At 34.8% G+C, this 72,089-nt stretch overlaps 2 protein-coding genes across 2 annotated transcripts in view; both read right to left on the bottom strand.

The window, feature by feature from the left end:
* The window catches only part of LOC149791294 (lithostathine-1-like), an 11,441-nt gene extending 3,289 nt beyond the window's left edge, over nucleotides 1-8,152 (bottom strand). The window contains exons 1-3 of the mRNA XM_089969170.1: nucleotides 7,537-8,152; nucleotides 5,590-5,656; nucleotides 4,323-4,505 (exon numbers count right to left, since the gene is read on the bottom strand). Of these exons, the coding sequence (XP_089825296.1) occupies nucleotides 4,323-4,505; nucleotides 5,590-5,647 (241 nt within the window). The 5' untranslated portion in view covers nucleotides 5,648-5,656; nucleotides 7,537-8,152. The remainder of the gene's footprint in view (nucleotides 1-4,322; nucleotides 4,506-5,589; nucleotides 5,657-7,536) is intronic.
* Nucleotides 8,153-16,731: 8,579 nt separating this feature from the next.
* On the bottom strand, nucleotides 16,732-56,268 carry LOC149791295 (E3 ubiquitin-protein ligase RNF113A-like). Its single transcript, XM_089969822.1, has 10 exons — nucleotides 56,110-56,268; nucleotides 52,743-52,813; nucleotides 51,537-51,647; nucleotides 45,731-45,838; nucleotides 42,908-43,017; nucleotides 42,193-42,299; nucleotides 41,116-41,205; nucleotides 33,931-34,024; nucleotides 27,211-27,317; nucleotides 16,732-20,344 (listed from the first exon to the last, which is right to left on the bottom strand). Exons 1-10 carry the CDS (start codon nucleotides 56,207-56,209, stop codon nucleotides 20,262-20,264), a joined length of 981 nt encoding a protein of 326 aa, XP_089825948.1. The 5' UTR covers nucleotides 56,210-56,268; the 3' UTR covers nucleotides 16,732-20,261.
* Nucleotides 56,269-72,089: the final 15,821 nt, after the last annotated feature.

Raw genomic sequence — 72,089 nt, forward strand, 5'->3', positions numbered from 1 at the left:
CATACACACGTAAGACAAAAATGCTTACTCATATACTTATAAAATCCATTATTATCTAAATATTTAGGTTTAAACTTGCATTTTGATTATTTTCTATGTATAATGCCAATTTTAATGGAATGTTGCTTATATTCAAAATTGAATGTTAAACCTATCTTGCCTTGTTGTTGGTGCCATGTGCCAGGCTGATACACATATCCCTAATAGAGTTGTCTCCCGTGCGTCAACGAGTAAATGTTGCGTGGTTTAAAAACATCCACGTACTTGATTTAAAAAATTCCAGCTGTTAGTACCATTTTTATAAGTCTTCGATATGACTCGGCAGGGGATCGAACCAAAAACCTCCCACATCTGAGGCCGACGCTCTAACCACTAGGCCACCGGCTGGCTGGTATATAGTGGGAATTTACACCAGATCATGTATTTACTTCAAATCTTCTGTTTTATTTTACAATAATTTGTTCGATCTACTTTAAAAGCTAAACTTACTAAAATTATTACTATCATACAACCTTCTTTAGAATGAATCTTTAGATTCAGAACTTTACCAAAATAAATTATTGATAAATAGTAACGGAAATGTAGAACAATTTGACTTGACTGTAAAACTTAATTTACATCCTATATAATAATTCGAAACATATCTTTGGATCCGAAGTGTGAAAATCATGTATATGTAAACATCGACTTCGCTTTTCCTCAGCAGGGTGTGAAAATCGTTTATATGTAAACATTGATTTTGACTTCGCTTTTCCTCAGCAGGCTGTGAAAATCATTTATATGTAAACATTGATTTTGACTTCGCTTTTCCTCAACAGGCTGTGAAAATCATTTATATGTAAACATTGATTTTGACTTCGCTTTTCCTCAGCAGGCTGTGAAAATCATTTACATGTAAACATTGATTTTGACTTCGCTTTTCCTCAGCAGGCTGTGAAAATCATTTATATGTAAACATTGATTTTGACTTCGCTTTTCCTCAGCAAGCTGTGAAAATCATTTATATGCAAACATTGATTTTGACTTCGCTTTTCCTCGGCAGGCTGTGAAAATCATTTATATGTAAACATTGATTTTGACTTCACTTTTCCTCAGCAGGCTGTGAAAAGCAGTTATATGGAAACATTGAATTCGACTTTATTTCATTATTGCACAAACAGAAACGAAAAACATACTCTCATCACAAAATCTAGTTTTAGATTTTTAAAAATGTAGCACAGCTCATACATAATATATATATATATATATATATATATATATATATATATATATATATATATATATATATATATATATATATATATATATATATATATATATATATATGTATGTGTGTGTGTGTGTGCGCGCACGTGTGTGTGGGGGTGGGTGGGTGTGTGTTGGTACACTTTCCATACAGTGTGTGCAGTTAATATTTATGATATGTCAACATGTTATATCACTTTATGTGAATCCGATTAATCAAAATAAGCCTTTGAAATTCTTAGCAGTACTCTCTTTGCTGATAGGCAGCTACCGTGGGAATTTTCCTAATCCCGTATTCTGTGGGAGTTTTCCTAATCCCGCATTCTGTGGGAATTTTCCTAATCCCGCATTCTGTGGGAATTTTCCTAATCCCGCATTCTGTAGAAATTTTCCTAACCCCGCATTCTGTGGGAATTTTCCTAATCCCGCATTCTAGAACTTTGTTTGTTTTACTATTACTATCAACATATTGGTGGCCATTTTACGAATCAATTACCTAAAGAGCATTGGGATAAAAGGTCACTTCTGTCCGAATATGTACAGGGCTAGTCACAAATAAAACAAAGAGTATCGGTCTGGAGGGTTGAAGAGGAAGGACTGAAATATGGAATCCATTCTATGACAAGCGTGATTTAAATGTCAGGAGTAAATAAACTCGCATCTGTTTAGAGAAGAATGCATACATATGCCAGTCTCCGAAATGACAGTTATCCAACGAAAGTATTTTTTACGCGTTAAAATTACTCCAACTTGCTAATGTTTCTTATCATGTGATGTCTATGTCTACTGTTCTAAATCAAATAATTCAGGGGCCTCGAGTGGCCGAGTGGCTGAGTGGTCTTAAGCGCTCACCGTAACGAATCACTGCCTTCTCACCTTTGTCTGCGTGGGTTCGAGTCTCGGGTTCGGCCAATGTGGGTATGTGAGAAAGCTTGCCAGTAGCTTCTCGGTGGGCCGTGGTTCTTTCTGGGGTTTTCCCTGGTTCTTCCTCCACCATTTATACTAGCCGCGATGAATAGCCTATTTTGTGCTGAAAAATGGCGTTAAACAATACAACAACAAATAATTCAAATATATGGTCATAAATGCATCACAATAAATCTGAAATTTCTGCATCCAGCAATCGTCACTTCAGGTGAATATCCAACAACCGGAATGCTTAGAAGGGAAACTGATACACTTTAGGTGGAAATACTGTAAACATTTTTATCAAACCCGACTAGTAGTAGTAATAGGTATAGTAGTAGTATGTAGAGTAGTTGTAGTAGTACTACTAGTAGTAGCAATAGTGTGTGTGTGGTAGTAGATATAGTACTAGTAGGTTGTGTGTGTGTGTGTGTGTGTGTGTGTGTGTGTGTGTGTGCGAGTGTGTGTATATATGAATTGACTTTTAAACAAAACTTTAACAATTTTTCAGTCATATCGCTACGATGTCTGCAGTATGGCAGTTTATAGTGATGTCTATCACTGGGGCATCATGCCGCAGACATGTAGCATCATGTCCTACCCAGCCCTAGTAGGTATAGTATAGTAACATCTTCGCTAACCAAGGTTCTGAAATGGTAACCCTACCTACAACAAGGCGGATCGAGCAGATACATCTGTGCGTCGGGTATGTGAATTTAATTGGATGCGGTGGCAAGCCACCACACGCAATCAAAATTAAGTTGTTCAGATCTGAACACTGTTCCTACATGATCGAGACAAGGGAATAACACAACTTGATTGCACTCATAAATAAGCAATTTTCCACTATCGATTTGTGTTTGTACAATTACCTTTCACTCAAATACTTCTGTGATGGCTTCTCTCTGCTACGTAGTCATACTTTAAATGTTAAACTTACAAAGTATCCTTTTGAAATCAGTTGACCCACCATTTTCGATCCATATACAACGCACCGCTGTTACGCGCTACTGGTTAGTTGGCACTGAATACTAAGGGAGGCAGCTCATGAAATCCAATAGATGTCGCTAGGAGAAAGTACTAAAATATCTGCTCGATCCGCTAATATGTAGATAATGTTAATATATCGGAATCTTGGCTAGAGAAGATGGTATAGTAATAGTATGGCACAGTGATAGTAGTAGAAGTAGTAGTATGCACTGTAGTAGTAGTAGAAGTAGTAGTAGTTATGGTAGTAGTAGTATATATAATATTTTTTATGTATGCATAGTAACAACTGTAATTATTATTTTGTGAAACCACGTCTATCCTGAATTAGTGGTCTGTATCATATTCCGATATTTGTTACAATCTGATATATATACAACAACAAAAAAAAACGTTCATTGAGATTATATTTCACCTCTCGAGACCATTCGTCTGTACACATATTTCATGAAAAAAGTAAAACTTCCTAGATATGGCGACACCGTAATATTGTTTGGGAGCTTAAATTCTCCTCGAATTGCATAAGAAACATAGATCGTCATAAGAGACAAATGTATTCTGTAACTGATGCACGTACTATCCAATATTTAAATACGAGATGTATTGTTTGAAAGATTTTAGTTTTCTGTCCATCGTCTTCAACCAGAGTTTTTTTGCTTTCCACAGTAAATAACATATTGGCATGCGTCATTTTTTTCCGCTGGCGTGCCGTTGTAGATATTTTGCTTCTTACATTTTCACATCGTATCATGAGCGAAACAAAAGGTGACATATTTCGATAGACTACAGCCTGCTCAACTTAAATATTCTCCCTGGACATCACATTTTGCAACATTTATTTTCTGAATATTTCCCCTGACTGTTTGTTGTCGTTGACTTTGAATACCCCCGTGATGCAATATATACGCAGGTATGTAGGGTAGGTAAGTTGATTAGATTGTTTGTGTATGTATGTATGTATGTATGTATGTATGTATGTATGTCTTTGTGTGTGTGTGTGTGTGTGTGTGTGTGTCTGTGTAAGTCTATCTACCTATCTATCTATCGATCTATGTTTCTCACTCAGCTGTATGTAGGGTAGGTAAGTTGATTAGATTATGTATGTATGTATATGTGTGTGTGTGTGTGTGTGTGTGTGTGTGTGTGTCTATCTACCTATCTATCTATCAATCTATGTTTCTTACTCAGTTGTTGTTTTCTAATTGTGTCAGCTATGAAGTCCATTTCTGGTTGAGCGTCGATGTTGAGTAGGTACCCGCCAAACGCTTGACAGGACGCGAAAGCTCGTTCAACGTTGGTGACACTGTTTGTGCCAAAAAAATAACAGTTATAGTTGTGCTCGAAGAAAGGCTGCGGACATTTGGTATCTGCAAATAGCAGTTCGACAACGCAACTCGTTAATATCTATAAATTTAAAAAAAAAAAAAAAAAAAAAAAAAAAAAAAAATAAATTATTTTATCACAATACACTGATCTTTCGGCACATGATTTAATAGTAAGGGTAAATCCAACCTGGGCTCAGGTTGTATATAAAATTTAAACAAAAATCCCAGTTTCACTTCAGATTGTTCTTGTATTCTATTTAAGTTCAGCATATCTATGCGATGTAAACAGACCCAAAGTAGATCTGCTTTTTAGTGCAGTTAGCAACTTAGCATAACTGCCGAGGTGACTATCCTGTCTCTGGAATAGCCCTTGTCAACATATACGTTTATTTATGGAATAGCCCTTGTCAACATACACGTTTATTTGTGGAATAGCCCTTGTCAACATACACCTTTATTTGTCTGCAGAACCCGTATGAGCCATCAGATCGGTACGTACTTACTACAACATTTTATTGTAAATCTCAGTTCTAACTTTAATGCATATTTCAAATTAATCACATATGAATTACATTTTCTTAATAGTCCCCGCAACCAAATATCAATCTGCGAGTTTCGCGTTCGATGGAAACTAATTTAATTCTTTCAAATTAGTTTGTATGCTTATTTCCTGTGCAAAAACACATATTATAAATTAAAATCAATATGTAAGAAAAACTGAATATAGAAAATAAAAAGATTTGCTCACTATTTGATGGGAAAAAATTCTTCATAATATTCTTATCACAATGTTTAATATTTGTAAAAAATGTAAAATTTTGTTATAAATTCACAGTAACATCTATTTCTTTTAGCAGTATACAGTACCCTGTATACAGTACCCTGTCTGACATGTATACAGTACCCTGTCTGACATGTATACAGTACCATGTCTGACATGTATACAGTACCCTGTCTGACATGTATACAGTACCCTGTCTGACATGTATACAGTACACTGTCTGACATGTATACAGTACCCTGTCTGACATGTGGCAATAAAGGATTTAAAGAACATAAACTAGAATCGGATTAAAACAAACAAATCTAATTCTTTCTGAACACGTATGAATCGCATAATACTTACGGACAGAAGAAATCCACGCGAAAATTATAAACACCATTCCTAGTGCAAAACTCTCCATTTCTTTTGTCTGTAATAGTCGGAAAATATCCTTATTTGATAGCATTTGGTAATAATAATAATAATAATAATAATAAAGTATATGCATTAGGATATAAAATAAGAAAAAAGAGGGTGGAGAAAATAAAAAGAGTGTAATTAGTTTGTAGCGATATCATGTCCACTACTAAGAAGCAAGTCAACTTGATCTTTTAAGTACGTCTTATGAGTTAATTAAGATATATTTATTACCTTTTAGAGACCATTCAAGTTTCCCGTTTAGTAGATATAGAAAAGATCGAACAGATCCGAATATTCGTGATCTGGCTTAATTATATATCGGGCATTGCATCATCAAACGATTCATTTGTGAAGCCATTCCACGTGAACGTTTTGGATTATTTACAAGATTGACTCGATAAAGATCAGAACTGAGAGAACTACATACATTGATAACTCAATTTGTCACGAGAATATTAGGGTTTTTTTTTTTTTGGTCTCCCACACGACAGTAAGATGGTCTTGTGTCAGTTTTCTATTATATTTTACACTTAAAAGAACTAACTTTTGAGGATACTCTCATTTTAAAGAGTGGCAGCATTCCAGAGATTAAGGTACGTGGAAAATAAGGGCAGAGGACAGTAACTCGTGATGGTTTCTCTTAATATTTGTGGACAACAACCTATACTTTAACGAAAAAAATATTACAACATTCTAATGCCCCAAAAATATTAACTTACCAATTTAAAGTATCGCCTTTTAAAGTCTATCTTTTGCGACCCTTCGCTCAGAGAAACGTTGAGTTTCGTAGATCGAACGGTGTAATGTAATAGGATTTCTACTTTTATATGTAATTGCCGCCAGAAAACGTGTCGCGACTGACACAGTGGCGCAAATAACTAATGCGACTATTTAAGGGGTTTGTATGGACAAGTGCTTGATTTAGGAAGCCTTGCGTTTACTCATCCTCCTGCGTCAAGGTTAACTAACAAGGACACAATTACAGAAAGAAAACACTGGGCATAGAATGCTGTGGATAAATTACGTTTCTCTCCTGTAAACGAGACATTGGGTGTAATTGTAATGCAGTATCACGACCGACTTATATCTGGTCGATGTAATTGTTTGTAATATTGCGTCACGATCGACTCATCTCTGTTTGGTCGATGTACAGGAGGGAATCATGCTGGGGGCGAGACTGCCTGATAACCGCTCCATCTATACAGTAGAATTTTGGGTAATCAGTCTAGCTATCCGGTGTGTGAGATATTCCAAACCCAAAAAGCGGTTATCATTAGCGACTCCCTCCCTGAAATCGGGAAACTCCTCTAGTCGGGAAAACATGCTTAAAAATATACTACTCCATCTCAAAACCCTGGAAAAATAAAACATCATTGTAGAATTTATGTGAATCCCATCATATATAAACATACCTGGTAACGAAAAGGCCGATCAAGAAGCGAAAGCCAGATTAAGCGAACCCACAACCCAACAATTCAATTACTGCGTACAAGAACTATACAGCGTAATCGGGAAACAAAATAATGACAAATGGCAGAGAGAATGGGATAAAATCCCCAAAGGCCGAAAGCTATACCTAATCCAAAAAGAAGTTAGCAGAAACATTCCCCCTCCAGTGTGACCAAATCCACACTATTCAAAAGTAATTACCAGACTTAAAACGGGAAAAACACTTCTTGCAAGTAGCTTTTTCAAATATCTGCCTGGGGCACAAACAGAGGACATAACCTGCCCACACTGCCCCACACCTGAAACCTTTAGAGAGAGAGAGAGAGAGAGAGAGAGAGAGAGAGAGAGAGAGAGAGAGAGAAATTGATGGTCAGTAGCGTGTTAATTAAAGCAAAATAATGACTTAGATCAACTGTAAATATATTAAAAGATTTTAATTACCTCTTGTTAGTTCGTCATTTCGCTTAGTTTCTATTCCATGCTAATTTCCATACGCCAGTACCTGAATGCCTGAGCTTTCAGTGCGTAAAAGCATCCGATCCCTACATTGTTAATACCTTCAAGGCTAAATTTGTTAACACCGTTAAGGCTGTCAAGCGTTAACAACGTATACTTTTATACTGTATGGTATACGTTATATGCCCTTAAGGCTTAACACTGTTAACTTCCACTTGGACTGCTCTTACGCATGTGTGTCATTTTATATCAAACATCCGGTCAGTGGTAAGAACGCTTTTGCTGTATACGAACAAACGAGTACGTTGCAAACGAAATTAAAACTGTCAGTAAGTTGACATTTGTATATAGGGTTCTAAAAACATGAACAAAATCAATCTGAATAAAATTAGAAACTTAAAAAGAGAACAATCAACTTATCAATTTGCAAATGCGATTGTGAACAAGAAAAGAATAGAACTACATTTTGTAGTGGACACGCTTGCAGGGATGTGAGTTCATTCACTCGATCAATACACAGTTGCCCGGAGCACATCTTATCTCCGTTCAAAGGGCAAATATGTGTATTTGTATGTGATATAAATAATATATATGTATAGTATGTGCGCTGTGTCAATGGTATACCACTCATTGCATACATTTTTCATTACAAGGAAACTCTGCAAGCCTCGAAAAATTAATACATCTCGTGGTATACCATTGATACAACGTACATACTTTATATATATATATATATATATATATATATATATATATATATATATATATATATATATATATATATATATATATATCATCACTAAGCACGCCGTGCAGTATACATAGTTCAATTTTCACGATTAGTCACCATCATAACATCAAACAGAACTGACCGATGTACCCTCTTGTACAAAATACGCATATATCTTACCTGATCAGTTTGTCCTTCTTGATTTGATTCACACTCTTACGTTGCAGGAAGTGCCTTCTCTCTCTCTCTCTCTCTCTCTCTCTCTCACACACACACACACACACACACACACAAGCGGAAACGCATACCGCAACTTTAATAGTTATGATACTTAAAAGCAAGTTCAATACATATCTCATGTATGCATGCATATAAAGTTTTCATTACATATCCCATGTATGCATGCATATGAGGTTTTCAGTACATATATCATGTTTGCATGCATATAAGGTTTTCAATACATATCTCATGTATGCATGCATGTCAGGTTTTCAATACATATCCCATGTTAGCATGCATATCAGGTTTTTAATATATATCCCATGTATGCATGCATATCAGGTTTTCAATACATATCCCATGTATGCATGCATAACAGGTTTTCAATACATATCCCATGTATGCATGCATATAAGGGTTTCAATACTTATCCCATGTATGCATGGATATAACGTTTTCAATACATATCCCATGTATTCATACATATAAGGTTTTCAATACATATCCCATGTATGCATGCATAATAGGTTTTCAATAAATATCCCATGTTTGCATGCATAACAGGTTTTCAATACATATCCCATGTATGCATGCATATAAGGGTTTCAATACTTATCCCATGTATGCATGGATATAACGTTTTCAATACATATCCCATGTATTCATACATATAAGGTTTTCAGTATAATGTTTTCAATACATATCCGATGTATGCATGCATATAAGGTTTTCAATATAAGGTTTTCAATACATATCCCATGTATGCATGTATACAAGGTTTTCAATACATATCCCATGTATGCATGCATATAAGGTTTTCAATATAAGGTTTTCAATACATATCCCATGTATGCACGTATACAAGGTTTTCAATACATATCCCATGTATGCATGCATATAAGGTTTTCAATACATATCCCATGTATTCATACATATAAGGTTTTCAATACATATCCCATGTATTCATACATATAAGGTTTTCAATATAATGTTTTCAATACATATCCCATGTATGCATGCATATAAGGTTCATTTAGGATAAGAAGCTTATGGTAAGTATTTGTTATCATCTTTCGATGGTCAATAAGCACGAAGGACCGGTGATACCCGACAGTATTAACTTCGACGGATTAATATTTAGAGAACTGTTTGCGATGAAAGAACAGACAATAAGAAGTAAAATCTAAACAACCATATAAATCATTGTATAGTATTTACTTCGTGAATGTTTCGTAATTATTTCATTATTATCAGTACCGACCACAACTTTACTTTCAATACGGAAAGTTTGATTGCCACTTTTTCAGTATTATAGTTGATATTTTGGCTATGCCACACCCACCCACCCTATTCGTATTACCAAACGCCCTTACGTTGTCATGTAGCTACGGGCGAAACATCTGGTAGTTCACTACAATGGATTATTGACGGCTTGAGCGACCCATGTTACGATAAAGTAAATGTTTTTAGTTCGGTCGCTTGACCGCTCCGGTGGCCTAAGTGGTTTGAGCATCTGCCTCAGATGCGGGAGGTCGCGGGTTCAAACCCCTGCCGAGTCATACTAAAGACTTACTTTTTTAAAACAAATGGTACTAGCAGCTGTCTAGCAGGTCGGCCTGGTGTCAGAATAATGTGACTGGGTGGGAAATCATGCTACATGTCTGTAGCATGATGCCCCAGTGCTAGACATCACTATAAACATGCCACTCGGCAGACATCGTAGTGATATGACTGAAAAATTGTTAAAGCTACCTTAAAATTGCACACACACACGCAGTCTGGTCGCATAAACACGACCACACCACAAACCCAACATGCTTTATAACTGCTTTTAAGTCAAATTATGACTGTTTTTTTATCTTTAAGATAATCCATGTTCTAAACATTTTTCAAGTCGCGTGCATTTAAATTTTTCTTAAAGCATCAAATAAGCTTCCGAGGATTATAAATAGTCACATAACTGTTTCTTGAGTAAATAAATAGCCTGGACTAAGTTTCACGTTTACCATATTTGCGCCCCAGGTGAACTATGACTTGGCGCCCACCCCCGATAAAATAAAAAATAAAAACACTTCCGTCTAATCTGAGCCCCGTAATGCTAAAAACCTGGCTCCCAAGACGACCGTCTAGTTCGCCTATATTGTATAACGGTACCAATTGCGCAAGTCCAGGTGGGCGGAGCTTAAAGTGTAGGGTAACACTGCATTTAGAAATAAAGAACAACACTAGCTGTGATTGGTGCATTATGTAAGAGTCGTACTTTCTGTTAGGCTTTAAAAAAAAATTGTGCCTCTTGGCAACATGTGAGATTATGTTAATTACTATCTAGATCATATTTTGTATTTTTATGATTTTTTAAAATGTGGAACACATGGCTGAAACTGTGTATGTTGTGACTAGATAACTCTTACCCCTGTCTAGTTCCAGCAGAGTTATCTCTTTTAAATGCAATTGAATATCTGGTTTTGTCCTTGTCAAATTGACAATATAGCATTGTTCCCTATGACAGTGTGTGACATGGATGCTGAGGAAGGATAGAAATTATATTTATTTCACAAAACATTAGCACTGAGGTATATGGAAAAACAATTAGTACCGTGAAACCATATGGTCTGCTCGGTTCTGTTTAACATACACATCACTTTACCGGTAATATGGCAAAAATAGCGTTTTAACGCCGTATACAGCTTTACCGTTTTATAGTTGAAATCTACCGCTTTTAAGTCAACAGATTTTGTTTTTAAAAAAACGGGGTCAAAATAAAAAATGGCATTTTAACGGACTCAATTCGTGCAGTACATAAACCAGCCAGAACAAGTCTACTGGGTTCCGGAAATGTTCAGCAGTCGTTACAATCAGTGCAATGATGTGTGTGGTTGAGTAATGGGATTAAGGCTAACTTTTGTAAAAGCAAAGTTGTTAATGTATAACCTTATCGATACAATCTGTAGAGCGTTACGTCTCTATGATCTTAAACTAAGTAACAGAAAAAGCAAACCCAACAAATTTAGTAAAATTCAACAAATAATTGAATTCCCAACTATATAAAACGAAATTTTAAGAGGAACTTACAATATTATTAATAAAATCCCAAATAATCCTAAAAGTTATATCACAAGTCTAAAAGTATACTGTTCTGAAATGAATTCCACGGGTGTTCCAAATATTCCTGAATGTGCTGATGTTCCAAGAGTCTTGCTGTATCACTATGATAAAATCCATAATGTATTTGAATGAATCCTCAACAATACCAAAATTGAGGTTTAGTCAAAAAGTTAAGGAGCACTTTGTAATTCCAATGAACAAGTCTTAATGAATGATTCCTCTCAAATTATATCTGAAACACGACACTAAAAACTTCTACCGACTGAAATTAAAGATGGAGTGAATAATTTTATTAATATCACCCTTATATATATATATCCCCATTTGATAAAATGTTGCAATCGCATGTTCTGGGGAAAAAACTTAATCATTTTAATTGGAAAATTACCAAGAAATGTAAAGAAGTTCATTTCTAGAACCTTCTGAGGTCATAATCAAGGCTAGGTCTTAAACTCGAATCCATGTAACCATAGATTTATAACCTGCAAATGAGACAACAATTAGGTAAGCACTAAAATTATAACAGTACTCATGGACAAAGGTCAATCATACAATACAAACCAAATACAGAAAACAAGAGTTTAGGCCAAATGCATATTGGGTCTTTTAAGGTGTCATAAGTAATAAGGAGACAAATGTGGTCCATGATGGCTTTTTAATCTTTGGTTAAAAATTGACTAATGTTTGGCAGAGGAGAGATAAAAAATAAAGATGAATCAAAATATTTCAGTAGAAACACTAGGGTAAGTACATTGCAATTTATGTCTTGTTTGATTGATATTGTATTGTTTAAGACCTTTCAAAATTTAATGAATAAAAATTAAACATCTTCATACTTTCATCCAACAGAAAATAACGTACCATTTTCTTCATGATGATATCATGTATTTATAGAAATTTATGTTGTTTCTTGAAAATAGTATTAATATTACATATGAGTTTTGACAATTATCATACCAGTATCAATTTTTTACTACATGTATGTCCAACGTCATCAACATGGACAAGTACATAAACATTTTGAAAAATATACCAATTTGGATATAACGTTTTTTGGTTATAGTATTCTAATTTCCCAGTCTCCTCTGACACCTTGTGAACCATATATATATATATATATAAATATATATATATATATATATATATATATATATATATATATATATATATATATATATATATATATATATATATATATCGCGGATTCGAACCCCTGCCGAGTCATACCAAAAGACTTGTGAAAATGGTACTAATAGATATCTCGCTTGACGCTCAGCATTAAGAGGTCAGAGTTAGGACTGGTCGGCCTGGTTTCCATACTGGAAGTCAGATTGGCACAGTGTTCATTTATGGCCATCCTGACATCATGGGAAGTCTTTTAGTGAAAACTTGATGAAGATATGACCCATGATCCACTATTTAGGAGTAGCAATAAGATTTTCAAGATAGCTATTGTGCAGCCAAATTGGATGTCAGATTGGCACCATTTTCAAACAGAACCAGCAAGACATCGTAAGAAGTTTTCCATTGTTAATATAGCTTTCTATTCAGAAGGTGTAGCATATTAAAAAATTAAAGATGACTACCACAGTGGCAATATTGGACATTAGATCAGCACCTATTACATTTAAGACTAACTGGACAGCATAGGAAGTTATTTAGTGGCAATCCCATGATTATGTGACCATCAATTCAAAAGTGACAGATTTTGTGATCCCTCGAGTGTCCTGTAACAAATTTATTCATTTTGAGATGTAACAGGGCAATCACCTTTTCTATAATTTACTGTATACAGCATGATACACATGAACCAAGGGGAAATAAAACCGTCACAACAGTCATGCACAGATAGTGCTACCTGTATTCACTAATAAAAAGCCAAATCTGTCAAAAAATATACATGTTATAATAAATATTATAATCATAATCAAAGGACTGAAAATACTAATGGATAGGAAGATTCAGTTGATAATATGCTGCATTAAGGTCAGCTGGAAGAACACATATCTCGAGGTATTGCTAACCACAGTCCATTAAACTATTGTAAACATACTGCTCTAATTAATCTTCATAATATTTTTACATTTTATTTTCTTTATGTAAAAAGAGAATTAATATCAACAATTGTCACATTATGTTTGCAATTAGCGATCAATTATTTGTATTTCCTCTGAAGGCATATTCTATGTGGTTTCAAGTACTACCATGCTTTGAAAATGAAAGGGAGATAACTGCTACCAAGTGTAATCATGGACTTCAATTTTAGTTACCTTCCCTGACAACAACAAACATTGACATAAAAGGTCATTAAATCTATACTTTGTATCTGACAAAATGTTTTGTTACAATTATTAGTAATAAAAAATTATATTTTGTAAAAGAGAATGGTTCTTATGCTGCATGGCAGGACTGATATTGCCCTTGGTAAAAAAGAATATTTAGCTGAGACAGAATAGAAGACAAAGATGGCATGAATTGGTTTTCAGTACAGGAACTCGATCTGGGTGCTTGCATCACATTGATTGTGACAGTCGCACAACACTGGATCTCGTGAGACTAGATTCATAAGTAGGTCTGCAAGAACTAATGAAGCCTAGGAATCCTCCATGAAATGAAGACAATGGTACCAAAAAACTAACAATTTATGTCAAGAGTATAGACAAGAGCACAGAAAAGTTGCACTCTACATCAAGAGTATAGACAAGAGCACAGAAAAGATGCATTCTACATCAACAGTACAGACCAGAGTACAAGGGGTGCTCACCAGTTATTATGTACTTTTGAGAGAGTGACATATGTAAAGTGAAGTTTTTGCATTTAAATCATGCACAGTGGAGAGAATGTTGGCATACCTCTATACTACTTTAATATAATGTGGCTGACACTTCTTTGTAAATTATACTTTAGGAAATTGTAAATGATCTAAGCACACTGCTAACTATACTGACTGCTCCCTTGTGCTCCAAAAATCAGCTTGAATTTGTCTAAAGTACAATATCTTTAGCAGCTATTAAAATAGGGAAAATAAATTTTGCCAGACAAGACAATACTAGCTTTTGAAAGTGCAATGAATGAATGTGTGTGATTTTGATTTTTAACGTAGCTTTAAAAAAGTTTCAGTCATATCGCTACGATGTCTGCAGTGTGACAGTTTATAGTGATGTCTAGCACTGGGGCATCATGCTGCAGACATGTAGCATGATGTCCCACCCAGTCACATTATCTTGACACCAGGCCGACCAGTCCTAACACTAACCTCTTAATGCTGAATGCCAAGCGAGGTAGCTGTTAGTACCATTTTTGTAAGTCTTTGGTATGACTTGGCCGGGGATCAAACCCATGACCTCTTGCATCTGTTATCGGCTCTTTTGTTTTACAATTTACCTCTGAAGTTCAGGGAGTGAAAATGACCAAGTGCAGCTAGCTGTTTTTTGACAGGTGCACATCTGGAGTAAGGCTAAGCTGTATACTCTATAACCCATATTACACCCATCAATCATACACCAAAATAAAGGGAATTAAAGGTACTTTGAAAAATACCTCAGATTTACAAGGTCTTTTATAAATAACCAGTATAACCAGTGAGGAAACCAAGAGAAATTTGTTTTCTTTAAAATTCTAACCCTATGCAAAATACAAAACTGTGGGGCACCACCTTAAAGCAAATATAAAAATGTATGCAATTATTTTTCTTATTTTCATTTCATTATCTGTGATGTTCTGAACAAAATGGTATGTTAATATTGATGTTAAGCATGAAAATAAGCTAATTATGCTTATTTTGCTCTTGCTTACATAATTTGCCATTAGGCATGTTTGTGTGAGTAGTGACCTTAATTATGGGGAAATTAGAAGTCTTAGAATATAGGAATAAAGTCAACTTAAATTTAAAACTGTTATATTAAGTAAAAGAAATATATAGTAAAAATGAAATTAAAAAATAAATGATGACAAAGCAAATTTGATTTCTTCCATATTAACAATAAGCAAATATTTTACCCTTTGACCATTGACCTTTATGAACCTCATCTGTTCCATCCCTTTTCAAACTGTAAAATTTACTGTAGACATCTCAGTAATAGTTCAGCTAGTTTCATGTTCCTGTCTTTCAGCATAACATTGGTTGCTATGTTGACAAAACGTAATGTGCATTTTTAAAATAGCTCACTTTTATCATGGGGGGTGCTGGAGTTGTTTGAGACTCTGACACCAATAAATACTGTTCTGTTGGGGGAAATACAGGAGAATCGTTCAAAAGGACTGTTTCGATGCTCGCAACTTAAATGTTTCAGCCATACAAACAAAATTAAATCTTACAATAATAATACCAATGTGCTCTTTATGGGGGCGCTCACCAGTTATTATGTACTTTTGAGAGAGTGATGTATGTAAGGTGAAGTTGTTTGCATTTAAAACATGCACAGTGGAGAGAATGTTGGCATACCTCTATGCTACTTTGATGTAATGTGGCTGACATCTGTTTGTAATTGTACTTTTGGAAATTGTAAATGATCTAAGCACACTGCTAACTAAAATGACTGCTCCCTTGTGCTCCAAAAATCAGCCTGAATTTGTCTAAAGTACACTATCCTTAGCAGCTATTAAAATAGGGAAAATGAATATTGCCAGACTAGACAATACCAGCTTCTGAAAGTGCAATGAATGAATTACCAAATATATAAAATGTAAAAAGAAGTTATCAGCTCTTTTTTATACAATTTACCTTTGAAGTCCAGGAAGTGTAAATGACAAAGTGGAGCTAGCACTTTTTTGAAAGGTGCACATCTGGAGTAAGGTCAAGCTGTATACTCTATTACCCATATTACAACCATCAATCATACACCAAAATTAAGAGAATTAAAGGTTCTTTGAACAATACCTAAGATATACAAGGTCTTTTTTAAATAGCCAGTACAACCAGTGAGAAAACCTGGAAAAATTCTTTTTCTTTAAAATTCTAACCTATGCAAAAATACGAAACTGTAGAGTGCCACCACAGAGTACTGACACTTTGTGTCCAGAATATAGAATACTGACACTTTGTTTCCAGAGTACAGAGTACTGGCACTTTGTGTCCAGAGTAGAGTACTAACACTTTGTTTCCAGAGTACAGAAAACACTTGGTATTGAGATTTTCTTGAAAATTTTATTCACCTGAAACTTTTCAATATATTCCTGACAATTAAAACATTTACTGCTAAACAAATATTTTATTAAAAGAATTAAATCATCAATGGGTGTTTATTATGCCACAATGCTAGTAGAATTAACTGCTTCCCAAAAATATCTCTAGAACTGTTGCTAATGTTTCTTCCAAAGAAAGGAGCCATTTAAAGTAGTTAAACTTCAACTCAAGTACTGATTAACACAATTAGAAAGTTCTAGAATGACTTCTGCCCATTATAATGTGATGCATTACTACAATAATCAATATGAAGTGGTATGTAACCACATTATTCATTATGAAGTGTTATGTAACCATGCTAATCATTATGTGTTGTGTAACCACACTAATCATTATGATGTGTTATGTAACCACACTAATCATTACGATGTGGTATGTAACCACACTAATTATTAAGTGTTATGTAATCACACCAATCATATTGAAATGGTATGTAATCACAATAATTAGTATGAAGTGGTATGTAATCACACTAAAAATAATAAAGTGGTATGTAATCACACTAATCATAATGAAGTGGTATGTAATTACACTAATCATAATGAAGTGGTATGTAATTACACTAATCATAATGAAGTGGTATGTAATTACACTAATCATAATGAAGTGGTATGTAATCACACTAATCATAATGAAGTGGTATGTAATTACACTAATCATAATGAAGTGGTATGTAATTACACTACTTATTATGAAGTGGTATGTAATTACACTACTTATTATGAAGTGGTATGTAATCAAACTAATTATTATGAAGTGGTATGTACTTACAACAATAATGATGAAGTGGTATGTAATCACACTACTCATCATAAAGAGGGTATGTAATAACACTAATCATAACGATGTGGTATGTAATCACACCAATAATGATGAAGTGGTATGTAATCACACTACTCATAATAAAGTAGTATATAATCACACTAATCATAATGAAGTGGTATGTAATCACACTAATCACACTAATCATTATCAAGTGGCAAGTAACCACATTAAAACATTATGAAGTGGTATGTAACCACACTAATCATTATCAAGTGATATGAAGCACAATGTTTTGAAGTGGTGTGTACCCACACTAATTATTCTGAAGTGTTGTCTAACAACACTAATCATTCTGAAGGGGTATGTTGCCAAAATAATTATTTTAAAGTGGTGTGTAACCACAATAATCATTTTAAGTGGTGTGTAACCACACTAATAATTGCAAATGTTACAGATGGTTGTTGTTGTTATAAGGTTTTACGCCATTTTTCAGCAAAAGATAGGCTATACATGGCGGCCAGTATTAATGGTGGAGGAAGAACCCGGGAAAACCCCAGAAAGAACCACCAACCCACAAGAAGCTACTGGCAAGCTTTCTCACATATCCACATTGGCCAAGCCCGAGACTCAAACCCACGCAGACAGAGGTAAGACGGCAGTGATCCGTGACTGAGAGCGCTTTAAACCACTCGGGGCCCCATTATAGATGGTAACCTGGATGCAAAATATATGTACACTAGATTCATCTTTAACAGTTTCTTTACACTTGGATGATCATCAACCTATCAAGGTGAAGTGTAACAGTGTATGACACAGTTGTAAAATAGAAATATTCATGTGGATCAAATATTATATCTCGAAGTGTATGAATAATTTCATGAGGATAAAATTTTTACTGGGTTAAAACAACAATGTACCATAACACGCAATCAATAACACTTTTTTCATGGTGGTTTTAATTTGTGTGGATATCATTTACCCACCCAAAAAAATCCTCTACAAATATTTGTAATTTAGAAACAGCGGTCCCACTCTTACAAAGCTGTTTGCAACAAGCTGGGCTTACAAGAGTGTTTTCTCTTGAAAGGGGCCTCTTACAAAGAGGAGCACTGTAAGTAATTATTGTGATATTACATTCAAAAACATACAAACGGTAGCAATGTAATATTTACATCAAAAACTAGTCACCTGACAATGACATCTAAATAAAACACCAATCTTTCAAAACAGTTTTCTTCAATACTGTATTCCTCAACCTCTCAATCAAAACCAAAGCACATTTCAGTGTTGCATATTATTATTATAAACAGATGTTATGACCCTAGCAAATACCATTACACATCAGGTCCAATAACAAACAAAACAGACCAAATTCTGCTGTCACATAATGAGCTAGCAGATCAGGGTCTATGTTGTTTAATCAACCAAATACTCCTAACAAATTGCAAAAATACAAATCTTCTGGCACATTATGGATGGCACATCTGGGTGTCTGCAATTAGACTCAACTTTAAAGTGAGTATATCTGGTGGGTATGTTTGGGTTGGTATATTTTACCTTTTATTCATAACCTGAACGTAACACATAAAGATAAAACCACAGTTTCCTTAAGTTCATACACACCTGATTCTCACATACCAAGGCATTTATCATTCTTATCAGTAGTCCTCGGGTCAAGATATTTTACATCTAGGTAGCCTGGCCAGAATGGGTAATGCATTTGTTACAAGTAACAATCTCAAAAAAATCATTTTCCAATGAGCTCACCTATAACTGCAGACACTCATGAACAACAAACATCCAATGAAAATAAATATTGCATCCTTTCCTCCAATTAAAGAAACTATAATTCCTTTAAGCAATATGGCTAAAACAATAAAAAATAAACATTAACTTTATTCAAACATTATTTGCATCTTTCTTATCTCTTCAGCCATTTTATACCTATTTACAGTTCAACAGACTGGTTTCTTCTAACAATCTTTTATTACAGATTCTCTGATCCAGTCTTTCATACTGAAGCTAAAGTACTTTTCTCCCAACCTGTGTCCACACATAATACTCATATCTAAAATTCTGTTAGAACTTCAGATTGTCTAGAATTTTGTCAATAAATATCGAAGGTGGAATTTTCAAACTTTATAAAAATTTGCAAACATCAGGAATTTTTGGCATCTCTGTTTAGTTGATCACCAGTCAATCAAAAAGAGAATTAAGAATATAAATCATATTGAATCTTTGTGTTTACCTTGGAGAGATTCTGTACCATAATATAGAGTCATCAGGGTAAACCCTGATATAGAATGCATTCATCCATTTTCTCATTTATTTACTAGAATACTACTGGATCATTCAATATTTAGTAGCCATAAGAACGGCATGAAAGTTTCACAGCCAGAACTACTTTCAATGAGGATAAAGTAATTTAGAACTGTTGGATGTCTAAAATCCACTGGTAAGAGAAAATTGTATGATATGAATGTATTTATTCATAGAAAAGTCATTTTGACCTTCCTGAATTCTGAATTGAAAGTATTTACAGAGATAGCACTTTCATAAAAAGGTCCAAATAGCCATCACTCTTCTGAATGGGAAAACCATGATCCTCTGTGCCTGTTATCTCCAGAAGAGACTTATATAATGTGATATGTTAAACAATGTTAAATTCTATCCACCCTTCAAGTTATTCTGATTCGAGTGGCATTTTCAGTCATTATCATCACTGTGACTGTGGTCACATTCCTCTTTATGTGAGTCTGCTTTAGCCTTGTTCATCCGGAGTATTATTTCTGAAACAGAAGTAAAACATATCACACATGGGTTCCATAAGAAAGCTGTGTCTGACATAATAGTTACAGTGATGTAGTTCTCTATTCAAACTGTGTTTGACATTAGAATAGTTACAATGATGTAGTTCTCTGTTCAAACTGTGTTTGACATTAGAATAGTTACAATGATGTAGTTTTCTGTTCAAACTGTGTCTGACATAAGAATAGTTACAATGATGTAGTTTTCTGTTCAAACTGTGTCTGACAGAATAGTTACAATGATGTAGTTTTCTGTTCAAACTGTGTCTGACAGAATAGTTACAATCATGTAGTTTTCTGTTCAAACTGTGTCTGACAGAATAGTTACAATGATGTAGTTTTCTGTTCAAACTGTATGACATTAGAATAGTGACAATGATGTAGTTCTCTCTTCAAACTGTCTGACATTAGAATAGTTACAATGATGTAGTTCTCTCTTCAAACTGTGTCTGACAGAATAGTTACAATGATGTAGTTCTCTCTTCAAACTGTGTCTGACAGAATAGTTACAATGATGTAGTTTTCTGTTCAAACTGTGTCTGACAGAATAGTTACAATGATGTAGTTCTCTGTTCAAACTGTATGACATTAGAATAGTTACAATGATGTAGTTTTCTGTTCAAACTGTATGACATTAGAATAGTGACAATGATATAGTTCTCTCTTCAAACTGTCTGACATTTGAATAGTTACAATGATGTAGTTCTCTTTTCAAACTGTATGACATTAGAATAGTTACAATGATGTAGTTCTCTCTTCAAACTGTGTCTGACAGAATAGTTACAATGATGTAGTTCTCTCTTCAAACTGTGTCTGACATTAGAATAGTTACAATGATGTAGTTCTCTTTTCAAACTGTGTCTGACAGAATAGTTACAATGATGTAGTTCTCTCTTCAAACTGTGTCTGACAGAATAGTTACAATGATGTAGTTCTCTCTTCAAACTGTGTCTGACAGAATAGTTACAATGATGTAGTTTTCTGTTCAAACTGTGTCTGACAGAATAGTTACAATGATGTAGTTTTCTGTTCAAACTGTGTCTGACATTAGTTACAATGGTGTAGTTCTCTCTTCAAACTGTGTCTGAGATTAGAATAGTTACAATAATGTAGTTCTCTCTTCAAACTGTCTGACATTAGAATAGTTACAATGTAGTTCTCTTTTCAAACTGTATGACATTAGAATAGTGACAATGATGTAGTTCTCTCTTCAAACTGTCTGACATTAGAATAGTTACAATGATGTAGTTCTCTCTTCAAACTGTGTCTGACAGAATAGTTACAATGATGTAGTTCTCTCTTCAAACTGTGTCTGACATTAGAATAGTTACAATGATGTAGTTCTCTTTTCAAACTGTCTGACATTAGAATAGTTACAATGATGTAGTTCTCTCTTCAAACTGTGTCTAACATTAGAATAGTGACAATGATGTAGTTCTCTATTCAAACTGTCTGACATTTGAATAGTTACAATGATGTAGTTCTCTCTTCAAACTGTGTCTAACATTAGAATAGTGACAATGATGTAGTTCTCTTTTCAAACTGTCTGACATTAGAATAGTGACAATGATGTAGTTCTCTTTTCAAACTGTCTGACATTAGAATAGTGACAATGATGTAGTTCTCTCTTCAAACTGTCTGACATTAGAATAGTTACAATGATGTAGTTCTCTCTTCAAACTGTCTGACATTAGAATAGTTACAATGATGTAGTTCTCTCTTCAAACTGTCTGACATTAGAATAGTTACAATGAAGTAGTTCTCTCTTCAAACTGTCTGACATTTGAATAGTTACAATGAAGTAGTTCTCTCTTCAAACTGTCTGACATTAGAATAGTGACAATGATGTAGTTCTCTCTTCAAACTGTCTGACATTAGAATAGTGACAATGATGTAGTTCTCTCTTCAAACTGTCTGACATTTGAATAGTTACAATGATGTAGTTCTCTCTTCAAACTGTCTGACATTTGAATAGTGACAATGATGTAGTTCTCTCTTCAAACTGTCTGACATTAGAATAGTTACAATAATGTAGTTCTCTCTTCAAACTGTGTCTAACATTAGTTACAATGATGTAGTTCTCTATTCAAACTGTCTGACATTTGAATAGTTACAATAATGTAGTTCTCTCTTCAAACTGTGTCTAACATTAGTTACAATGATGTAGTTCTCTCTTCAAACTGTCTGACATTTGAATAGTTACAATGATGTAGTTCTCTATTCAAACTGTCTGACATTTGAATAGTTACAATGATGTAGTTCTCTCTTCAAACTGTCTGCCATTTGAATAGTTACAATGATGTAGTTCTCTCTTCAAACTGTCTGACATTTGAATAGTTACAGTGATGTAGTTCTCTATTCAAACTGTGTTTGACATTAGAATAGTTACAATGATGTAGTTCTCTTTTCAAACTGTCTGACATTAGAATAGTTACAATGATGTAGTTCTCTCTTCAAACTGTCTGACATTTGAATAGTTACAATGATGTAGTTCTCTCTTCAAACTGTCTGACATTAGAATAGTTACAATGATGTAGTTCTCTATTCAAACTGTCTGACATTTGAATAGTTACAATGATGTAGTTCTCTCTTCAAACTGTCTGCCATTTGAATAGTTACAATGATGTAGTTCTCTCTTCAAACTGTCTGACATTTGAATAGTTACAGTGATGTAGTTCTCTATTCAAACTGTGTTTGACATTAGAATAGTTACAATGATGTAGTTCTCTTTTCAAACTGTATGACATTAGAATAGTGACAATGATGTAGTTCTCTCTTCAAACTGTCTGACATTAGAATAGTTACAATGATGTAGTTCTCTCTTCAAACTGTGTCTGACAGAATAGTTACAGTGATGTAGTTCTCTATTCAAACTGTGTTTGACATTAGAATAGTTACAATGATGTAGTTCTCTGTTCAAACTGTGTCTGACATTAGAATAGTTACAATGATGTAGTTCTCTGTTCAAACTGTGTCTGACAGAATAGTTACAATGATGGAGACCTCTGTTCAAACTGTGTCTAACATTAGTTACAATGATGTAGTTCTCTTTTCAAACTGTATGACATTAGAATAGTTACAATGATGTAGTTCTCTCTTCAAACTGTGTCTAACATTAGAATAGTTACAATGATGTAGTTCTCTCTTCAAACTGTGTCTAACATTAGTTACAATGATGTAGTTCTCTATTCAAACTGTCTGACATTTGAATAGTTACAATGATGTAGTTCTCTCTTCAAACTGTGTCTAACATTAGTTACAATGATGTAGTTCTCTCTTCAAACTGTCTGACATTTGAATAGTTACAATGATGTAGTTCTCTATTCAAACTGTCTGACATTTGAATAGTTACAATGATGTAGTTCTCTCTTCAAACTGTCTGCCATTTGAATAGTTACAATGATGTAGTTCTCTCTTCAAACTGTCTGACATTTGAATAGTTACAGTGATGTAGTTCTCTATTCAAACTGTGTTTGACATTAGAATAGTTACAATGATGTAGTTCTCTGTTCAAACTGTGTTTGACATTAGAATAGTTACAATGATGTAGTTTTCTGTTCAAACTGTGTCTGACATAAGAATAGTTACAGTGATGTAGTTCTGTTCAAACTGTGTCTGACAGAATAGTTACAATCATGTAGTTTTCTGTTCAAACTGTGTCTGACAGAATAGTTACAATGATGTAGTTTTCTGTTCAAACTGTGTCTGACAGAATAGTTACAATGATGTAGTTTTCTGTTCAAACTGTGTCTGACATTAGTTACAATGGTGTAGTTCTCTCTTCAAACTGTGTCTGAGATTAGAATAGTTACAATAATGTAGTTCTCTCTTCAAACTGTGTCTGACAGAATAGTAGTTCTCTGTTCAAACTGTGTTTGACATTAGAATAGTTACAATAATGTAGTTCTCTCTTCAAACTGTGTCTGACAGAATAGTTACAGTGATGTAGTTCTCTATTCAAACTGTGTTTGACATTAGAATAGTTACAATGATGTAGTTCTCTGTTCAAACTGTGTCTGACAGAATAGTTACAATGATGTAGTTCTCTGTTCAAACTGTGTCTGACAGAATAGTTACAATGATGGAGACCTCTGTTCAAACTGTGTCTAACATTAGTTACAATGATGTAGTTCTCTCTTCAAACTGTATGACATTAGAATAGTGACAATGATGTAGTTCTCTATTCAAACTGTCTGACATTTGAATAGTTACAATGATGTAGTTCTCTCTTCAAACTGTCTGCCATTTGAATAGTTACAATGATGTAGTTCTCTCTTCAAACTGTGTCTGACAGAATAGTTACAATGATGTAGTTCTCTCTTCAAACTGTGTCTGACATTAGAATAGTTACAATGATGTAGTTCTCTCTTCAAACTGTCTGACATTTGAATAGTTACAATGATGTAGTTCTCTCTTCAAACTGTGTCTAACATTAGTTACAATGATGTAGTTCTCTATTCAAACTGTGTTTGACATTAGAATAGTTACAATGATGTAGTTCTCTCTTCAAACTGTGTCTGACATTTGAATAGTTACAATGATGTAGTTCTCTCTTCAAACTGTCTGACATTAGAATAGTTACAATGATGTAGTTCTCTCTTCAAACTGTGTCTGACATTTGAATAGTTACAATGATGTAGTTCTCTCTTCAAACTGTCTGACATTAGAATAGTTACAATGATGTAGTTCTCTCTTCAAACTGTTTCTGACAGAATAGTTACAATGATGTAGTTCTCTCTTCAAACTGTGTCTGACATTAGAATAGTTACAATGATGTAGTTCTCTTTTCAAACTGTCTGACATTTGAATAGTTACAATGATGTAGTTCTCTCTTCAAACTGTCTGACATTTGAATAGTTACAATGATGTAGTTCTCTCTTCAAACTGTCTGACATTAGAATAGTTACAATGATGTAGTTCTCTCTTCAAACTGTGTCTGACATTTGAATAGTTACAATGATGTAGTTCTCTCTTCAAACTGTCTGACATTAGAATAGTTACAATGATGTAGTTCTCTCTTCAAACTGTTTCTGACAGAATAGTTACAATGATGTAGTTCTCTCTTCAAACTGTGTCTGACATTTGAATAGTTACAATGATGTAGTTCTCTCTTCAAACTGTCTGACATTTGAATAGTTACAATGATGTAGTTCTCTCTTCAAACTGTGTCTAACATTAGTTACAATGATGTAGTTCTCTATTCAAACTACGTTTGACATTAGAATAGTTACAATGATGTAGTTCTCTCTTCAAACTGTGTCTGACATTTGAATAGTTACAATGATGTAGTTCTCTCTTCAAACTGTCTGACATTAGAATAGTTACAATGATGTAGTTCTCTCTTCAAACTGTGTCTGACATTTGAATAGTTACAATGATGTAGTTCTCTCTTCAAACTGTCTGACATTAGAATAGTTACAATGATGTAGTTCTCTCTTCAAACTGTTTCTGACATCATAGTTACAATGATGTAGTTCTCTCTTCAAACTGTCTGACATTAGAATAGTTACAATGATGTAGTTCTCTCTTCAAACTGTCTGACATTTGAATAGTTACAATGATGTAGTTCTCTCTTCAAACTGTCTGACATTAGAACAGTTACAATGATGTAGTTCTCTCTTCAAACTGTCTGACATTAGAATAGTTACAATGATGTAGTTCTCTCTTCAAACTGTCTGACATTAGAATAGTGACAATGATGTAGTTCTCTCTTCAAACTGTCTGACATTAGAATAGTGACAATGATGTAGTTCTCTCTTCAAACTGTCTGACATTAGAACATTACAACGATGTAGTTCTCTGCTTAAGCTGGCACATATATTAACATATATAGAATCCCCACATGGTATCTGATACAGAATCATCAATATAACTTCAGCTGCAATAAATGTAGAAGTTGCAAATTATGTCATCAAATTTTATTTTTTATTTTTTTCTGTTGAGAAAGAAATTGCACCGATACAAATGCCAGTGATCATATCATTACATTAAGTCATTACATCATGTCATTACATCATGCCATTATTGTTATTACATTATGTCATTGCATCATGTCACTGCAGTATGCCATTACATCATGTCATTACATCATGCCATTACTGTCATTACATTATGTCATTACATCACTGGCAGTTGTTAGAACAATTTCAAAGCTTGTAAGTGGTGTAAATTGTCAGTTTAAAGACTCAATCTCACATCATCATGCCAAAGGACTTTTGGAAATTGAATGGCAGCACAGAATATGGGTATATATAGCATCAAATTACCATTTCATTTTATTTATTATTTATTGTTTGGCATTTTACATCTGCATTGTGTTTCCTTCAAACTACATTCATCATTTCATTAGCATTCATGAAATGCATTCATCATTTATTTGCATTAAAGTAAAAGAAACACACATTTTAAAATGGCCACCATCACATCGGTACCATATTCATTTTTCACTTGGGACCATGCAGAAGTTGAAATAAGTCTTTGAGTGAAAACACAATGTAAACGAGGCAATTCATAAAGAAGGGTAAAAATAACAATATTTCCAAGATGGATGTCAGACTTGACCCTTTTCATTAGGAGATTCTACCTGGAATAAGCCATCCCATGTTGACATGACCATCCACTCCAAAGAAGTTGTGATAGAAATATTTTCAAGATGGCTGCCATATTATATGTCTGAAAGGCTCTATGTTCATTTTAGACCATCTAGACATCATGGTGAATCTGCTCACCAACTGTCATAAGGGAGTAGTGATAATAAACAACTACCTACAGACGACACAAGCTGGACTGTCCCATAAACTTTTCTGGTCTTCAACCAGGACAGATAACTTCTACCTTAAGTTTCTTACCTTTAGCAGGGTTAAAAACACCCATGGTCTGTTCATTACATACAAAACATCTTAGCGACTTCTTGTAGTGATCTAGAGCACATTTCTCACAGAAATAATGCTTACATCTGCAAAAGACAATAACAAACAAATATGGGGACAATGCTACCATAAAACTAATTCTTGTAATGATACTATGATAACATAGGACTCAACAGTGACACTACTCTAAACTAACACTACTGGCATCAATTACTATACAATGACACTACTCTAAAACTAACACTATTGGCATCAATTACTATACAAGGACACTAATCTAAAACTAACACTATTGGCATCAATTACTACACAATGACACTACTCTAAAACTAACACTATTGGCATCAATTACTATACAATGACACTACTCTAAAACTAACACTATTGGCATTAATTACTATACAATGACACTACTCTAAAACTAACACTATTGGCATCAATTACTATACAAGGACACTAATCTAAAACTAACACTATTGGCATCAATTACTATACAAGGACACTAATCTAAAACTAACACTATCGGCATTAATTACTATACAATGACACTACTCTAAAACTAACACTATTGGCTTCAATTACTATACAAGGACACTAATCTAAAACTAACACTATTGGCATCAATTACTATACAAGGACACTAATCTAAAACTAACACTATTGGCATCAATTACTATACAATTACACTACTCTAAAACTAACACTATCGGCATTAATTACTATACAATGACACTACTCTAAAACTAACACTATTGGCATCAATTACTATACAATGACACTACTCTAAAACTAACACTATTGGCATCAATTACTATACAAGGACACTAATCTAAAACTAACACTATTGGCATCAATTACTATACAATGACACTACTCTAAAACTAACACTATTTAGAATCAATTACTATACAATGACACTACTCTAAAACTAACACTATTGGTGTCAATTACTATACAATGACACTTCACTAAAACTAACACTATTTGGAATCAATTACTATACAATGACACTACTCTAAAACTAACACTATTGGCATCAATTACTATACAATTACACTACTCTAAAACTAACACTATCGGCATTAATTACTATACAATGACACTACTCTAAAACTAACACTATTGGCATCAATTACTATACAATGACACTACTCTAAAACTAACACTATTGGCATCAATTACTATACAAGGACACTAATCTAAAACTAACACTATTGGCATCAATTACTATACAATGACACTCCTCTAAAACTAACACTATTGGCATCAATTACTATACAATGACACTACTCTAAAACTAACACTATTTAGAATCAATTACTATACAATGACACTACTCTAAAACTAACACTATTGGTGTCAATTACTATACAATGACACTTCACTAAAACTAACACTATTTGGAATCAATTATTATACAATGACACTACTCTAAAACTAACACTATTGGTGTCAATTACTATACAATGACACTTCACTAAAACTAACACTATTTGGAATCAATTACTATACAATGACACTTCACTAAAACTAACACTATTTGGAATCAATTACTATACAATGACACTTCTCTAAAACTAACACTATTGTCATCAACTGCTATACAATGACACTACTCTAAAACTAACACTTTTGGTGTCAATTACTATACAATGACACTTCACTAAAACTAACACTATTTGGAATCAATTACTATACAATGACACTACTCTAAAACTAACACTACTGGCATCAATTACTATACAAGGACACTAATCTAAAACTAACACTATTGGCATCAATTACTATACAATGACACTCCTCTAAAACTATCACTATTGGTGTCAATTACTATACAATGACACTTCACTAAAACTAACACTATTTGGAATCAATTACTATACAATGACAGTTCTCTAAAACTAACACTATTGGCATCAATTACTATACAATGACACTCCTCTAAAACTAACACTGTTGGCATCAATTACTATACAATTACACTACTCTAAAACTAACACTATTGACATCAATTACTATACAATGACACTCCTCTAAAACTAACACTATTGGCATCAATTACTATACAATTACACTTCACTAAAACTAACATTATTGACATCAATTACTATAGAATGAAACTTCTCTAAAACTAAATCTATTGGCATCAATTACTACAGAATGAAACTTCTCTGAAACTAACACTATTGGCATCAATTACTACAGAATGACACTTCTCTGAAACTAACACTATTGACATCAATTACTATACAATGACACTTATCTGAAACTAACACTACTGGCATCAATTACTACAGAATGACACTACTCTAAAACTAACACTATTGACATCAATTACTATACAATGACACTTATCTGAAACTAACACTACTGGCATCAATTACTACAGAATGACACTACTCTAAAACTAACACTATTGACATCAATTACTATACAATTACACTTCACTAAAACTAACATTATTGACATCAATTACTATAGAATGACACTTCTCTAAAACTAAATCTATTGGCATCAATTACTACAGAATGACACTACTCTAAAACTAACACTATTGACATTAATTACTATACAATGACACTTTTCTAAAACTGACACTATTGGCCTCAATAACTACACAGCAACACTTCTCTAAACCTAACACTGTTTCGGACCCAGGATTATAGTGACACTTCTCTAAACCTAAGACTGACTGGGCTGAAAATGATAGTGATACCTCTCGAAACCTAAGACTGACTGAGCTGAAAATTACAGTGATACCTCTCTAAACCTAAGACTGACTGGGCTGAAAATTACAGTGATACCTCTCTAAACCTAACACTGACTGGGCTGAAAATAACAGTGATACCTCTCTAAACCTAAGACTGACTGGGCTGAAAATGACAGTGATACCTCTCTAAACCTAACACTGACAGGGCTGAAAATGACAGTGATACCTCTCTAAACCTAACACTGACTGGGCTGAAAATGACAGTGATACCTCTCTAAACCTAACACTGACTGGGCTGAAAATGACAGTGATACCTCTCTAAACCTAAGACTGACTGGGCTGAAAATGACAGTGATACCTCTCTAAACCTAACACTGACAGGGCTGAAAATGACAGTGATACCTCTCTAAACCTAACACTGACTGAGCTGAAGATAAAGTTACACATCACTAAACCTAACATCATTGACATAAAAAAAATCATCTTTGCAAGCCAAGGTTCTGATGAGTTAACCCTATCTACACCTTGGTGGATTGTACAGATATTTCAGAGTTTTGTCCTAGTGACATTGATTGGATTTCATGAGTTGTCTCCTTTAGCATGTAATGCCAACTAACCAATAATGTGTAACAGCAGTGCATTGTACGTCGGCTGAAAATGGTGGAGGCAACTGACTTCGAAAAGGATACTTTGTAAGTTTACCATCAAAAGTACGACTATATATCAGAATATATCAGAGAGAAGCCATTACATGTGTATTTGTACAAACACGGACCAGCAGTGGAAAATTGCTTATTTACGAGTCCATTTAAATAATGTGCTCAACTTGTCTTGATCTTGTAAGAAGAGTGTTCAAATTTGAACAACTTGAGTTTTATTAAATGCGGTGGCTTACCACCGCATTAAATGAAATTAACAGACCTGAAGCACCAAAATATCTGAATGATCTGCCCGGGTGTAGATAGGGTTAACATATTGCATCCTTGGCTTGCAAAGATGTCAAAGGCTATAGAGTAATACTTCTCTAAATCTAACACTGTTGGCATCAGATATCGCTGGACTGGGTATCTGATGTAAAATTAATGTTATTGTGCAGAAACTTTTTATTTCTTTCAGCACCAGTGACCTTCACCTGTGACCTTTTGACCCCAAAATTGATAGGCTTAGTTACAGTTGATAGTGGAGAAATATAATTATTGTGCAGAGACAAAAAGGATGTATGGTGTGGATGGAAGAAAAATGTCATAGCATCATAAAATCGCTCTTCTGACTCTTCAGTTTCCTTTTGTTAATTTAACATGCTAAAATCCTAATTATGAAGTAAACACTAGCTCAACACAATTGAATCGGTACATACTTCCAGCGTCTCTTTAAAAAAACACTTTACAAAAGTTAGAGCAATACAACTAGAGAGCCTGACAATATGAGTGCTCAGCTACTTCAAGCAGGTATCATTTTTAGTAAATATTCTTTCTTTCAGAAAAATGGATGAGTATGCATGCCTACTCTACCATGTATAAACAGACTTTATTTGTTTGCAAATGTGCACTGACGGATGTTTTATTTCAATAGCTGTAAATATTTAATAAAACAATTGGCTGGTTTAATGATTTAAGCATCTATTACTGGCAGGTTAATGGACCAAATAGAGACTGATTAATACACACAAAAATGTAATGAGTCTATCCAATTTTAGAAAACTTCGCAGCAAATAAAACCCTGTTATTTAACAACTAAAGGTTCTTACACTTTTAGTACAAATATGAATGAACTTAAATCTTGATTGAAAAGGAGGATCAAGGTTATTGGAAATACACATAGATTTTGTTTTTGTCCAAGAGATAAAAATTAGGCTTTCAGTAAAGAAAAATAATTTATAAGTTAGTTTTCATTCTAATGTATTCTTCAAAACACACAAAACACTGAGGGCTGTTCCATAAAACAAATGTGATCCAGGGAAGGCACTTTTAAAGTGGGGTACTCACCCATGGATGCAATTCAGACATTTCTTATCATTTTAAAATGAACTCTGTGTGTGAAATTAAAGTACCCTGGCATATATTTTTAACTGCCTTCCCTGGGTACCATATAGGTTTGAATGGAACAGCCCTAATACTGCCTTCCCTGGGTACCATATGTGTTTGAATGGAACAGCCCTAATACTGCCTTCCCTGGGTACCATATATGTTTGAATGGAAAAGCCCTAATACTTAAAAGTTTCATCCACAATAAATTTACATGAACCATTCTAAACAGTAGGACTTAAAGTAGAGAGACATGAACCATTCTAAACAGTAGGACTTACAGTAGAGAGACATGAACCATTCTAAACAGTAGGACTTAAAGTAGAGAGACATGAACCATTCTAAACAGTAGGACTTACAGTAGAGAGACATGAACCATTCTAAACAGTAGGACTTAAAGTAGAGAGATGTGAACCATTCTAAACAGTAGGACTTAAAGTAGAGAGACATGAACCATTCTAAACAGTAGGACTTACAGTAGAGAGACATGAACCGTTCTAAACAGTAGGACTTACAGTAGAGAGATAACCTGGAAGAATCAAATAATATTACTTTAAACAAGATCAAAAGTTTGAATATAACCTGCAAGGTACTGACAGAAAAAAATCAAGAATTCATAATATATTCTTTCAAGAATTACCTCTTGAGCATTTTCTGTTGAAATGATTCTATTCTGTTTTAACTTCTACAAAGCATCTGTATCAAGAGAGGTAAGCACTCTGACTAATCATTTCCTCTCAGGATTAAAAATGAGTCTTTCTACATATCCTGACACCTTGCCAAAATGCCAAAAGAGTTCAATATAGAATGTCAACCATGCACAAATAAAATTATCTTTCTGCAGCCAGCACATTTTCTTTTAAATATTTCTCTAAATTTGCTTATTAGTCACCCAATAGCCTATAATTACTACTATAACAATGAAATATCTGGGATATAATTTGCACTTATAAATTTACATAAAATAACAGATTTCATTATGGCTCGTCAATTTATAGGTCAATGTAAAATATTTTCCAGCATCCACAACAAGTTGAAATAAACTAGTTGAAACATAATACCTTTAAATGTTTCATTACTGTAGAAATACTCAAGTAAAGTTTTGCAACCACAACAGTTTTTCTGTTTTATTTGTCTTGTCCATGTTTTGTAGTTGCCTTTGAAAAAGACTCATTAAGAGTCGAAAGCACTCAGGCAACTTAGATACGAGATTTGCACTGTTCGTTGTCAGTTTACTGCATTTATCTTAATCAATCCCTGACATACATGATCCCTTGCTGGATCCAGTGCACTTGAAAGGACTGTTATTCGCCATATGATCTGTCTGTCTGTCTGTCTGTCTGTATGTATGTATGTATCTATATATATATATATGTATGTATATATATGTATATATATATATGTATGTATATATATATGTATGTGTGTATATATATATATATATATATATATATATATATATATATATATATATATATATATATATATATATATGTAATGCAGTAATTAGCTTAATTATGTAAGTTATTAATCGCAAGCACTTATCTTTAATGCCGAGGTCTGAATCGAAGAAAGATACTGACATCCTTTGTATAAATGTACAAGAAAACAAACTTTATTTCACTGCTTTAATTAATGTTGCAATACATTTTATCAGGGTTCTTAAAGGGTGCCATCAAAACCTAAAATACTTAACAATCCTGGATAGGGCATTAAAACAAAGTATATGTCAGAAAAACAAGCATAACAGAAACAAAGTTTATATATTTTCATTGAATATCAACTTGGTTCATTTTTTGTAGTGATTAATATTTCAGTTCAGGAATCAAAATGAATTCACAGTAATTTCTGTAACAAAGTGCAAACAGTATGCCATATGCTTTGAGGGACGGAATCCCACCAAACCAAAAACATACTCACTTGGTGATAATGGGATTGACAAAACCAAACCAAAAACATACTCACTTGGTGATAATGGGATTGACAAAGGAGTTCCTGCATAAGAAACACCTGAAGGGCAACTCATCTTCATCGCTGCTTATCTCATAATTTTCATCATCTGAAACAAGTATAAAGGAATTGTAAAAAACAAAAGATGATGATGATGATGATGATGATGGGAGAGCCAACAATTATAAAGCATGTCTGTCATAGCTGATGACTGGCCTCACAGTGAAGGCCAACTTCATAAGGTATGTCACCATTATAGTTGATGACTGGCCTCACACAGTGAAGGCCAACATCATAAAGTATGTCAGTGTCATAGCTGATGACTGGCATCACACAGTGAAGGTCAACATTATAAAGTATGTCAGTGTCATAGTTGATGACTGGCATCACACAGTGAAGGCCAACATCATAAAGTATGTCAGTGTCGTAGCTGATGACTGGCATCACACAGTGAAGGTCAACATCATAAAGTATGTCAGTGTCATAGCTGATGACCTGCATCACACAGTGAATGTCAACATCATAAAGTATGTCAGTGTCATAGCTGATGACTGGCATCACACAGTGAAGGTCAACATCATAAAGTATGTCAGTGTCATAGTTGATGACTGGCATCACACAGTGAATGTCAACATCATAAAGTATGTCAGTGTCATAGCTGATGACTGGCATCACAGTGAAGGTCGACATCATAAAGCATGTCAGTGTCACAGCTGATGACTGGCATCATACAGTGAAGGTCAACATTATAAAGTATGTAAATGCCATAGCTCACAATTATCTTTACATTCCCATGGCAACAACAGGATTATGGAAATGTATTATGGTAGCATCACAACTTCATCAGGTTACAAAGCCATCAACCTGTTCTATAATCTGCCTTCTTGTTGTTGTTGTTTTTGTTAATGTGGTTTTAATGCCATTTTTCAGCACATGATAGACTATACATGGCAGCCAATATGCCTGGTGTAGGAACACCCATAAAAAACCAGTGACCCATTAAGAAACTACTGGCAAGCTTTCTCACATGCCCATGCTGGGTTTTTCTGAGACACAAACCCATGTGGACAGAGTTGAGATAAGTTGATTTATAAAAATTATTTGATATGATGTCTTAAAATTTCAATTATCAAAATGCTGCAAGTACTGAAAAAGTTTATTTTGAGCTGTTGCTATGCTACAGATTAGCCCTAACATAATGCATAGACTCAGATCTGCATGAATATTATGGGATGGCAGATCTGGGTCTATGCAGCTGGATCTCACTAATAAGGGGGCACTCACCAGATAATATGTACTTCTGAGAGAGTGACGTATGTAAGGTGAAGTAGTTCGCATTTAAAACATGCACAATGGAGAGAATGTTGGCATACCTCTATGCTACATTAATGTAATGTGGATGATATTTCTTTGGATATTGTACTTTTGAAAATTTTACATGATTTAAGCACACTGCTAACTAAAATGACTGCTCCCTTGTGTTAAAAAATCAGCCTGAATTAGTCTAAAGTACACTATACATAGCAGCTATTAAAATAGGGAAAATGAATTTTGCCAGACTAGACAATACCAGCTGCTGAAAGTGCAATGAATGAATTACCAAATATATAAAATATAAAAAAAGTTATCGGCTCTTTTTATACAATTTACCTCTGAAGTTCAGGAAGTGAAAATGACCAAGTAGAGCTAGCACTTTTTTGAAAGGTGCACATCTGAAGTAAGGCCAAGCTGTTTACTCTATAAATCATTGTACACCCATCAATCATACACCAAAATAAAGGGAAGTAAAGGTTCTTTGCATTATACCTAAGATATACAAGGTCTTTTTTAAATAACCAGTATAACCAGTGAGGAAAGGCGGGGAAATTCTTTTTCTTTAAAATCCTAACCCTATGCAAAATACGAATCTGTAGAGCGCCACCTAAGCAAGTATATACAGTGTAAGGTAATACATGTGCATTTTGAATTGGTGTGAAAACTCATTCCCATGATAACTAAGAAACATTTTGTAATTTCTCTATTAAAATATAATGCTGAACAATTCAGTACATATATGAACCTTACCTTTGGTTAAAAGGTTGTATTCTGCTTCTGAATATAGCAACGATGGGCTAAAATACAATGGCTACTTTTACCTGACCTCAACACATATTTATTTATCCACATCACACATTAACAGTTGTTTAGATCATGTACTCCTCACTCCAGAATAAATTTAAGTTGCTGTTTTTATTGAACACCAATGCCCTATGATTTCATACAATTTTTTATTTTATTAAACACCAATGCCCTATAATTTACCTTTTTTTTTTATTAAACACCAATGTCCTATAATTTTACACACTTTTTCTTATATTAAACACCAGTCCCAAATGATTTAATACACTTGATTATTTTATTAAACACCAATGCCCAAAAATTTCATACATTGTCTATTAAACACCAATGCCCAATGATTTCATACTTTTTCTATTAAACACCAGTGCACAATGACTTCATACTTTTTCTATTAAACACCAGTGTCTTGTGATGTCATACACTTTTCACATTCAAATACTAATGTTATTGGTAGTATTGATTTTTAGATGTTAAATATGATATTCTTTCAAGGACAGGGTTCATACAAGAATAAAAATTCCCTACTTTACCCTTACCAAAGACACATTTCTCCTGGCCACTCATTTCATGTCAAACACAGACAAATGAATTGTTAATAAGATATAAAAAAAAGGAATTGATTATAATTCTCCAACAGCAAGAGCATGCTTAGCTATATGGCAACTCGTTCTTGAACAAAGGGGTAGGTACCGTAAGCATCATCTTTGGTCCATACTCAGATCAAGATGAAATGTATATAGACAAAATATGCCCCTCTCTCTTCCTTAAATATTTAATTTTTATTCAGGACCACTTTTAATAAAGGAAAATAACATTTAATTTGCCTATAGTTTTCGTCTCTGTTGTGGAACATATATTCTTGGACTATAGATCTATAGGTTAAAAAGCTCCTCTCAGGCATATTGCCAAAAAATATATATCCTAAATTGTGCATTTGAATGCAGTGTGCATAACATTTGTCAGACTTAGAAAACTTTAGTTTGTTTTGAATTTGAAACAATGTATAATTGATGTATATAGTTCCATTACGTTTGGTTGATTACCTCTCATACCTATTTTCATTTTCATTTAAAACACTTCACGCATGTACATGTTTAGTACTGACTTTCTGTCAAATTCTTGCCAGAATTGCTCCAGAAAAGACAATTTATTTATGTGATCATTTTCTCACAAAATTTTTTATGAAAACACTTTGTTGTTGCTGTTGTTATAGGGTTTAATGCCATTTTTCAGCAGATGATGAAAACCCCAGAAAGAACCACTGACCCACAAGAAGCTACTGGCAAGCTTTCTCACGTACCCATATTGGCGGAGCCTGAGACTCAAACCCACACAGAGGTGAGATGGCTGTGATCTGTAACGGTGAGCGCTTTAAACCACTTGGCCACTCAGGGCTCCGAATACACTTTGTACATTAATAATAGCCAAATGTTGATAGTATGTATAGAAAAAAATAAAAAATGTTGCAAATGTCAGCGACAAAAGCTGTTTTGTTTAGACATCATTCTGGGGAAAAAACAGTTTATATTATAAATAATTGGAACAAAAGTATTCCTTGTAATGATGATTGATCCTAAAGTTTCATATACTAGAGAGTAAAATTATAGCTGTAAACTATAAGTGTGTGAGGTACTCCTTAAACATATATAGCACCGTTGTATTACTTCAAAGACCAAGGATATCAGTCTTGTCAAGATGGTCAATGCACTGGCACTGGTTTCTTATTATATCAAAACATATATAGCACCGCTGTATTACTTCACTGACCAAGGATATCAGTCTTGTCAAGACAATGAATGAACTGGCACTGGTTTCTTATTATATCAAATGGGTCTCCAGAATGAATAACAAAATTATTTTAAAACAGATTAATACAAATGTATTTGTTCCAGTACACAATGATCCCCCCACCCATGATCTTATCACCGACATCATTACTGTGGCATACCCAATTAGAACTCACCATTATCTTGTCATTTTTTCAATCTATGGGATGTATCCCTTAATCTCCTAGTTATTTTGTAGTTAATCTAATCAACAGCTCTAGATTTTGTTTCTATTGAAAATTATGTCATATTACTGCATTTAATTTACTGGAATGTGAAATTGTATATTAAATGACTTGGGAACGGTGCATACAAAAAGAATTTATATACATTTATGCGTCCATATATCTGGCTAAGCACTCAAGCAGACATGTACGCACACAAACACACAGAGTCCAAGACCATCAAGATTTTGTAAAAGAGGTTGTTTACTCAAGGATAAGGACACTTTTCTACCAGTGGTTATGCCAACAATCTAACTATGGAGAGAAAAAATGGAGCAGCTATTGCAGAATGTCTCATTCAATTTTGACATTCCACAAGCACAAACACAACATGCATTTTAAGTTATATTATAAAAGACAGGTATATAGCATTCAAAATCCATAAAATGAACAATGGCAGAGATACAAAAGATATACCCCAAAAGGCTCCTTCCACTGCATCTTTTTTCTTCAAAATTTACTCACTCTCTCTCTTACACACACACACACAAGAATGGCCATAAGAAAAAGATATGTACTAATCAGGAAACAGAGGAATGATACAAAATAATGAGCTTGACAATGACAAACCAGCTGAAATATTTAAAAACAATTGCTTTCAGTACTAGTTTTAAGCGAATTCAGATCTTTGAATAGATGATACGAGAAAGACATACAGACAAAAAAATAGCTCAAAAGAAACAAACTTAAGTCACCAAAGGAACAAATAAAAGAAAACTTATTAATACATATAAATCTAAAAAAGAAAAATCAAAGGCTTCAATGGAAGCTCAAACTGCTGATGTATGATTTAGTGAATTGTGCTGCAAGCAGCCATGCACTTCAAGTCTACACCTCTTGGATACCTTAAAACTGTAATTGGCAAAGAATTATATCTAGGGACCTTGTTGTTGTGTAGGGTTCTTTCAGATAAGATCAGTTTTGTCCTAAAATGTATGTCCTCCCTATTAAAACGTATTTTATATATTTCTTTGCACTACAAGTAGAGCACTTCATAACACCATAATATATCCCTTTCTTCAAAAAATACTTCTTTGATAACTACTGCATTCAGTTTTTGTTGTTGTTTTTTCTGTTTTATTATCAGCTGGAGACCAAAATGTCTTCAGCTGAGGATACTGTGAAGTTGTGTACTGAAGTAATTCATCAAATGGGAAAGATATGCTATAGTATATTTATTTTCATCATTCCATTATCTTTTAGACCCCATCAGGAAAATAATACTGTAAGCTGCTTTTTGTTGTTGTTCTTGTCGTGGGCTGATTCCTTCATGCGCCTCTTCTACACCTAACTTACCCTCAATTAAATATTCAGAATGTCACGAAACACAAGCCGAAGAAAGAAAGAAAAAAATATTACCAACCCCAGACAACATGTAATATTTTTAAAAAATAGCTCCAATTTTAGCACAAAATGGCTTTTTTTCAGCCAAGCATGATGTCATGAGAACATGCTTAAGACATCATATCCAATAATTTTTAAAAATCAATTACAATTTAAAACTTTTCAAATGTTGATAGATTTTGGCCATGATATTATCTGATCAATAACAACTTTTTTGAAAATTTGTGAATATGTGGGCCAAAATGAGCCCTTACAGTACCTACCCATGGTAAAAAATTTGTATATTAGAAAAGCAATGTGCTGTTACAAGTTCACTCTCAAATTCTGAATGAATTTACACAGCTGGCTGCTTCTGCTTGTCATGGAAGAAATAATGTCATTAAAGTTGGTCCCCTTTCTAGCTTTCATTTAAACTTTATATTTTGAAAAAATAGTGGATTTGTGACCCTCCCCAAATTTTAATATGGTTTAAAATGAGTACAAATTTATATCTAAATGAGCACAAATTATAATGCTAATGACCGTGTAGTATCACAAATCGGACTCTAACCTTTTAACACTGACCACCTAGCAAGGTAGGTGTAAGTACTATTTTCATAAGTCTTTGGTATGACTTGGTTCAAACCCGTGATCTCTCACACTTAAGGCAGATGCTCTAACCACTAGGCCACCGAAGTGGTGGTGCCAATCCAAAAGCATGCTTATCTGACATAGCAGTGTTGATTTTTTGTAACCTAGGCAGCCTTGCCAGAATAGACAATACCATTTTAAAACAAACTTATTTACAATTATACTGCATCTTCCTATGAACCTATGCTCACCTGCACACAAATAATGTCTGTTAAGAATTAATGGTATAGCCATTACTCCAATTCCAGAATTCTGAATTATTTCATATTTTTTTGCCCAAGCAATAACCATAACATAAGGCCCAAGTGGGCCTTGGATGTTCAACTGACTGTTAGCAAAAGCTTAATGCAAGGGCAATTGGCCTAGTAATTGGAGTTAGTATAACTCTTTCTGACATATAAAGGTTTTATAATTTGTAGAAATGGCAGCTATACTATAGCACCAATTGTGCAGACTTTAAACACCTAATGCCTTGATGTTTTCTGTGAAATTTGCTCAAATTCTGTTGACCGATTTTTGAAAAAGTTATGAAAAGATTTTTCAGGAACAATGATCAAAATGACTAGTGGATCAATACAAAACTGGATGTGTTATGTCAGAGCTGGTCAAATTCAGTGGAGCAGTTTTGAGAAGTAATTTAAGCTTTGTTTTCTAATTTTAGCCACGCGGTGTGTACAAACGTACAAGAGTTTCTTGCCAAGATGCCCTATTTTTCAAAATTTGACCAAATTCTGTTCAGTAGTTTTTGAGATGTCATAAAAAGCAGGTATATTTGATAATGCTTTTTACTTCACAAATGAAGATGTGTTTTCTAATATGTTTGCACTTGTGGACTGAAATAAACATAACTAGGCAATGTCTGTCACAATCCCTATCACATGCATTACAATGCCTATCACAGGTGATACTTTCCCATTCAAGATTGTGAATACTGCATTTGCTGGTGTGACTACCACATCTGCAGGAATGACTATCGCTTTGCAGGTGAAACAACAGCATCCACAGGTGTGACTATCACATTCACAGGCAAGACAAGAACCGCTAACATCAGCACTTACTTCCATGTCCATAGGTTCCCTGATCCATTTCTCTTTCAATCTGCCAGCCATGTTTGTAATCACTTCTGTCATGAAAAAATTTGCAGCTATCTGAAAGACGAAATTCACTTAATAATAAGTATAAGGAATAAGTGCCAAAATTAAGAAATTCTACAGTAAAGCAGCATGGTCCATGCATCGTTATTAGACACTTGGAAATTCTACAGTGGTATGGCCCATGCATCATTATTAGTCACTTGGAAATTCTACAGTGGTATGGTCCTTGCATTGTTATTAGTCACTTGGAAATTCTACAGTGGTACGGCCCATGCATCATTATTAGACACTTGGAAATTCTACAGTGGTACGGCCCATGCATCATTATTAGTCACTTGGAAATTCTACAGTGTAACAACATTGTCCATGCAATCTTTTCAGTCAAAAGGAAATTCTACATGTAACAGCATTGTCCCTACACTGTCAATAGTAAATAATCTTCCCAGTCACTAAGAAATTCTACAGTGTAACAACATTGTCCCTACATTGTCAATAGTAAGTAATCCTCCCAGTCACTAGGAAATTCTACGTTGTAACAGCATTGTCCTTACATTGTCAATAGCAAGTATTCATCCCAGTCACTAAGAAATTCTACATTGTATCAGCATTGTCCCTACATTACATAGTAAGTAATCCTCCCAGTAAAAGCAATACACAAAACTTAAGCTATTCAAGCTAACTGTCACTTAAGGTGTTTTCGTCAAATGTATGTCAGAACAACAGCAAGTAAAAGGAAAGTGATTATTTATAGTACAACAATAGCTGTAAGCCTTGCATCATCAGTATTTTCATCAAATACAATAATTTTGCATACTTTTTCAAATTATCCATTCTTTTCAGTTTAAAGTTATTTCTAGAATTGGAATACAAAACCATTTATTTGGAAAACTTGAAAAAAAGATTAGAAAAAATATACAACTGACAATAATTGATAATGTCATATGAAGACCTTTAATGAAACAGATAATGAAGATTGAAACATTAACAAAGTTTTAATTAGACCAGAGATTATAAAATGGATTGCTGATTAACAACACATACCTCCAAACCCACAGAAACCAGTCTCTTTGTAGTCTTTACAGATATCTGGCTGGTAGTCCCATCTAACTGTAGCACGCAAGTGTGCTGGTGCACGAATTGGTCCTTTCCTGGCAAAAGAGTGCACATGTTGACCCCAAATGCATTTGCACAAATTATGATTTGTTCATTCATGTTATGTATTAAGTGTGTTGGCAATCATGATAACTTTTGATGAAGTAAAACATACCTTTCTGTAAGCAGTATTTATTCAAATATCTTCAAACCAACTAAGAAGATTTTGTTAAAATGTATAGAGTTGGAGTTTTATAATTAAAAAAATGTAACTGTAATTAATCTGCATCTCCTCAAATGAGTGTGCAGAAAATATTGACAATCTATTGTGTGTGATCATGTGTGTACAAACAATAAAACAAAGTGTCTATATTCAAACAAAAATTTTGTAGTTGACATCTGCATGCTCAATCAGTGCAAGATCTCAAAACTAAAATTAACATAGTAATAATGTGAAAAGTAGGCCATTGCAAATGTTAATTTTACTTCACTGAAACCTTCAACAGGAATGCGCATATTATAAATGTTAGACACATGGAGGTAAATGCAAAAAGTGTCACTCGAACTTATAGCACTATTGACTCTTTCCTTGTAGATGCCAGGAAACATTCCACATCTGTGCGATGCAGATGCAAAAAATAATCATTTGTAAAATGCCTCTAACCTGACACTGCTACTTGCAGCGTTTCCTTGAGCTGTATCTTTCTTCTCATACAACTGCTGGTAGTTATTTATCCCACGATAAATCTTATCATCCTCTTTACCTTTTAATTCCTGAGGAACGAAAGGCAAATGTAAAACATACACTGTGACCTACATGTAATATACAACATTGTAAAACATACACTGTGACCTACATGTAACATACAACATTGTAAAACATACACTGTGACCTACATGTAATATATAACAATGTAAAACATACACTGTGAAATAGACCTACATGTAATATACAACACTGTAAAACATACACTGTGAAATCAGAGATTCCATTACACTGGTAAATGTCAGTTTCTACCAGCAAAATTTGTCCCTGCACCAGAAAGAGTTAGAACTGGTGGTATTCATGAAGCAACAAATTGTACATTGTGATTTAAGCCTTGAAAGTAAACTGTCTCAAGATCAAGGTTCGTCAAAGCTGACACATTCTGTTTTCATACAGTTGTAGTATCCCTGCCAACTTTGATCAGTGATTGGCTGCAACAACACAGCACCAGAAGAAGAGTCAGTTTAACTCTGATGGATTCAGATGGTGTAATGGTATATACATACAATATAATTATGCCTCCCTAGTCTATTAAAATAAACAACTTACAGTTAGGGCTGGAGTTTCCCCAGTAATCAAATTACTGTATTCATCAAAATAATGCCTGAAACCACCAGTTTAAAAAGCAAACTCTGCTTTCAGAAAAGGATTTGTGTGACTTAATTGCTGGCATGTGAAACAGTATAAATTAAAGCACCCATCTCTCTGCTTTATATATGGTAACCCAAGGTTTTATTTTTTCATGTTCAAAACAAATCAATAACAGCGTTTGTTTGCTGAAGGACCAGCAAGGTGTGGATTTTTGCTGATTTCTATTTATTTGCATAAATCAAGTAATCTTAAAAGCCAAGCTGCAGTTGAAGGCATAATTATTTTATTACATAATGCCTCTAAACCAAAGTTGTTAATTGTGTGTGGATTAAGTTGGTGACTGATGGTGATAATAGTGAAACAGGATTACAATACTGTTGTGGCATTGATTTGTGATGTTGTCCATTATCAAAACAGCTCATAAAGGTCAGAACTCATTCATTTCATTTTTTTCTCTAAAGTACTGTTTATAAAAATTTTCACTAAAGGTTGTGTAATTCCATAGTATTGGATAATTCCATAGTTGCACTACCCTAGAAGAATCTTTGATGCAATGTACAACACTAAAAAATATGCTGTAGAATAGACATACATGTAATGTACAACATTATAAAACATATGCTGTAGAACAGATATACATGTAATATACAACCTTGTAAAACATATACTGTGGAATAAATATACATGTAATTTAAGACACTGTAAAACATATGATATGGGAAAGACATACATGTAATGTACAACAATGTAGATCAAAAACCCATATCATGCCATACTCATTAAATTCATAATATATACTGAATGTGACAGTTCAAAGAGCAGGGTAAAATACAGCACAGCCTGATTATAATGGCGTCGATGAGTGCCAGACCATACTGGAATCTCATTATAATGACATCCATGGCAGCTGGGTACTTTGTACCAACAAAGATGGAAACAAGTCAGTACAAGGCCAAAATTTACTAGCACAAATGCTAATCAGTCAATCTCATCAGTGCATGGTTTATCATGTGCATGACTGTTGACATGTATGCTTAATTAGTCATAAAGAAATTTTAGCTGCATATTGCTGAAACAATATTCTAGATATTACAGTGAAAAATATAAATTTTTGTTTGGTAGGTTTGTCCTACCAAATGTTATTTCTGATGACACATTCAGTAAGATGCCACTTTAAGTCGGGCCAAATTAGACTGGAACCAGAATACAAACACAAATTTTTTTATTCAGCACTCACTTTAACTAGTCTACATGTATAACTTTCACTGAGCATGCTGAAATACATTACTCTCATATTCTTCTTTTAAAGTTTGTAAAGTGCCGTTGATTTGTCATAAGAGCATAAAATGTCATCTGGAGAAAAAATGTAAAGATTATGTCAAATTCATAATGGCTGGCATGTATGGATTAAATATTCAGATCATTATCATTGGAGAGTAAGCATGTTTATTTGAATCTGAGTCTAGGATATGGTTTTCCACTTGGAAATTCCTTAACTTGTTGACAACATATAATGTTAAATAGGAGATTCACCTACATCCTGGTTCTATTATCATGTCTAAGTTTTTTATACAATGTTTTTTTACCTGAAACACTATTCATTCCTGCCTTAACATCTGAAGCAAAATCATTATTTTTGTTGTGTTCATTTTCTGATTTGGGTGTATTTATTTATTCAAATTATTATTCATTGGAATTACAAAGTGATCAATAATATTTTCAGACTGGAACATTAATATGGAATTATAGCAAATTCAGACATGGTCAATTTGGATTATACTATTCTGATACATCAAAAGATTGTTAGCATATCACGCTCCAGGCCACTGGTACATTAGCATATTCAAGACTACAAGGCCCATCAACACCTTCAATATCAGTATTAGATCTGGACTTATGTTAGAACGTCTAGGACTATTTGGAATTTAATTCACAATATGTTAGTTCATGTTAAATTTTCACTTTGTATTCCAGTGAAATAAATTATTTGTTGAATTTTACAAAACTTGTTCACTTTTGCTCTTTCTATTAGTTTGTTTATGAACATAGTCAAAAAACACTAACATTAAATAGTTGCTAAAATTTAACACTAAAATATTAATTGATACTATTTAAGACAAATGTACCAACCTTGTTTATCTCTTGTGCTCTTTCAAAGATGGCTCTAGAGTCATGTGTTACATCTGTGTCAATCTCCACAATGGATGTAGCCCCCATGTCTGATGGACCCTCTCTTTTCTGTATAATGGAAAATATAATACGTTGCAGTACTTCTGCTTCATATAAATTAAAGAGGTATCACCCTTTCCCAATACATCTACTGACTTCTACTCTGTTTCTGATGCACATGCCAATGGGTATAATGCCTTCCACTCTGCTCCTGATCCCCACGCCCATGGATATAATGCCTTCCACTCCACTCTTGATGCCCACGCCTATGGATATAATGCCTTCCACTCTTCTCCTGATGCCCACACCTATGCATATAATGCCTTCCACTCTGTTCTTGATTCCATCCCATGTTACTAATCCCCCAGATCACAAGATAATTAAAATACCTCATGAACAATGTTATTTTATATTAATTCCTTTCACTCCTAAAAGGCATGAGACTGTGACCTGAAGTCATAACCTGAAATCCTGCAAAGGCATGAAACTGTGACCTGGAGTCATGACCTGAAATCCTGCAAAGACAAGAGACTGTAAACTGATGTCATGACCTGAAATATTGCATGTCTAAAGTTTTGTCACAACATAAAGATATTTTCTCCCCCCCCCCAACTAAAGAGGGAGAATAAGACTTCATACCCTTCTCACAAAATTGTATGGGCAACTTGACTTTCCCCCCAAGCATTGGAATTGTGGTAGCTCAACTGGTGTATCATCAGACTCAAAATCCAAAGGTTGCCCACATCATCTCAATATTTATCCTTGGGAAAGGCATTCAGCTCCCATTTGCTTGGCATGATATAACCAACAATGAGTTAAAAGTGCTGTTAAAACTGAACAAAACAAAATAGCCTGCAGTTTTGGAGGAGATCAAGTTACACAGGAATAGACAGAGATGAGCATAATATGCCTTTACATATTGATTATGCCTTTAGATATTAATGATGCCATTTGATATGATTTATGCTATTAGATATGAATTATGCCATTACATATTAATTATGCCTTCAGATATTAATTATGCCATTACATTTTATGAATGCCATTAGATGCTGATGATGCCTTTACATACTAATTATGCCTTTATATATTAATTATGTCTTAAGACATTAATTATGCCTTTACATATTAATAATGCCATTAGATATGAATTATGCCATTAGATATTAATTATGCCTTTACATACTAAGTATGCCTTTAGATATTAATTATGTCTTTAGATATTAATGATGCCATTAGATATGAATTATGTCATTACATACTAATTATGCCTTTACCTTTAGAAATTAGTTTTTATTATGATCTAGTAAAACTGGAAAAATCAACATGATATAAAGTCTGGAAGATAGCTCACCTAGATTGTGTTCTTACAACACTGCCAATGCCTGCTGAGTGAAATTGGTAGCTGTCAAGTTATACAAGCCAGATGTGCAATATATCAGGTCCACTTGTTTTTGTTACCATTAAAATCTATTTATATATTTTAATTATAAGACAGAATTTGTTGATTAAACATGATTGCTTATCACATATCAGAGGGGACTGGGGTTCTGGGACATTATAACTATGAAACACTCTATCCAAATTCATTTATTTTTCAAAATGTTATGTACACCACTCCCTTGATAACTCGCGCACATCGGGGTCCAGAAACATCGACCGCACTATAAGTGAGGCGCAAGTTATCGAGGGACCTATAAAATAAGCTCAAAACCAATAAATTGATTGACGACATAACGGAGAAATAAGGGGGGGGGGTAGGCAGATTATACTGTTGAATACTCACTTTATAATCGTTCTGAGATTAAATGTTAATAAATATCTTTTCATAACGGTGTACTTTATTATTTCCTCATAGGACAACATTAATTTCAGGATAAATTACAGTATATTGAGGCGATCATTGAAAACATTATTCCACGTGGTTTCCGTTTGCTTAACATGTGTACCACTTCACACATTGTGTACTACGTCACTAATTTTTATGTTGAATTGGATACATTGTAGTTTTATTGTTTGATCCAAATTAGACGTTTTTTATATACAAAAGATCGACTCTTTTCGAGAAACAGTGTCGATCGAACGACAGATAGATAAATATTTCTGAATGTGATAGAAGTAAAATGGAAAACAAACAAAACAAGGGTTAATCAGTACAGACATATTTAATTGGTCTACAAATTTAAAACAACGTAAATTAGAACAAGTTAATACTTGCCGTTTGTGCCACGCTTGACAAATATCAATTCACTTTTTGAAAAAATCAGTTATTTTTTTGTGTGTGTGTTACTCCTTGGTTTCTCTGCCGCCGAGCAAAATCCCTCAGATTTCTCAACTGCATGAGCTTTACGTAGTCAACATTTTGGGTCTCCAGCCACCTTATGGCAATATCAAAATATTTGATTGCTTCCTGTGCAGAGGGGTGGGGGGTGCAACATCTGCGTCTGCATCACTTTCAACACTTGTGTTACTCCAGTTAGAATCGTCTTCTGCTGCAAATTTGTTCGCTATAGAAATAATTATAGTTTCATCTGACATGTATTCGGCTGTGGGGCAATCATTTGTCAGCACAAATCCACTCCTCCATATCAAGAGAAACGCCCATCTCAGGACCACGAGTCTGTACGAATTTCTCCCAAACAGCCTCGGCATTAATGACATCAGTTTCACTGAAACATTCGAAGTCACTATCATCGTCGTTGTCTCTGTTACTGTTTTGCTTTACGTCAAAGGCAGCTCCAAGACCCATAATCCAGCACCCGAGATCTCTTGTAATCGATTTTTTTTAAATGCAACAAACACTTCCCCAAGTTGTTGATCAAAACAAAGCCGGCATGTACATGTAATTAGGTTCTCACAGAAATACTCACGGGTTTCGATGTGACAGTCGATTGACTCTTTTCATGTTTTCAATGAACAGAATATGTTGTGATTATAATGTTTACACTGAAACGGAATTAAAGGATTAGAACGTGACTTTCACACAGGAAGACGTTTAATTGGTGTTTATTTCATTCTCTGTTGCCACCTGTTAGCATTTACCAGAAGTTTTCATTGATCGCTATTTCACCAGCCTGTTTATTTACAGTATACTGACAACTATTTATCATAAAAACTTACATAATATATGATATCTTTAAACAGAGGTATCGCTAGGATTTTAAAACTGGGTCTTTCTGCCTCTGAAGTCAGTCACTAAATATCAGTACATTTTCTCGCTCGGACGCTAGTCAAAGCCTTTGAACTAGCCGCCTAGCTGTTGCATCATGTTCTTTTTTTTTTTAATGTACTCTTATAAAATGGCAACAGTACATCAAAGAGTCTTTCAGTCACTGAATTCTGTCATTGTAAATATCAGCACAGTTAACTGATCAACACATTTTCCCACAAAGCAGGTGGCTGAAACAGGACCGGCAAATCTTTGAATTTTCCCGAGCACCTATTACATGCGTATGGAGGACTCCCGCCTCAGTGATTTTCTGCGTCCCAGATCAAAAATTGGCATCCAAATACGCGTAATTAAGCATTTTCGAGATCTCTGAAATTAATTCTTCTTTAGAACTTGCAAATTTCAAAATATTGATTATATTTTTACGGGCATTAATCACCATTTTCGATGATAAAACAAGCAATGTATCAAGGTTTAATTTATCAATTCTTATTGTAATTTTTTCATGTTCAGCATATTTTAAAGATATTTTAAATATATTTTCTCTGGAAAAAATCAGGAGCCAAGACGGACACCGCGTTATAAGCGGGATCGCGAGTTATCCGGGCAGCGGTGTACTTGTTCACGAAGTTAGACACATATATTACACAATTTATTCTGGTATGATTACCATCAGAACTTGTATGAGATAGAAAAAGTTTGAAATATATATATATATATATATATATATATATATATATATACACACACACACACACACACCACTCCCTCGATAACTCAAGCCCTGATAACTCGCAAACCCGCTTATAACGCTGTGTCAGGCATGGATCCCATTTTTTAAACCCGAAAATACCCCCCAAAATGTATCCCTATTTGTTGAACTTGAAGAAAATCGCGATCAAAATTGGTAACGGAAGCTTTGATGTATCGCTCGTTTTATCGTTGAAAACGGTAGATAGGACCTGGAAATTTTAATCAACACTATGCAATAATAAATTTAAAAATAGCTCATACAATTTTTTACATTTTCTTTCCAAATGACATTCCTAGTACACCGCAATTAACGATATGTAAGGAAATTTCAATCAATGAAAATGTCACTTATGCTGCGTGAAGGCAGTACTTTAATAAATACAAATTAAATAAAAAATTTCATCAATTGAAATTTGTGTTCTAGATCCATCTTTTAGTTCCTTTTAAGTGTAATCATCATAAATGCAATGTGTCCTCTTGTAATTAAATGTAAAATGCGTCAATCTACCATAACAGCTATGTCCGCGAGCATTTCTCTGAGAACCTAATTAAGTGCCGGCCGTGTTTTGATAACTAACTTGTGGAAGTATCTGTTGTATTGTTGCACTGAATTTAAAGCTGGCCTCCTTTATATTATCATGTTAATTATGGTTTTTGAATAGAAAAAAGGAAGTGGAATAAAAAAAAGTTAAAAGGCACAAGAATCGGACTAACTTAAAATCTAGCGTCCTTGGTCGTATGTCGGGTGAACTCACTTCATTTGATCAATCGAACACTGTAATAAACGTTATTGTGTATGCAACAGGAACTACCTTAAATTCACTGACTCTTTCATAACTGTGATAAAAAATAACAAGGCAGCCAAGTGAAAAATGAATACTTAGTAAAATAAAGGGCTTGGTTTCACAGATACGGACCATTGTGGGCAAGCGAGTTTCAGAGAATTCTTGAACTGGCATTTAGTGATATCCTCAGGGATGATAAGCAATTTCATTATTACTTCCACTGAAATCACGACATTAACATTTTACTAATTAAACCAAAAAAAATTGAGTTTCGACGTAGACGTCACAAAATAAATGTCACGTGTTTTTGAAGAAACAAAAAGGAATCTTGTTTGGTGGTGTATCAACAGTTAGTCTGGTTCCCAAATTATGGACTACCGATTTGGCAAGATACTATTAAACACCATTACGGGAACCAGACTCATCAAGAAAACAAAATGCAGTGACGTAATACAGATTTTTCGCGTACACGTAATGGTTCAAACCAGTTGGAACGATCTTTCATATAATGGATATTTCACTAACGCCCCCACCCCCAAACGGTTTTCTCGATGTCAACGCGATTTTTTTGAACTTTTGGAGGTCGCTCAGTAACTCATGCCTTGCTTATAGTGAAGTCTGTGTTTGTGGACCCCGTTGTAAGCGAGTTATCAAGGGAGAGGTATATATATATATATATATATATATATATATATATATATATATATATATATATAACAGTATGTTCTTTGCCCAAATACACTAAGATTTACATCATTGGCAGCTATACTAGTTTATTAAAGGTTTTACTATACACACATGATACATGACTTTGAAAACAAATTATATTGTATATATGACCTTGGAAACATATTATTTGAATCTGAGAAATAAAACAATATATATAAAAGCAAACCAACAGTTCACATGTCTGTTGTGTTACTCATTTCTGAGATTTTCTCTGAGTATGATTTGTTAAAAAGGACCAAGCTGGCTGTACTTCATACAGATAAATGTATGACCACTGTGCCCTACGTTCATCGGCCAGTGCATGTAATGTATTGCTCTATAGTACACTTACTCCTGATCTGCTGGACTTGTAACTGACAGTAACTTTTCCAGATTCCTTGTCATCATCGCTGTTTGGGCTTTCTTCCAAGTCCTCATGTCCACCAACTTTCTTCTTATTGGTCTTAAAAAAAAAGATTAACTGGAAGTAGAGTATTTTGTAAACATCACATTAAGACAGTTATCATACATACATCAAACAGCTTAATTTAACTTGGAATATGCACCATGATATGATTTTAGTGTTTCCATGTTAATTTGTGTACTAAATTGTCAAATATGCATGCCTTTTGCTTGTCTCTATAACCTTATTTTTAACAAATCTGCCATAAGTTCAAATGAATGCAAAAAAGTCATGCATTATATTTTCAAACCCTACTTTTATTTATTTGATAAATCTCTTCTACAGTTAGAAAAATTCCCCCATTTTCTTTCAAACAGAGCTGCCACTTCTCCAAAAATATGTTCAGTTCTAGAACAGATCCATCCCATTAACTGTGCTTACAGGATTAAAATTATGCACACATCTTTCAACTTAATTCTTAAACATTAACTGCTCTGCATATTTAAATACAGTGACAAACTTCCTGGTTCATTCATGTAATTAAAATACACAAATTTTTATTTATGAAGAATTCTGCAACAAGAAAAAAGTGTACTCTGTATAATTTGGAAATTCTACAATTAAATAAAATATCCATCATAAAATATCCATCATAATATAAACTCTTTATCTAATGCTGCCATAATCAAAACAGTAAAAAGGGACCATTTTAAGAGTCTGAAAACGAATATTTAAAATTTCAGGTCTATCTTTGAAAAATATATTTATAAAATATACTTACAATCACAGCATTATGCTGCTGTACAGTTTATAAACTTGATTTAATGCCATAATTTACATTCTATTCCTTATACTCAGATACTGATATTGTAACCAACTTTCAGGCTTTGTTTAGTTCTTTCATAGACTGAAAAATCAGAGGTGCTGGGAAAAAATAAGTGAACTATTTTCAAGTTTTCCTTGCAACTGCATACAAATTTTAAAATTTCAGTGTGAAATATTATTATGAGCAAGCAGCACAAAAGTTTCCTTAGACGGCAAAGTACACCTTGTAAATGGCTGGTGGACAAGAGAGAATATTTCGCCTGTCCAAGCTGTAACAATGGAGTATAGAGACTATGGTTATTCATTAATCTTCCAAGAATATATGCTTACTGACTGCACCAGAACATTTGACCTTGGTTTCTTCTCTTTTCTAACAATAGCACTTTCATCATCATTGCTCTCTGTAAAGGAAAGTAAAATAAAATATGATTCAAACTTAAATATACACTATGTTAACATCTCCAGTCATAAACCTGCACTAGTACTTAATAAACTGTCACATCTTATATGTCTTTCCTTCTTGGTTTAACATAGTGTTTCACTTACAAAAGGCATTATTACTGCTTAATGCAGGCATAAATAGGAACTTTTGTGGTTACAAACCACACAACAAAAAAACAAAAACAAAAAAATCTCTTATTTTTTCCCCAAGATGGTTTATCTACATGCAAACAGCTGTACAATTAAAATCATGAAATACATGTTGTTATTGTTATGGGGTTTGACACAATTTTTCAGCACAAGATAGGCTATACATTGCAGCCAGTATAAATGGTGGAGGAAGAACCCAGGAAAACCCCAAAAAGAACCACCGACCCACGAGAAGCTACTGGCAAGCTTTCTCACATACACACATTAGCTGAGCTCGAGACTCGAACCCATAAAGACAGAGGTGAGATGACAGTGATCTGTAACGGTGAGCACTTTAGACCACTATGTAACTCCGGGCTACTGAAATACACATATAATATATAATGTTAAAATACTGGGTGTAATTCAGAAGGCGTGATAGTCTTAAAGAGCCAGGAGAAATCCCTGCTTCTTGCCACTAACAGGCAGTGCTGCTAATAGCAATATTTTACATAAGGTAAAATTGAATACTGCAAGTGAGGAGGAAGATGTGTGACTTTCACAATTCTATACAAATGAATACACAATCTTATACAAATGAATACAAAATATAATGTTTGGTCACTACATACTGAAACCCAATTCACAAATGTGGGTAAGTGGGTTGAACACAAACATTAAAACAGGCACTACATTCTTAGAATAAATTGTTTCCTTAATAATCTTGGTAAAGGTCAAGAGGGTGATTCTGGCAAAAAGGTTACCCAAGTTACTATTATTTTGCCAAAATATGCAGAGAAACTGAAACTGACTTGACCCTTCTTTGATCTGAATTTTTCAGACAGTGACACACACCCCTAGAGACACTGGGGGAGGGGGGGACTACTGAATCCTTTTGTATTCTGAATACACTATCAACTCTTGTTAATTATTGGTTTGGTAGCAGCATCCATAATCACTTTTACTACAAAAGTAATATTCTGTCAGCTTTCTCTTCTTATATGTGCAATATGACTTCATGTTTTCATGGACTTGAATTATTCAGAAATAACTTGCTACTAGGCATTGATTTAGGCTTTATTTTTATTAACAGGCAATGCTAACACTCAATCTAAAATAACTGACAGAAACAATATTTATTAGTCATCCTAATAAGGTTTACATATGTGAAAGTAATTATATCAGCATATGCAAAAAGCAAATATGCTTCTAATTAAGCCCTCTCTGTACTAACAAATGTTAAATTAATTACACAAAAGGGAAGGTAATTGTTTGGACACAAACTGTACAAAAGTTCCACAATTTTCTTCAGTTACAATTTGTTAATACAAGTAAACAATTACTGTTTATGGCACAGCCAAAAAAAGAGGTTATTTAGTCTCAAGGCAACCAGAATCAAGTGCCTTGCCAAAGAACACACCAAAGTTGCCAACCTGGGTTTATTATGACTATATGACCTCTGATGTCATTGACATGTTGGTTGAGAGATTTGTATAGTCATGTGACTCAGGATGAAAATGGCCAGATCCTGGTAAATTTCAGCAACAACGTACTTTCGTCTCTTCTGTCAGCAGATTAAAGACAGAACAAATGCTATGCTCACGATTTTTGAGAAAACAAATATTCTTATCGATTTCATGCAGATATCTCTCAATGTAACGTTGTTGAAGTCTGCAGGGCCTGCTAGTAAACGGCTACCCTATGCCGACACCAAATGGTGTTTGCAAATTCCAAGTTTTTGATAGGGAATGGACTCTTACCCTACACCCCAACATAAATATCCAAATATCAAAAATGGGGCGGCAAGGGTAAGAGGAAACTCGGACTAAAGAACAGAAGGCTCTTATAAAAGTCATTTATAAAATTTTAACAATATTCATGTTCTGTTTTCTTGCTACTGCTTCTTGTTGATGATCATCATAATTACGATGATTTAAATATTGTATGTTTACAGAATAATAGGCATGCATTTAATCCTATCTCTAAGCCATGACAGAGTTATCTTTCCTGATAACAATAATAATAATAACGAGGACTTTGTATAGCGAAAATCTTTAAAAGCTCTAAGCGCTTTACAACATTAGACAACACCTACAAGATAAAAAACATATAATGATATGATTACAAAAACAAGCACCATGAAATTAGAAAACATTAAAAACATGCTGAGAATATTTAAGGTAGGAAACGTTATTAGGTCTTTAAGTTTGTTCTTGCAGTCGAAATAAGTGAGTTTTGAGAGCCCTCTTGAATGTGATCACTGTGTCTTTGTGTCTTAGTTCAGTGGGCAATTCATTCCACGTTGCTGGGCCCTGGTATGCAAAAGAATGCTGTCCATATGACTTTGTTTTCATACTTGGAATAATGAGTATACGATTGTCAGAAGAGGAGCGTAAGTATCTTGCTGGTGTGTACACATGGGTGAGGTCGGACAGGTATGTTGGACTAGAGTCCAACAGTGAAACATAGCACAGAGAACAAATTTTGTGTTTGATTCTGGATCGAATGAATAGCCAGTGTTGGGTACAGAGCAGCGGGGAGGTGTGCTCTGATCGTGGTATTCTAAGTATGATCCGAGCAGCTGTGTTTTGAAGTTTCTGGAGCAGATATTGAGATGAACCAGTCAGACTTGAGCTACAATAGTCCAGTCTTGAAAGTACTAATGAACACACAAGTGTTTTAGTGGCATCAACTGAAAGATATTTGTGAATTGAGCTGATGTGTCTCAGCTCAAGATATGCAGCCTTGCAGATGTTCATGACATGTTGGTGCAATGTGAGAGTACTGTCCAGAGTAACACCTAGGTTTCGTACTGATTGTGTGAATTTAATGTTGGTGTTGCTGATGTTTATTGTTTGTATATACTCAAAATACATTTGTTTCTTTACAATTTAACGATTTCTTTTAGTACCATTTACATTTTGGGATGCAATTTAAGGCTTTACTATGTTCTTCGTTGCCAATTTCTAGCATTTAAAACTTCTAAGTAGTTCTTAATGGCTCTTTGCCGTGTTTATCAGACCAGATTCCAGTGATGACAAAACAAGCATACAATAATTCGTCTTATCTCTATGGAATAAACTATTCTATACTATAAAATTATATATTTCATTCATTTGTGGGTAACCTTCACTGCTGTCAGCTTTTCTTCTTCTTGCCACTTGTTTTCTTCCAGTTTTCTTGAAAAATGTACACGGCTTATTATCTTCCTCTGGATCGTTAGCCATCTTTACTTTTCAACCAAACGAGTGCTATGAACGAAAATTCCATTGGTTGAGCACGATGAAGGGTAATCTATAAACTACAAGACGCAATTGGAATGTTATCGGCTCTTTCCGTCAAATCGAGAAAGACGGAAATATCCGAGCAATCGCGACCTTGACTGATTCGGAACAAACTACTAGCTGATTCGGACCACAAGCCAATCTGATTCCGACCATGTGAAATATTATAAAGTTTTGTCCTAGATTTAAATGTGATATTTAAATAATTGTGTAAACAATGACGTTTCTCATTATTCCCAGGTACACAGAGCAGTACAACACTGCATTTAAGGAAACAAAACTCCGATTTTATGCAACATATGTACAATGAAAGACTGTTTATCTGGCATTGCCAAATCAATAGCAAGCTATTTTCATAGTATTTATGTCACCTTATTTCATTGATAAATAATACAAATTACCAACGCTGGAAAAACAAATCCTGAAAACACGGTCAATGCAATCAAGAGTGTGTGTGTGTGTGGGTGTGGGTGTGTGTCTGCGTGTGTGTGTGTGTGTGTGTTTGTGTGTATGTGCCTGATGGGCAAAAATACTCAGACAATCTAATTCATATAGCATATATGATTAATTATCTGCAATGACTTTTTTGCTCACATTTTTCATGATAAATAGAAAATATTAACCCCTAGTTGTTCGCGGAGATTCGAGAGAGACAGCGAGACAGACTCCTTGATCTTCAATCTTATTCTGAAGTTTCCTCATCACGTTTTGCTTCCGATGAAATATTAAGTGTAAATGTTACGTGTAAATAATACTGTATTGCTCTTTGAGTATTACTTGTAAATCATACCATATTTCTCTTCAAATATTATGTGTAAATCATACCGTATTTCTCTTTAAATATTACGTGCAAATAATACCGTATTTCTCTATAAATATTACGTGTAAATCATACTGTATTTCTCTATAAATATTACATTTGAATATTACCGTATTTCTCTTTAAATATTAAGTCTAAATCATACTGTATTTCTCTTTAAATATTACGTGTAAATCATAAGGTATTTCGCTTTAAATATTACGTGTAAATAATACCGTATTTCTCTTTGAATATTGAGTGTAAAGCATACTGTATTTTTCTTTAAATATTACTTGTGAATATTACCGTATTTCTCTTTAAATATTACGTGTGAATATTACCGTATTTCTCTTTAATCAGCTTTATCATTTAAAATATATAAATTGCAGTGGAGTCTCATTAATCCTGATTCCGATAGTCTGGAAAAATAGCGATCCTGATAACAATTGTTGGTAACGGATTTTTTAAAACGAAAATATTGATTATTAATCGGGAAAACCACGTTCCAGATTGGGACACCAATATAAGGTCACAAAAATATTAATGCATCTGTATGGAAATTTTTTCAATCAAGATGAATTAAAATTGAGGTTATATTACAACGATGGGTTTGTTTTGAATATCAATTGATTTTATGCATATGTACTGCAACGGTCGTAACGATCATTTTGCTCTGTTACGTTAATCGTGATTGTTATTCCTAGACATGGAAAAAATTAATTTATGTTTAGTAGTATAACAACTATTCCACTGCAATTTATCTACATTTCTTTAGCATTTTCTACCGATATAATAGATAATCATATGTTTACAACGTATTACCTATATCGAGTGATAGCCCTCACGGAAACTAGCTTAGGTTATACCCAAACAGAAAATAATTTAATATATAATTTACACACCAAAAAATTACCAAATGAAATATATAAAATTTACAGCAAGTGTGTATTGCTAAGAGAGTTTAAGGACTTTGAGTTTTATATTTGAGTCTAAAAGTCGGGATTAACGAGGCAACACGATAGCTAAAAGTCGGGATTAACGAGGTTACACGATAGCAAAAAGCCGGGATTAACTAGGCTACATGGTAACTCGCGCACGCAAGTAACGAGATTCTGTGAAACTGACACTGAGAAAATGACGAAAAACCAGGCAATGTATATGACTTATAAGTTCCAAACCAAATACTGTAGACATACTCTGGATTTAGATAAAATATTGTTTTCCAATTCCAATGGCGAAGAGTTTCAAGACATCTCTGCTACATTTAATTCTATGTCATCTTAATACCATGTTTTAATATTTTTTTTTGTTCCAATTCGCTTTACTTTGATTGCTGTTCTTGTCAAAAGGGAAAAGAAGGAAACTGTATCACCCTCGAAATTAATCCCATTTGTGTCATATCCCATACACCAATCACACCAACCTGTTCGTTCAATCAACACACGCACATGAATATCGTATGAACGCGCATACACACAAGAATGGACAAACATAAAATAGTGGCCCATATGTTTATTTAAACTCCATGTATCATTCAGATGAGTATCGGCTAAAAAGTAAACCTTCAATCAATGGGGGGGGGGGGGGGCAAAATAATTGTTTTAGCAGTAAACCCTGTCATCTAATTCCCTGACTCTGTAAAGTTTTGTTTGTCATGGCAACGATCTTTATGATACGCATTTCATGCATAAATTATTAATTATGAAAAATAAATTATGTAAATTATAATCATATTTCAACAAAATAAGAACCAATCGTTTGTATTCAAATTAAAATCAACTTCGCAATAAAATTCGTTATATACACTCACATCAGAAGTGAATGGATTTATAACAACAAAAAAATGCACTGTCATTGAGGAAGCTAGTTTGTACAACAATACAGGACGTAATTAAATTTTCCATATTTGTTTTTTCCGGCAAAGATTGTGTCAGGAATGGCGATTAATTTCAAAGTTATGTTTGTTTACCAATTTAGTTTGATCATGAAATCTATAGTACGACGATCATTGAATATTATCAACGACAATTTTCTCAAAAGACGGCATTGAAATTAGAAGTACTTTCCTGGAGTACGAATGCAGGTCGCAGAGCCTGAAAATGAACTCAAATGCAACCATTAACTGGATAACCGACAACGGTTAAAAAAAGATACGCTCCTGTCACATTCAGACTGAGGCATAGAAATACTTAAAGTTTTTAATTTTATTTAAATGTTTTCTAAATTTTATTCGTATTTCAATCCGTTTCATTCACTTTATGTGCAAATAACTTTGAGACAAGTATACAAGATTGTGACTTCCAGATATTAAGATTTAATCACATTAATCGTGACGTAACACGTACTAACGTCATTTAATTTCATCATGAAACAATACGTATCACGTGACTTTTGTTGTCAAGACGTTATAAAGCGTTTACATATGCGAAGTTAACTTCTGCAAGTTCTTTGAAAGAGAAAATTCAAAACTAACTATGGGTAGATTTCGATCTATGATGAAACGAGCCAAGAAGAGAGTGACAAATGCTCTTCTTTGCAGCTGTTCATTCCAGGTAAGTACATTTTCCAGAAATGAAAACCATTAAAAATAGATCGTAAGCTGGATACACCGTTCGAAGGAATTACCATGTTCCTGCCATCTATCACCGGATGAAAGTCGACTTTGGAAAGCCTAAAGCTACTAATCATATCGCAGATAACATAGGAATAAGTAGATAATTGGGGCCAAAAAAAAAAAACTCAAAATTTTCTAGAGATAGGTCCCCATAGTTATAAAAATGGCAACTTCTACGTAAATATACAAATTTAAAGTGTGTTTTCCACTTTCGTGATATTTTTCACAGTAACAAAACCTGTGTGCCAGAATTTCATGACAAACGCATTGATTTTATGGAAAATGTCATTCCAACGACCAGTTGGAAGTCTTGGCTCTAACAAAGAGCATTTTTTGGACAGTCCTTGTAGAAATCTGGGTCTTGCTTCAAACTTTAATTACAATTATTATTTTCAGGTCAAAACATGGAGAGGCTTACCATTTATTTAGATCAGAAATACCGCTCTTTGTTAAATAATATTCTGCCAAAGATATTAAATTCAAAGTATAAATAATTTAGCATACACAGTTTTTAGTGGGAAAAGCCCGACATAGGTTTTAGTTTATCACGCTTTGGCGACATCTTGGTCGATAATGTTAAAGCGGCAGTGTTGCTGTCCGTGTATATTCGTAGGGCATGATAATGTGTTGAAGTGATAGCCGTTTAGCGATATAGTGGGTTGTCCCAACAACTAGAACAGTGCATACACGTCCAGCCCAGGATCAAAGCATTGCTGAACAGCTTAGCAAACCTATGACAAGCTTTTGAAGCCACTGCAGCCAAAAGAGTGATATGACTCGCTTCACGTTGATGCGGACAGGAACCAAATGCACTTTGCCAAAATATATACAAGGACATCTATCCTGGAAAAACAAGCATGGCTGCGCAAAGCAAGTAGCAAGTAGAGAATTTTACACACTTTAATTACTCATGGTTTTCCTAGCATCTCTAAGGTTTTAGGGATGCGCCCTCTTTTATGTTGTAAGAGTCGGCTGAAGCAACAACTTGTTTGTTTGCACTGGGATGATTCCCACGACGATGTTCGCGCTGAGAAGATGTTGCACTTTTTAAACATTGTAAGGAATGTACTCTTTCTTTCCCTTGAGTTTTGTTTTGTTTGCTTTCCTTTTCATGCATAAACTAAATTGGCTGCATGTAGCAATTGTGCTTATGCGCTGTCAAATCCTTTACATATATGCATACATGCCAACCATTAGATAAAGTCCCTGCCTACAAAAACCATCATACTGGACAAATGCGTTGTTATACTAGAGATAAAAACTGCCAGGGCTGTTTGCACTTTTTAAAAGTATCACGGGAAATAGTAAAGAAGGGAAGAACCAATCGGACATTTATTTGTTCAGTTAGAAAAAAAATAATCTCATGTACCGGTTGACATTTTTGACCGGTCACAATGCCAAAATAATAAATCTGCTGAATTTATGAAATCATTCACATGCGGATTACTCAGACGGGAGTTCATCCGAGTACAAGAACTTTTGTCAGGAACTGGTTGTTTAAGAGAAAGGTTAATGCCATTTGAGTCTGAATAGCGCCACGTTTAGACTTCACGTTTGTTTAGCCCCAATGAAAGTCCAGATAAAAGATAATTTATTGCAAAAGAAGAACATAAAATAGAAAAAAGAAACAATAAACATTAGCGACAAAGAATTATCTACATTATCTTTATTTGAATGATTTCTTAAAAAACAATAGCAACTAAAATTGGACTTTTATGTATTTAAAAAAGTGTAAAAATGTTGATGCTTCATTGCTCGTTTGTACCACTCTGTATTAACAAACACTGAAACACTAAAGGTCTGAATACATGTAACAGTAAATGGGATTTATGGGCAGACAAATTTCAGTCAAATTGATTAAAAGATGCGACACACAACGGGAGGGTCGGTTCCCTAAGCCGCCGTCGTGGGAGGTATTGGCTACCCATCAGCGTTGTTTACTGTTATTCTTGATGTTGTTTACTGTTGTTGTTGATGCTACCTATTTGGTTATATAACCAATTAATCCATATGCAATGCGCAATGTTAGTAAAAATAAACAACGTAAGCTGTTATATGTAAAACAAACTGAGACAATATATCTTGCTTGAGGGTACTTGATAATATAATAAATGTCACGGAAAACGGAATAACCATTTAATCATAAGGATTGGGAGGGGTGCAGGGATGCTCTTTCCAAAAACAGGATTTTTTCCCTCTATCTTTTCTTCTCATGTAATATTATAGACAGAATTAGCTCCAATTTGTCAAATCAAAACAAGCTACGTGAGAGTTGGATTTTCCCCCAAAACCTATGATCCGTTCCCCACCCCCACCCCCCATGCACACACGCAGTTGCAATGGTCAGTCTCCATATCTATTCCGTAATCAGGGTATAATTTGCCTATTTCATTTCATTAATCAAAATATAACTTGTCCAATCAGACAAAAGTTGCAGGCCATCTACATGCAGCCCAAAAATCATCTATCCGAAAGCAAGTGTCCTTATGTATTGGATGGGGTACTGATATTTACTAATTTTCTTTCACAACAGAATGGACCTTAATTTTTACTTTTTAAGTAATACTGAAAGAACATCTTGTCTGTCAACATACTCATTAATCGAAAATACAAGCTACAGCAAAGAGATAATCGGGAAAGTCTTTCTCAGCATACTATACCACACCTTATATTTCATTATATCACGGACCTCTGCAATGGCCTAAGTGGTTAGAGCGTCCGCCTCAGATGCGGGACGTCGCGGATTCCAACTCCGGCCAAGTCATACCAAGAACTTATAAATGGTACTTGCAACTGTCTCGCTTTGCGTTTAGCATTAATATGTTAGTGTTAGGACTAGTCAGCCTGGTGTCAGGATAATGTGACTGGGTGGGGCATCATGCTACATGTCTGCAGGTTAATGCCCCAGTGCTAGATATCACTATAAACTGCCACATTGCAGACATCGTAGAGATATGACTGAATTTTTAAAAAATCTATGTTAAAAATCACACACACACACACACACACACACACACACACTACCTAGCAATACATTGAGGAGCAAAATATATCTTATTACAGAATAATCTAATGGCCATTTGTTTTGTCCAGTTAAAAATCCTAGACTGAAAACTGGAAGCTTGAATTATCTAGGTTTCAATCAATTCGTGAAGAACTGTAACTCTGCAGCATCTTGTATAAAATGTTGAAATAATTCAAATTGTTTCCTAAGAACATCAAACTTTTTCATGGAACGATCTAGTCCGTCTTAGACCGCTCCGGTGGCCAAGTAGTTAGAGCGTCCGCCTCAGATGCGGGAGGTCGTGGGTTCGAACCACGGTCGAGTTATACCAAAGATGTTACTAGCAGCTGCCTCGCTTGGCGCTCAGCATTAAGAGGTTAGTGTTAGGACTGGTCGGCCTGGTGTCAGGATAATGTGACTGGGTGGGACATGATGCTACATGTCTGCGGCACGATTCCCCAGTGCTAGACGTCACTATAAACTGTTACACTGCAGACATCGTAGCGATATAACTGAATTTTTTTAAGGCTACGTTAAAACACCAAACTACGCACACACACACACACACACGTCTGTCTTAACGAACTGCTTTCCTGGAAAACGAATGCCCCGCCGCAGGGCCTGAAAACTAACTCAAACGCAAACTTTATCTGCACGGATTGTTGACAGTAAAATGATATTTTCCTGCCAGTGTTTAATAATGAACGCAAATATTTAAAGATTAAAATTTCCATAAAATATATTCACTAAATTGGATATACTTTAAATTAACTTTAATTTACTTTTATTTAACAAATAACTTTGACGTTAGTGTACAAGACCGTGACTTCAAAACAACATGCCATTAGTCATGACGTAATGCGTGTTCCACGTCATGTAATTTCATCATGAAACAATAGGTATCACGTGACGTTTGTTACCAAGACGTATACAGCGCTTACAGCGTGAGAAGTTAACTTTTGCAAGTCATTTTAAAAGAAAAGAAAAATCACAATCAACTATGGGTAGATTTCGATCTATGATGAAACGAGCAAAGAAGAGACTGACAAATGCTTTACTCTGCATCTGTTCATTCCAGGTGAGTACATTTTCCAAAATAAAAATCATTGGAAATACATCTCAAAACGGGAAACAACCTTTAGAAGAACTTTCATGCTCCACCAATCTATCACGTCGACTTTGCAAAGAATAAATTTACCAATCTATCGCAGACTGGGCAGGTATAAGTAGGTAGATTGTGCAAGAAACTCCAATTGTCTAGAGGTGAGTCTCCATAGTTAGAAACAAAAGCAACTTTTACTCAATATACATATTTAAAGTATGTTTCCGAGTTTTGTGAAATTGTTTCATAGATACAAAACCTATGTGCCAACAATTTCATGACAAATACATTGATATAATGCAAAATCACATGCCAACAACCAGTTGGAAGTTTTGGGCCAAGCGATAAACCTTTGTAGGACAGTCGATGTAGAATACTGGGTCTTTTCTTCAAGCACAGTTACGCCAGTTACCATTTTCAGAAGCTGTCAATAACATCCGAGTATGTGATTCAGCATATACAAGTTTAAATGGGATAATTTGGACATAGATTTGAATTTTAAAAAACGGCTTGGCTACATTTTGATCAATCATCTAATGGAGATGATTTTTTAGTCCCTGTATACTCTTAGTTATAATAGAAACTTGTTGAAGTAGGTGGCCTGTATGGAGTAGAGTGGGTTGTCCAAGAAAAAAGACGTTGACTTGCATGTCGATTCCGCGACCAAAGCATTGCTAAAAGAGTTTTAACCAAAACTTTAACAAATTGTTAACGCCACCACCGTCGGAAAAGTGACTGTCATGACCTTAAACTTTGTACACGCTACAATGTCAGATTTCTCAAAATTGAGCTACATTTAAGCAATATTTTTTTCCCTATTTTTTGTTGTTTTTTTTTTCTTTTGCTATTTTATAATATGGATTGCTTATTTAGGCGAATTCATGTTAGCATTGAAAGTTTCACAGGAAATCGAATGCTTGAAAATGAGCGAGAACAGTTACGTGTTTTACCACCATTGATACGGGCTGTACTTGATTGCTCCGTGCTTAACCAACTTTCATACCAGCTGAGTGTGAACGGTTAAGTGTTTAAAAACCACTGATACCAGCTGAATTTGAATGGTTCCGTGTTTAACCACCTTTCATACCATCTGAGTTTGAACGGTTCCGTTTTAACCACCATTGGTAAAAGCTAAGTTAAGACAGATTCGTGTTTAACCGCCATTGATACCAGCTGAGCTAAAATGACACCGTGTTTAACTACCATTGATACGAACTGAGTTGGTATTAACTACCATTGATACCAGCTAAATTTTAACGATCACGTAATTAACAACCAATGTTGCAATTTGAATTTGGACGCTTCCATGTTTAACCACCATTGGTGTCAGCTGAGTTTGAACGGTTCTATGTTTAACCACCATTGATACATCTGAGTTAAGACGGATTCGTGTTTAAACGCCAGTCATACCTGCTGAATTAAAACGTCTCCGTGTTTAACTACATTGATACGAGCTGAGTGTGAACGGTTCCGTTTTAACCGCCATTGATGCCAGCTAAATTTGAACGGCCATGTGTTTAACAACCAATGGTATTTTATTTAAAATTTGAACGGTTCTGTGTTTAACCACAATTGATGCCACATGAGTTTGAAGTTTAAGTGTCCACCACTATTGATGCCAGCAGAATTTGAATGGTTCCGTTTTTGACAACCATTGATACCAGATGAATTAGAAAGGTTCCTTGTTAATCACTTTTGGTACAAGCCGACTTTGAAGGGCTCCATGTTTAACCACCATTGTTACCAGGCGAATTTGAATGCTTCCGTGTTTAACCATTATTGATACCAGATGAGTCTGAACAATTCCAGTTTGAACCACAATTGGTATCAGCTAAATCTGAACGGTCACGTGCTTAACAACCATTTGTACCAGCTGAATTTGAACGGTCACGTGCTTAACATCCATTGGTAACAGCTGACTTTGAACGGTTCCTTGTTTAAGCAATTTTGAAAACAAGCAAATCTGAAAGCTTCCGTGGTTAACCACAATTGATGCCAGCTGAGTTTGAATTGCTCCGTATTTAATCGACATTGATACCAGCTGGGTTTGAACGGTTTCGTGCTTAAGTACCATTGATATCAGCCGAACGGTTCCGTTTTTAACCACCATTGATAAAGGGAGTTTGTACGATTCTGTGATTAACCACAATTGATGCCTACTGAGTTAAAACAGCTCCGTGTTTAAGTATCAGTTATACAAGCTGCGTTTAAACGGTTTTGTAATTAAATGCCATTTATTCAGCCCGAATTTGAACGGTTTCATGTTTAACAAACTTTGATAATACCTGATTTAAGACGGTTCCGTGTTTAATCACCATTGATACCAGCTGAATTCTAACGGTTCCATGTTTAACCACCATTGATATCGGATGAACGGTTACTTTTTTAACCATAATTGATACAAGGCAAGTTTGCACGATTCCGTGTTTAACCACCATTGATACCAGATTCATTTGAACGGTTCCGTATTTAACCACCATTGGTGCCAGCTGAGTTTGAACATTTCCGAAATTAACCGACATTGTTACCAACTTAGTTTGAATGCTTTCGTGCTTAACCACTGTTGATATCAGCTGCGTTTGAATGGTTTCGTGTTTAACCGCCACTGATACGAGTTTGAACGATAACGTATGTAACCAGACTGATACAAGTTCAGATTGAACGGTTTCCTTTATAAGCACCATCGATATCAGCTGGGTTTGAAGTGTGTAATGACTACCATTGATACTAGCCGCCGAGTTTCAACGGTTCCGTTTTTATGCATCATTGATACAGGCTGAGTTTGAACGGTTCTGTGTTTAACCACCATTGGTACCAGCTGAGTTTGAATTTATCTGAGCTTAACCGGCATTGATAGCAGATAAGTTTGAGCGGTTCCGTTATTAATACTGCACAGCAACTGACTCTATTCTAAAATGGTTCACAATATTCAGCAACTGATTCTATTCTAAAGTGGTTGATACTACTCAGCAACCGATTATGTTCTAAAGTGGTTGATACTACTCAGCAACTGATTATGTTCTAAAGTGGTTGATACTACTCAACAACTGATTATGTTCTAAAGTGGTTGATACTATTCAGCAACTGATTATGTTCTAAAGTGGTTGATACTACTCAGCAACTGATTATGTTCTAAAGTGGTTGATACTACTCAGCAACTGATTCTGTTCTAAAGTGGTTGATACTACTCAACAACTGATTCTGTTCTAAAGTGGTTGATACTGCTCAACAACTGATTCTGTTCGAAAGTTGTTGATACTACTCAGCAACTGATTCTATTCTATCGTGGTTGATACTATTCAGCAACTGATTCTATTCTAAAGTGATTGATACTATTCAGCAACTTATATTCTAAACTGATTTATGACTGAAACAGCTCTATTCTAAAATAATGCATGTTATATAGCAACTCAGCGAGTCAACATGTCAACCTGTCGTACATGTAATGCGTTGTCGGGACTTAAAATAGTCCACGCATCACAAAATATAGTTGGACTAGGACCACGGCAAACGATTTATTTAACTGAGACACAACACTATTGTCTTCAGTTTTGATACGCTATCATACTGAATGTTTTTAATTTTTTTTCAGGACCTGCCGTCAAAGAATACTGGAGGCGAAAAATCAAGGTGAGTAACTTCGTTTTTCTTAGTGCTGAAACCATTATAAAACGATTTTTTTCCAACTCTTATTAATTTGCTAACAACGAACAACCAGACTGTATATGTCACTCTTACTTGACCCATAATCAGATTTCTGCAATGAAATTAAATGAAATTTTAAAAACAAAGCTATATGAGAAATGAACACCTATGTTCGTTACTTATCTATGATCTTCCAAATGCTAAAACTAAACATTATAATTGGCACATTCAGAACACCTTCGGGTATTTCAGCAAGACTAAAATATATCTCAGATGCACGTCGTCAGCACGTTAATTTAAAGAAAAATCTTACACTTTGTTTGCCGGAAATTTATTCGTAAAATAGGAACATTATTATATTAAGACCACTTTGGTTATTTCTGCTATTGGATTGGCTGTGATTGATTAAATGTTATGAATTGGATTGGCTGTGATTGATTAAATGTTATGAATAAAAAATAAATAGTTCTATCATTCGTAACTTCTCGGTCAGCTCTAGTTTGGTAAGTAGCCAAAGTAATCTGAATTGGAGATATCGACATACAATCGCAGTATGATTGACCTCAAAGTTGCGAATGGTACTTGTCACTGATGGTTCATAGCTATCTCCGCTACATATATAGTACCACACTTCGTCATGAAAACATTTGTCGACAATTCTCCTAAATTTTCCTCTCGACAGAGTCCTCTCTACACTTTAGTGCCACATTTGGTGGTGCTGCAGCTGCTCAGTTGGTGGAACGTGGGATTATTAAAGGGTTGCGGATTCGATACCCATTCATGCCTGTCCGCGTTGCATGACTCTTACGGCTTTGGGAAAGGCACATAGTCCACATTTCCTGTGCAGGATAAGATGGCTAATGTGTTGAAACTGCTGCTAAAAAGGAAGGAAGCAAGCAACATTTGTTTCCTTCAGATTTACTATTACTTAACCCCTCATCCCCTCTGTCCTCAAATAAAAAACAATGTATGATCTATTAATTTGAAGTAAAGTAACGTTAAATATCTTAAAGTAATCTCCCCTTCTTTGCGCACTGTTTACACTTATTGTATATCTGTCTTTCAGCTGCAACTCCAGTGTCACATCTTCATCTTCTACTTCCTATGCTTTAAACAACGCCACGTTTGAATTAAATAAACGCTATGCCAAAGCACGCAGAGCTGCAAAAAAGCCTGAACGTTCTTCGTCTGAATCTGCAAATGCACAACCGACCCAAGGTTTGTCCAATGACAATCCAGAAAGTCCAATGTCCCCACAGAGCTTTAACTTCAAATCTCGCTCCTGTGAGATCATAAGATCGAGTGAACTTGCACCATCCGTGTCCCAAATCAGTCTCAAGTCCGTCGACCCTGAGGAAACTGAAAAATTAGGCAACGTGCCTTCACCACAGTCAAATTCAAAGTCCACTGGCAGCTACAACGCCCGATGGGCATCCAAAACACCAAGTCCTGTCAAGGAGGATACGGAAAGTGCAAACCCAAATTCAACTCTTTTAGAGTCAGAGAAAGCTACCCAGGCGTGCGGTTTAGAGAACAACTCTTCCACTTGTCCATCAATAAGTGACCCAACACTACAGAAACAGGATAGTGCTGACAAAATCGGGATGGAAGTTATCCCTGAGACAGCGGAACGGCCTCAGATGGAAACAATTAACAGTGCAAAGTTATCACCAATGTCACCCGCAGAAGGTAAGTTGACTCTCACCTATGTTCTCGTAAATTGCATTTTCGGTACTAAGTACCTCTCTTTAATAGGAGTTGCAGGTACATGCATGCTAAACCGAAACAATTAGCTGCATTTTTCTCAAAAGACTGAATTTAAATTTCATTATTTTAAAATATGTTAACCAGAATGACATAATCCAATATCAAAATATTAATCTCCTTTTCATCAATCTTCAGAAGAAAAAAATATAATTCTCTTTCAGGTATCCCTGATAAAGTAGTGTTCGGCAACTTTAACCAAGCTGAAATACCCGATGATTTCGCTGGATCGCAATGCACTTCGATTGCCCTTACAGCACTAGCGTACCATGACGAAGTGTCACACATCAAAAAATGGAAATCTCGAGACTTGGACAAGGTACTGCGATGGGGAACATCTAACCACCACGCATACAGGACTGTTATGGGCTTTTCAAACCATCCAGATGGCCGCATTGCGTTGTCCGATCTTCCTAGCCGCTCGGAAGTACGGATAGAACAGACAACCTGCCTATTTTCAACCAATGAGATGGTGTTTGGGCCACTGAGATACGGGGCAGATGTCGCTGAAGAGACGGAAGGCATTCCCAGTCTAGGAAAAGGTTTGAGGGCTGTATCTTATCTCTCCAAAACTCTCCTTATTACCATTGGTTGCTTCAGCCATGCCATCATTGCACATAAGGAATCATACTATCTAATTGATAGTCATGGCCATTTAAAGATTCCTGGCATGCAAGAAAACCGCAACTCTGTTTGCTTAAAGTTTAACTCGCAGAAGGAGTTAGTGGCCTTCCTCATTCGACAATACCACGATGCTGCCCATTATGAGATTATGCCCATCCATATTTCCAAATGCTGCTGAAACAACTTGTTTTTAATAGGTTTTATTGAAGAATTATTTTGTTTTTCTCTAATGAACAAATACTTGGATTTATACATGTAAGAGAGAACAAATAAGTTTTTGTAACAGTTTCAGAATGGTAGGTTTACTTGGAGAATATATGATTTATATATGATTTAAGGAATTTATATCATGCGGAAAAGGGGCAGTAACAAAAAAAGGTAGTAACACACAGCTGAGGGGAACTTGAGCATGAGATCGGCTGAGAATAGAAATCAAACCATGCTTTAACACACAACTGCGCCTAAGGTTTGCTGATAATTAGATATCATACCCTGCTTTAAAGGCCACAACAACACAGGTCATGACTATGGTTAATAGCTTCATGGAACAAATGTCTAATTAAGACCGTGGACAAGAGATAAGAGATCAGTAAAGCGAGGTCTAGGCCAAGTTACCGCCCATGGCCACAGTTGAGAGCTCAACGAAAATATGTTCAAGCACTTCCAAGGAGGGAATGGCTAAGAAGCGAAGATAAACATGGTCGCAACAAAGCTGAAAGCAAAAGAAGGTACCTCGCAAATCACAACAAGGAGAATGATAGTTAAATGTCCTGCAGCTACAGGCTCTTGACACAGCCGATGAATAAAAAATGTCCAAGAAAAAGAGGAATAAAGCAGACTCCCCCAGGACAGCAATAAAGAATTCAAAGGAAAAAAGGTACACGCTCAGCGGATACCAAAAGTTAAAATCTCGGTACAATGAAGGTCTCTACAGGGGAAATGTATGCAAGTGTTATTTACAACCAAGTACAGCACAGTCAAAGGATTCATATCAAATTTACAAGGAAAAAAGCTAACAGTCATATAAAATGGAAGTGTTTAAAGCTACATTATCGTTGCACCAAGCATAGGAGTTTGAAGCTCAAGGAACCGAACGTTTCATCATACTTAGGGTCAGAAGAGAAGAGATACAGGGTGAAGAAAGTTGTTGAACTTACAGAAAGGAGAGTCTCACTGAAGATAAGGACGACACTAAGAAGCTCTAGATGAAAACGTTGTCAGCATAGCCAATGATGATAATTAACAGCCGAAGGATAAATGGCGCAGTCGTGAAATATAATAATGTATTCAGGGAAAAAATATATCAGCACAGAGGCAACTGCAGAGAAAGCGGGCACACGAACATGACGTGAATCAAAGGAAGTCATGAATCAAATATTGAGAATACAAGGAGAGAAATAGATAAATGATGTCTCAGCAACACAAATAGTAGAATAATGGCTACAAGGCAAAGAAGGTTCGGGACATATGCTAGAGTAATAGGCTACAAAGGCAAAGGTCACAGCACATATGCTAGAGTAATAGGCTACAAAGGCAAAGAAGGTCACAGCACATATGCTAGAGTAATGGACTACAAAGCAAAGAAGGTCACATCATAGATGCTAGGGTGATAGGCTACAAAGCAATAACGTCATAACAAATAATCAGGAGTATCATGCTGCAAAGCAAATAGATCACAGCGCAGATGCAAGAGTGATAAGCTACTAGGCACAGAAGGTCACAGCACAGATGTTAGAGTGATAGGCTACAATAGCAAAAAGGTCACATCACAGATGCTATAGTTATAAGCTACAAGGCACAGAAGGTCACAGCACAGATCCTGGAGTAATAGGCTACAAAACATGAAGGTCACACAGATGTTAGAGTGATAGGCTTCAAAAGCAAAGAGGTCACAGCACAGCTGCTAGTGTAATTGGCTACAAAACAAAGAAGGTGACATCACATATCCTGGTGTAATAGGCTGCAAAGCAGGAAGCTCATAGCACAAGAGCTATAGTGATAGGCTACAACATCAAAGAGGACATATCACAGATTCTGGAGTGATGGGCTACAAAAGCAAAGAGGTCATAGCACATGTGCTGTAGTGATAGGCTACAAAAGCAAAGAGGTCACAGCACATGTGTTATAGTAATAGACTACAAAGGCAAAGAGGTCATATCACAGATCCTTGAGTGATAGACTACAAATGCTAAGAGGTCACAGCACATGTGCTATAGTGATAGGCTACAACATCAAAGATGTCATATCACAGATCCTGGAGTGATAGGCTAC

This window comes from Sinohyriopsis cumingii, chromosome 9 (assembly GCF_028554795.1).
Source record: "Sinohyriopsis cumingii isolate HCF-2022 chromosome 9, ASM2855479v2, whole genome shotgun sequence".
Taxonomy (NCBI): Eukaryota; Metazoa; Mollusca; class Bivalvia; order Unionida; family Unionidae; genus Sinohyriopsis; species Sinohyriopsis cumingii.

Coding starts and splice junctions, on each gene's coding strand:
- LOC149791295 (XM_089969822.1), bottom strand. CDS start 56,209: ATGGCTAACGATCCAGAGGAAGATAATAAGCCGTGTACATTTTTCAAG. Junction 41,206..42,192: donor TGGTTTCTGTGGGTTTGGAG/GTATGTGTTGTT, acceptor TTCGTCTTTCAG/ATAGCTGCAAATTTTTTCAT. Junction 20,345..27,210: donor TGTTTTTAACCCTGCTAAAG/GTAAGAAACTTA, acceptor CTTCTGTTTCAG/AAATAATACTCCGGATGAAC.